This window comes from Arachis hypogaea, chromosome 16 (assembly GCF_003086295.3).
Source record: "Arachis hypogaea cultivar Tifrunner chromosome 16, arahy.Tifrunner.gnm2.J5K5, whole genome shotgun sequence".
Lineage (NCBI taxonomy): Eukaryota > Viridiplantae > Streptophyta > Magnoliopsida > Fabales > Fabaceae > Arachis > Arachis hypogaea.
The window spans coordinates 110,507,584-110,579,672 of NC_092051.1; the positions used below are offsets into that span (position 1 = coordinate 110,507,584).

The 72,089-nt window shown below is 37.1% G+C and overlaps 1 protein-coding gene and 1 non-coding gene across 2 annotated transcripts; both read left to right on the forward strand.

Annotated features, from left to right (window-relative positions):
• Positions 1–13,386: 13,386 nt before the first annotated feature.
• On the forward strand, positions 13,387–37,457 carry LOC112754647 (nuclear-pore anchor). Its single transcript, XM_025802346.3, has 48 exons — positions 13,387–13,843; positions 13,961–14,107; positions 14,232–14,330; positions 14,525–14,653; positions 14,757–14,849; positions 14,935–15,000; positions 16,092–16,181; positions 16,283–16,360; positions 16,622–16,731; positions 17,539–17,659; positions 17,755–17,847; positions 18,205–18,253; positions 18,853–18,956; positions 19,056–19,124; positions 19,438–19,578; positions 19,677–19,781; positions 19,870–19,983; positions 20,566–20,644; positions 22,694–22,746; positions 23,113–23,186; positions 24,413–24,515; positions 24,619–24,753; positions 24,855–24,953; positions 25,263–25,304; positions 25,421–25,474; positions 25,575–25,754; positions 25,847–25,894; positions 26,079–26,129; positions 26,665–26,748; positions 26,841–26,915; positions 27,016–27,200; positions 27,291–27,393; positions 28,523–28,639; positions 29,575–29,667; positions 30,254–30,412; positions 30,490–30,543; positions 31,073–31,186; positions 31,362–31,439; positions 31,853–32,002; positions 32,092–32,163; positions 33,971–34,126; positions 34,208–34,261; positions 34,563–34,629; positions 34,715–34,782; positions 34,864–34,992; positions 35,214–35,315; positions 35,482–35,656; positions 35,840–37,457. Exons 1-48 carry the CDS (start codon positions 13,538–13,540, stop codon positions 37,150–37,152), a joined length of 6,180 nt encoding a protein of 2,059 aa, XP_025658131.1. The 5' UTR covers positions 13,387–13,537; the 3' UTR covers positions 37,153–37,457.
• A 9,972-nt stretch (positions 37,458–47,429) lies between these two features.
• Positions 47,430–47,537, forward strand: LOC112761663 (small nucleolar RNA R71). The gene has a single exon (XR_003182048.1). It is a non-coding gene; the product is annotated as a small nucleolar RNA R71 (small nucleolar RNA).
• The last annotated feature ends 24,552 nt before the right edge of the window (positions 47,538–72,089 follow it).

Consider the following 72,089-nt stretch of genomic DNA (forward strand, 5'->3'; position numbering starts at 1 on the left):
TTTTTCTTGTAGTATAACAACTAACAAAGCTCTTGGCATGGTATGAGAACTAGAAGTCCTATCCTAGTTATCCTCCTCAATTGTGACCACAAATTATCCATTGCTACCACTTAGTTAACCTCTAACCATGGAGGAAAGTCAAGTGGATGAATCAACTTGATTCCACAAGTCCTAGCCAACTTCCAAGGGAAAGACTAGCTTTAGCAGTATCCAAATCAATTAGCAACTTCTAATTATCAATCAATAAAGGAATTAGATAACTCAAGCGCACTAATTACTCTACCTAGGCCAAGAGAAACAAATCTATACTAAAATCCAACCAAGCATTTTATCAAACACTTGGAAGACATAAAAGGAAAGCATAGTAAAAAGTGCAAGAAAAGTAAATATACACTACTCAATTGCAAGAAATCAAACAACAACAAATCAAATAAACAATAAAGGAACATGAGAACATAAATTGCATTGAAATGAAAATAGAAAAAACAAAAGTGCATGAACATAAAAGTAGAGAATCACATGAATTAAACGCTAAACTAGAGATAGGAGAGGTAGAAGAAGAAGAATTGTAAAGAGAAAAGTAAATCAAAGCATGAAATTAAACTAGATCTAAGAGTTCTTAATCTAGATCAAACCTACTCCTAATTCTAGAGAGAAGAGAGAGCTTCTCTCTCTAAAACTAACCTAAACTAAACTAATGTGTAAAAGTATGTAAAGTATGTTGATTTCCCTTTAATATTTGGCTTAAATAGCATCAAAAATGAGTTGGATTAGGCCCACAAGGCTTTAGAATTCGCTGGCCACGTATTGCTTTAAGTGGATCATATGGCAGCAACAACGCGTGCACGTACAGTGCGCATATGCATCACCATTTAGCAACTATGGCAAATCTTATATCGTTTCGAAGACCCGGATGTTAGCTTTCCAACGCAACCAAAACCACATCATTTGGACCTCTGTAGCTCAAGTTATGGCCGATTAAGTGCGAAAAGGTCGGCTTGACAGCTTTTGCGATTCCTTCATTTCTTCATGAGTTCTCCATTTTTACATGCTTTTCGTTCATTCCCTTGATCCAATCTTTGCCTTCTAAGCCTTAAATCACTTAACAAACATATCAAGGCATCTAATGGAATCAAAGGTAAATCAAGATTAAACAATTAAGGACCTAAAAAGCATGCTTTCACTCTTAAGTACAATTAAAGGAGAATTTATAAAATCATGCTATTTCATTGGATAAATGGGAGAAAGGTTAACAAAACCCTCTAAATTCAACACAAGATAAACCTTAAATATGGGGTTTATCACCCACCTAACACTTTTGTTTATTGTCCTTAAGTTGGACTTATGGGGAGCTCCTCTCAAGGTGGGTTGTGCTTGAAACTATCCTTGAACATCCACCAATGCTTGAATCTCCAATAAGCTCTATTCTTCAATTTTAATATCTTCAAGCTTTGATGGAGTTCTTCACAAACCATGAGCTCCCAAATTTGATTTTCCTTGTGCGATCCGGGATCCCACACTTTGTTTTGACACCCGTCCTTGAGTTGGTCATCATTATTCCATCCGGGTGGCATGGCCTTGGAATTCTCAAAGAAGCTTCCAAACAACTTCCTAGACCCATGCAATTTGGTTCCACACCAACCATTGCTCTTGAATTTTGAGCTTGCAACCATCATGAGCTTAAAATGATGTTTCCAACCACTACACAACTCTTTCCTACTCTTAACTCCACAAAGAGCTCTAAGTTGACCATCATTTTCAATTAAACCATATTCAAGTGAGAAAGTAAAGCTTAGGGATAAGAATTTTACCCACTTGAATGTTGTGTAGGATGGTGACTTAGGAAGGGGTGGTCCTAATGATCTTGCAAGCTCCACTCCTTTGTACTCTTCCTTGACTATCTCCACCTCTTCGCAAGATTCTTCTCCATGTCCAATGGGAAAGGATTCAATTGTAGATAGAAATTCATCCATGATTGAATCCATCTCTTGATAAACCTCTTCCAAGTCTTCAACTATGATATACCTTGGAGCTTGTGCACCCTCCTCAACATCAATATCAAGCTTCTTTGAAGAGTGCTCCATGATGCTACATTCCCATGGACTTTCAACATCTCCTAAATCTTCAACCACTTCTTTCTTTTCTCAATGATCATAGGCTCCTCCAATTGTTCTAACACAAAGTGGCGTCCTTCATTTTTCACCGGAATTTTCAATCTCTCCTTCATGCTATGCTCTTCAATTGATTCTTCACATGTGGCTATGGAAGCACCTTGAGTGTTCAAGCATTAGTAGGCTAAAGTATGCACTACCTTAGTCAAATTAGTCACAAACTCTAGGGTGTTCCTTTGCATGTCTGCTTGTCCTTGAAGTAGCAAGGTGAGAGAATCATCTATTGGGGCTTGGGATGGATAAGAGGGTTCATTATTTTGGAGAGAGAATTCATAGTAGAAAGGTGGTTCTTCTTGGTACGGGTATGGAGATGGTGAGTATTGAGGTGGTTCTTCATAGTAGTCATAATAAGGTTGTGGTGGTTCCAAAGGTTCTTGCTCATAATGGTCATAAGAATTTGGTATGGGTGATTGGTCATGTGATGGATATGGATCATAGGAAGGTGTTTGGGAATGAGAGGCTTGTGAGAATGGTTGAGGTTCATGTTGAGGATAAGAGTCATAGGCATATGATGGTGGTGATTGATTATCATAAAAAGATTCACCATAGCCATTGAATTGACATGCATTAGGATGGTGATTGTACCTATAAGTATCCGGAGGTTGTTGCCAATAGGAGTGATCAATTCCTTGAGGCTCCTCCCATCTTGAAGTGTTCTATCCTTGGTACATGTTGTCATTAAAGTCCACCTTTCCTACAACACAATTAGAACCAAACTCATAGCCAAAGTGAGAATTCATGATAGCAAGAGAAAATGAAAACAAAATCAAATAAGAAGAAAGGAAATTAAATCCTAAAACTAGCAAGAACTAACAAAGAGGCAAAAGGCAAACATATTCACAATATTCACATATATACAATAACCAATAACACAATGAGAGGACTTTTAAGTGGTCTAGAATTTCACAATTGAATTCTCGTTGCAAGTATAGTTTCTAAACCAACAATAGTCATTTCATACAAAATTTGGGTTATCACAAGTACAAACCCCTAAATTTATAAACTGAAGTATTGGAACCTCGGGTCGTTCTCCCTAGGAATTGTAACAAAGTGTCTTGTTATTGGTTATGAGATATTTTGGGATTTTTGTGGTAAGAGACATGAAATGTAAATGGCAATGAAAATAACTAACAACTGAAAAGGTCTTGGCAAGGTTTGGTGGTCAAGGATCTCTATCCTTATCACTAACCACAACATGAGAATTGGCAAGGATCAATCCCACTAAGTCAACCCCTAACTAATAGTAGAGGAAAGTCAAGTGAGCTATATCAATCCAAGTCCATAAGTCCTAGTTCTCCATTAAATCAATTAGTGAGATCTAGAGTTAATGGCTCCCAATCGTCAATCACTTGGACATTAGTAACTCAAGAGTTCCTAAGTTACCTTCCCAAGCCAAGAGCACTAAAAGCTACTCTAAAATACAACCAAACATTTCATCAAATACTTGGAAGGCACAAAAGAAAAGCATGGTAAATTACAAGAATTAAAGGAATCTACAACTACAAAAGTAAGAGATTAACAATAGAAAGGTAAAACAATAGAAAGGTAAACTCATAACTAAAAGAAGTATTTTAACAAACATATAGAAAGCAATAAAAATAAACAACATGAATTGCAAGAATTAAAGAGAGATCTAACTAGAATAGCAAGAGATCAACAATAGAAAAGGAAGACAATTATGAAACAATAAAGAACTTACCAATTGCATTGAAAAAGAAATGTAGATCTACAAAAAAAGTTCATAAACTACAACTAAAAATACAAAGGAATTACAAGAGAAGAAGAATTCTACAACTACAAGAGAACAATTAAGGAAGAAAAAGGAAAATTAGAAGAGAAGAAGAAGTAGATCTAGATCTATAACCTAATCCTAATTTTAGAGAGAAGTGAGAGCTTCTCTCTCTATAAACTAACTCTAACTACTTCTAAAACTTAAACTATGACTAATGATCAAAAGTATGTTAATTTCCCTTCAATCCTTGGCTTAAATAGCATCAGAAATGAGTTAGATTGGGCCCACAAGGCTTCTAAAATCACTGGCCACGAGTTGTATTAAGTGAATCATGTGCACCCATCGATGTGTACGCGTACCGTGCGCGTGCGTGCCCCTATGCGCGATGCAACTATGGAAAATCTTATACCATTTAGAAGCCCCGGATGTTAGCTTTCCAACGCAACTGGAACCGCATCATTTGGACCTCTTTAGCTCAGGTTATGGTCGATTAAGTGCGAAGAGGTCGGCTTGACAGCTTTTGCGATTCCTTCATTTCTTCATGAGTTCTCCATTTTTACATGCTTTTCCTTCATTCCCTTGATCTAATCTTTGCCTCCTAAACCTGAAATCACTTAACAAATATATCAAGGCATCTAATGGAATCAAAGGTAAATCAAGATTAAACAATTAAGGACCTAAAAAGCATGTTTTCACACTTAAGCACAAATTAGGAGACAATCATGAAACCATGCTATTTTGTTGAATAAATATGGGTAAAATGTCATAAAATCCCCTAAATTAGGCACAAGATAAACCCTACAAATGGGGTTTATCACCACTTCAGCAGGATTTATCGATCCATTGAAAACCGGCAAGTCAGCTTTCAGAAAAGTAGCTAGAGTTCTCGGAACACCAACTAAGTTGTCCTCAACACCTTCTTCATTTTCGCTTCTAAATGATTGCCTGGTTCGCCGCATAGCACGAGTAGTCCTCGCAGTGCTTGGTTGAATCGTGTTAGCTAAGTTAGTCATCGTCGCCAAAGTTCAGCGTGATTATCCGTCGATGGGTTACCCTCATAATCTCTCCGCATAGGTGACTGACCTTGTCCGCGAGTAGCCATTAGGATTCCTATCTACACCAAACAGTCAATATCAAGGTGATCAGTCTCATATCAAAAGTCTAGTGCTTCAATTATCCCAAACAGGCACTCACAAACAAGCATGCTATGCAATATCAAGTAGATAACCTAATAGCATCAAAGAAAAAGACACACAGAGTATGTAATGAAGCACAATCGGTCTATTCCTCAGGCTCACGAGGACGAACCGCTCTGATACCACTAAATGTAACACCCTAACTAGCCTAAGCTTTACCTCGCGTCATAAAACAAAGGTTAATTAGCGATTACGACAGTTCTAAGCTCATACATATAATATATAGAAAGAATTAATATTATCTAGAAGCCCGATGAAGGATATAGCTCAAAAATAGGATTTGAAAAGCGCAAAACGTACTAACAAATCTACTAACTTAAAGCACAAGATATAGATGTAATATAACAAAAGGTAATAGTATAATATCATAAGAATCTAGCCACGGCTCATGGAGTTTAAGTCGGCTAGCCATATACAGACATACAGAACCAGACCGTAAAATCAGCTTACTTCTCTCTCAAATACAAGCCTCTAGGCAAAGCAAAATACAAAAGTGAGAGATATATAACAAAATAAATCGAAAAGACTCCAGGAGTAACAGGATCCTCCGCTTCTGTCACCATCCAAACAACTCACCGAGGTGGGTTGTGACCTGCATCTGAAAAATACAACAGAAATATGGTATGAGAACCGGAGGTTCTCAGTATGGTAACAGTGCCCAGTGATGAAGGATATAAGACCCCGGGACGCCAAAGGCAATCCTAGACTTCATATCCATCACAAGATTCATCTTAGGCATACTAAAACAATAAGGCATAATTATATAAATCTTAACATAAATAAACAGGGTACTCTATCTTAGGGGATTTCTATTCTAACCAAACACCGCTGTCCCACAGCTTTCACCAACCTATCCTCCATGCGATCCCATCTCCACCGCCTTCCGAACCTCCTCAATCCCAGTAGAAATCACAATTATTTACAATGCAAGTAAAACACAAATAGAAGCATATAAGACAAGTAATTCAAGTAAGCAAATAGGCATGTTATTCAATTAGGCATACAAATACAAGTCGTCAAAGCAAACAAACAGATAGAAAATGCACATGATGAATGCCTGTCCTATTGGCTGTGATATCATATTGTCGGTTCAACTGCCAACCCGACACATCTCCATGGAGATGTCGCCCTTCGGAATCATAATTGGGAACCCCCGAGATATTGTGCTCGGAACACCGTCTAGGGTTTTGTGCCTGCACACTCTAGTGATCCGAAGGGATGCGAGCGGGATACTCTTGCCACAGACCTCATATCTCAACGTAAGCAGGATTAACCACCATCCTTACGCCGACGCCGCTACCTCAATAGGCGGGATTAACCACCGTCCCTGCCAGGCGCATAGTGTCTCATAATCTCAGTATAAATCAGTACTTCTGTGGTTTTCAGAAAACCTTTTCAGTATAACATGGATCCATCATCTCATTCAGAGTCCTCGACTTATCTCAACCACTCTCATTTCACATTTCAGTTCCGAACTCAACAGTCCGTCAGTTCTCATTTCACATACCAGTCTACCTTCACACGCCATCAACCCATCCCCAGTGCACCAGAAACCTAGGCCTCCGTTTTCTAACTTTTCAAAATAATATCAACTAAATCCCTTAGGTTCTTTCCCATGTTTTAAATGCCCAAAACTAGGCCAAAGAGTCTTAAAATGGTATCACAGAAGCTTACAATCTTGTTGGGAAGGTGAAATAGTTGAAAATTAAATTTAAGTTTGAGAAACAGGGCGTGTGCGTCTGCACAGGGGTGTGCGTGCGCACGCCCAGGAGAAGTTTTAAAACGTGTGCATACGCATAGAGGTGTGCGTACGCACAAGTACAAAAGTTCACAAGTCTGTTCGCTTGCACAAGCTGTGCTAGTGCCCTCAACAGACTGACCTTCCCAACGTGTGCGTGCGCACAGGTTGTAAATCCTCATTGGGTATGTGCACGCACAAGTTGTGCTAGCACTGTAAATAGAAAGCCTTTCCCTGCCTGTGTGTTCGCACAGGTCTGTGCGTGTGCACAGGTTTAAAATTTCGCAGGGTTGTGCGTGCGCACGTACCAGAAATCACAAATTTCTGCAACTTTGCAGAATTTCAAATTTTGACACCAATCTTTAAATGATCATAACTTCCTCTACAAAAATCCATATTTTACAAACTTTATATCAATTTGAAGAGTTTTCAATAAGCTTTAATTTCAAACAAATTTCAACCAATTTTGAAAACTGAGACATAAGTTATAATCAGACAAAGTTCACCAAAAACCAACTTTTACCAAAAGTTCACAATTTACCAATTTCCTCATTTTCACAACTCAAACCCACCAAAACCAAATGAAACCTTTCCAAACTCCATTTTCCATCAGAATTACCCTTTATAACATATTACACTATTCTCAACCACCAAACCTCAAACATATGATACTAAAGCCAATCCTCCACCAACACGTTCACTAATAATCATTTTACCACTATCAATTCTCATCATTAACCTCATTCACGCTTTATATCAATATCCAACAATATACAATCATTCAAAGTCATCAAGCATCATACCTCAACATCATTATTTCTCAATATAACAATATCAATTCAACATACATTACCAATCAACCATCATCAACAACCACATAAATCCAAACTTATCCTATGGGTCACTAGTCTAAGTGTCCATGAATGTTATATACTACATAGAAGAAATCAAAATCATACCTTGACTGATTCCCAATATGCCAAAACTCAAAATTAAGCACAATCTATACTTTCAACCACAAGCAAGCCTCCACTTCCACTTCAACAAGCACCAACAAGTTCGAGTAGCTTTCAAACTCACAATGATCAAGCTATATACACACAAATCATGACTAATCAACCTAGGGCTCAATTTAATCATAATCTCACAAGGGTTTCAAGAGATCTTACCTTACCCAATAGTTTTGGATGTTAAATCCAATGCTAACCAAAGGTTAGAGTGTACCTAAACACCCAAAAATCACAAAATCTCACTTAATCAAAAGTCCTAAAACTCGAAATTTTAAAGAAAAGAATTGAGAGGAATTCGAGCTTTTGTTACCAATTTCTTGGGTGGGTTTTATAGAGCTCTCCACGAGGAACGCGTGGCTACAAACGGTGCGGCGATCGGAGCTCTATAGCTCAATATATGAGCTTGGGAAGCTCTATGTGAATAGTGACAATGGAGCTTCTTCTCCTTCTTCTCTTATCAGCTGGTGGTGTTGTGTTTTAAGTGTTTGTTGTTGAATGGGTTCACTTATGAACCTATTTATATGTTGGGCTTGGGACCAACTTGGGCCCGGTTCAACCCGTTAGCGTTTTTAGCCCGTTTGGCCCCACTTCGGGCCAAACCTTTAAAGTTAACGCCCGGTTTTTGACTTTTACTATTTTTCTTAAGTTTTTTACTGTTTTTACTTTTTCTTGCGTAGTACCGAGCGACTTGAACCGGTTCAATCGTTCAACTGTCGGTTCGTGTTTTTTTACGGTTTTTCGTAGAAAACACATTTTCTAACTCAGAAAAACCTACTGAGTCTAAAAATCATATTTACATCCTTAAATTCTCACTCTAACTTTTTAGAACCTAATTTGGATAATATTAATTACCTAATTAGATGGTTAATTATTCGCAGTTATTACAGAACCCACTTAGAATCCATGTTAGAGTATTTCTAAACAACCAAAATCACAAGATTTTAACACTAACTACCCAAAAACACGTAACAGTGGGGAAGTTCAAAAAATGGACAGATATAAATAGAATACTCACCACAATAACTAAATAGAATCGAAGAGAATGAGAAGAGCGACGTGTGGTCACAAACGGCTCGTCAATCGGAGTTCCGGATCAAAAGTTATGGTGATTTGAAGTTTGATGGAGTTAGGATTTTCTCTCTTCTTCTTCCCTTCTCCATAGCTGCACCCCTCTCTCATTTCCTAGGTTAAATGAGTTAAAATGCTCATAAATAATGTTTATATATGTTGGGTCTTGGACCCACTTAGGCCTGGTTCACTTATTTTAGTCCGTTGGCCCAATTTTAGGCCAAATCCTTTAAGATTAGAGTTTTAAATCGCATTTTAAATATTTCTACTTGTCCTAATTATAAATCCTAATTTATTAGTCTTATTTACTTATAATCAATTTTTTCTAGCTGCAGTACCAGACAGATCTCAGCCGGTACTGCCGGTTAAAATTTCAGTGCGCGTTTTTACGCAGAAAACTATGTTTTCCGACTCAGAAAAATTCACTGATTCCAAATATCATATTTAAATTATCAAATTCCAATTGTTAGATTTTCTAACCATATTTGCTGCTATTTAATTTATTATTTAATTAATTTCTTATATAAAATTTCTAAATTTTAAGGATGGAGAAATCTTATTTTTTAATCATAATTACAAAATTTGTATCAAAATATGGTCTTTAAAATTCTTTTTTAAAATATATATTTATTAGGATAATTACACAAACAAATTAAATGGAGAGTAATATTACATCAATGTCCTAAAGCAAACAAGCTTACATGCATATCCGTTTTTCACACTAACTATATGTAAATCGAATCAATTGGATTTGATTTATATGACACCAAATACATGTAAATCGAATATAGTTGATTAGATTAACTATATATATATTAGACATTACTTAAGGGATCTTAAATCGTTTAAAAAAAAAACAGCAACATACCAACCATTTCTTTTTTTTTTCTTTGAATTATACAAATATATATATATATATATATATATATATATATATATATGTATATATATATATATCAAGGTTACGAGAACTGGACTGGTCAATAAACCGGTAAGATCATTGGTTTAATGGTTCACTAATTTGACCGAAATTCAATCGGTTTAATTAAATATTAAATAAAATTATTAAAAATCCTATATATAATTTAAAATATATAAATTCAATAATTTCTAACTCAATAAAATTCACAATTTCACATAATAAATTATCCATAATTTAATATTAAAAGTTCACAAACAACTTCAAACATCAAAGTTCATAGATATCCCCCATCCATTGTAAGTATTCAAGCAGAAAATACACGTATATTGAGCCTTGTTATTTTTGTCATACTTCATTGTAAAATATTGTCAAGTTGGATCAGATTTATTTGTAGAAAAATCAGTTTGGGATTCTTAAACAACATTGTCTTATGACTGAGGATCACTTTGTGATTGTTCCATCTGTAACATACAACAAAAAAATCATGAACATAAATAACAAATAAATCAATAACCTCAGCAAACAATTACTAAACCAGCAAAAATCGATAACCTCAGCAAACAATTACTAAAACTAGCAAACAATAACCTCAGCAAAAAAAATCATGAATAGAAATAACAAATAAATCAATAACTTCAGCAAACAATTACTAAACCAGCAAAAACCAATAATCTTAGCAAACAATTACCAAAACCAGCAAATAATAACATAGCAAAAAAAGCAAACAATTACCAAAACTAGCAAATAATAACCTCAACAAAAATATCATGAATAGAAATAACAAATAAATCAATAACCTCGGCAAACAATTACTAATTAAACCAGCAAAAATCAATAACCTCAGCAAACAATTACTAAACCAGCAATAAATAACCTCAGCAAAAAAAATCATGAATAGACATAATAAATAAATCAATAACCTCAACAAACAATTACTAAACCAGCAAGTAATAACCTCAGAAAGTCTAGCTAATCAACAAATCAATTACTAACAAATAACAAGTATTATTAAAATCAATTACTAAACTTTAAACCAGCAAGTAGAGGCCGAGGAGATGGTTGCAAAGTGCAAACAGAGGATTATCAACATCCAAGTATTTTCAAAATCCAAGTCACAGTGTTTACTAGCGGCAAGGAAGAAGGCGAGCGACGGCGACGACAGAGGACGCGACACCAGCAAACACAGAGAAGGTGAGCTCAGCGATGACAATGACATGGTGGAGGCTGTGGGGGTTGCGGTGGTCAAAACCGTGGCTGCGGTGTTTGCGCGATTGGGGGCTGCAATGGCTTCTCTGGTTCAGTTTCAGAGAAGAGAGGAAAGGAGAGGAGTGTGTCACGATGGGTTATGGGGATGAAAGGGATTGATTTAGGGTTTTGCCATTTTTCCTCTTTTCTTTTTTTTTTTAAAGGCAAAACGGCGCCGTTTTGGAGGTTTTTTTTTTCGAATTGGAAACCCTTCAAAAAATCGGCCGGTTCTGCTGATTCACCAATTAACTGTCGGTTCGACCGGGTTTGTGACCGATTTTTTACCATGCAGTTTTTAGACCTAATCGGACTGGTTTGGTGATCGATTCTCGGTTAATCTGGTTGAACCAGCCAGTTCGGTTTGATTTTCAGAACTATGATGTAAACGAATCTAGTTGATTTGATTTACTACTTCTGCAGCATAACTACTTGTACAGATTATTAACATTTGTGTTTCAAAGTTAATAATTTAAAACATAAATATCAATAAGAAAATATCCCAATTTGAATTCAAATAAAACATCAAAAAAATCAAAATGAATAAGAATATAAATTCAACTCTTGTATTTTAGTTCAAATTCTAGAAAATCTATATTTTTATAAACTTATGAATTTAAAATAGAACAATAAACAATTTTTAAAAATTCATTAAAAATATCCTTTGACTCATTAGCATCTAAAAAAATTATTACCGGAACTTTTGATGTTGAAAAAAATTAATATAAAGTATAGCCTTCAAAAATGGCATAAGAGTTAAAATTTGAATTTTTTTAGAGTCAGAAATAACATGTAGTTATACAATATAAAATGACCAACTATATTTATCTAATATGTAATTTTAGTAATAATTAAAATACTATATCAATTAAATTATCATTGAATTAAATTCAATTAAGTATAAAATTTATGCTTTGATGACATTATGCTCTAAAAGATCTAAGTTTGAGTTGGAAGTAACATCATTAAAGCAATACTTTTTTCAAATCTAAGTTCTATACTTAATTTCACAAATTAAATGATAATTCAATTGATATAGTATTTTAATTATTTCTCAAGTTACATATTATATAATTATACTTGGTCGTTTTATAATGTATAATTATCGATTATTTCTAATTCTGAAAAAATTCAAGTTTTAACTCCTATGCCACCTTTGAAGGCTATACTTTATATTAATTTTTCAACATCAAAAGTCCCGATAATGATATTTAGATGTTAATGAGTCAAATGATGATTTTCAATGAATTTTTAAAAATCGTTTATTGTTCCGTTTTAAATTCATAAATTTTAAAAATGTAGGTTTTCTAGAATTTGAACTAAAATACAAAAATTGAATTTCTATTCTTATTTGTTTTAATTTTTTTGATATTTTATTTGAATCAAAATGTGGTATTTCCTTATTGACATTTGTATTTTAAAGTTAATATGGCAGATATCAAATCGAATCAACGTGTATATATCGAATCAAGTTGACTCGATTTATCATATGTTTTCATTATAGCGATTCTATTACATTAAAAATGTGTAAATTGAGTTTAATTATTTCGATTTACACAGATTTATTTTAGAACACGCATGTAAGCTAATTCACTTTAAGATATTAGTGTAATTTTGATCCTCAAATGATTTGTTTGTGTGAAATACCCTATTTATTATCTAATTCTTTTTGTCGTGTTTTTAAATATTTCGAGAGTTTATTTGTCGTTAGTATCTTTCAAGAATTCTTCGTGAGCAATGTAATCCTTGGGTAATAATAGTTTACTCTTTAATAAAATGGAGTAGTAAAATTTGAGCCAATGATAGAATTTAGAGTAAATGGTCAAATTAATTCTCGGAATATTTTTTTAATCAAATTCGTCTTTCAAAGATTTTAAGTTATTTATTTTAGTCTTTTCGTCACTTTCGTTGCTAATGACATCAAAATTTATTGATATGACACGTTAAATGACACTATAATATCAATCCTAATTTAAGGAATTTCAAGATCTCAAGTTTTTCTCTAAATTAAGTTTTGATTTGATCTAATTTCATAAATTTATTATATTAATAATTAATTAAGATTTATAATCTGTTATGTGTATTGTAGTATCATTTAATGTGCCACATTAACAAATTTTAGTACCATCAACAAAGAAAATAACAAAAGAATTAATGCAATTAATTTAAAATATTTAAAAAATAAATTAAATTAAAAAAATTTTTAGAGATTAATTTAAAAAACCAATGATATTTTAGGGATTAATTTTACCATCTACCTCTAGATTTTGGGGGTGAATATTTATGCTGGACCGGGTCGGGTATTTTGCAGCCGTTTAAATCTTTCACGTTCATCAAAATTCTGGTCGTTTCCATTCTCTTCAAAATTCCCACTTCTCTCTGAATTGATTTCCATTACTCTCTTCCTCTGTCGACAAAAAGCCTGTTCTCTTTCTTCCGTAATTAGGGCACAAAAACGATGCCTTTGTTCCTCTCAGACGAGGAGTTCGCGCGGTGCTCCGGCGACAGCGCCACTGTTGCGGCGAAGGCTGACGCCTACATCCGCAGCCTTCTCCAGGAGCTCGACACGCTCCGTGCCCGGTCACACGCCGCCGATATCAACGCCGAGCAGAACTGCTCCCTCGTCGAGCAGAAGTTCCTAACCCTCGCCTCCGACTTCTCCTCCCTCCAGTACCGTGTCTCTGAACTCGAGTCCGACATCGAACGGCGAAACCGTGACCTCGTAGACGTACGATCGCAGAACCACCAAGTCCAGCTCCAATTGGTACTGAATTGTTCAACATTGCCGCTTTGAAATGTTTCGAAATTTCAATTGCGTTTTTCCCCGTCTTATTGTCCTGGTTTAATTCTTTTCTCCCCCTCTTCTGTTTGGTTTTTGTAGGTTGAGAAGGATAGGGAGATAGAGAGGTTGAGGACGGAGGTTAGCGAGGTTCACAAATCAAAGAGGCAGCTGATTGAGCTCAATGATCAGAAGGATTTGGAGCTTAGTGAGAAAAATGCTACCATCAAGAGCTACCTTGATAAGATTGTGAGCTTTTTCTTTTTCAACTTTTTTGAATCTGAATTTTCAGGTGGTGTTGGTTTTGTTTTGTGTGGTTTGGTTTGTTAGTTAGGGTGAAGAGTAATTTTGATGATGCTGTTTATTGTTGAAGGTTCATATGAGTGAGAATGCTGCTCAGAAGGAGGCCCGAATAAGTGAACTTGAAGCAGAGCTGGGAAGGTCTAAGGCTGCTTGTACTCGCTTTGAACAGGTGTTTTCCCATTATTCTCTTTTATTTTTACTTTCCTTTGTTTTACAAAGCTGTTTTATGTTTATTGAAATTGGATTCAATTCCTTAAAGGAGTTGCTGTTCTGTGAAATCAAATTTGTGTCTAAATATATTTATTGTTCTTGTGGGAATTCTCTGGTTGCATCTGAGTATGTTGTGTGTACGTGTGTGAGCAGGAGAAGGAGATTCTTGAGAGACAGAATGCTTGGCTTAATGATGAGTTGACAGATAAAGTTAATAGTTACTTTGAGCTTCGAAAGAAACACACAGAATTGGACGCTGACATGTCTTCCAAGCTTGCAGATGTAATAATCTAGTTTAATTTTTTTTTTAAAAAAATAATCTTATTAAATTTGTTTTCTTATGTGTTTCCTTTGATAATATTTGATTTATTGTCATTGCTTTCAGGTTGAGAGGCAATTTAGTGAATGCTCAAAATCTCTGCAGTGGAATAAGGATAGAGTGAGGGAACTAGAAACACAACTTAAATCCTTGCAAGAGGTTGCAAATATTCCATGGGTCATCTTGAATTGCGGTTGCTTTTATGTCCCTTTACTGATTGATCCTTTTTCCTTTTCCTTTCTAGGATTTAATTTCAGCTAAAGATGCTGCAGCAGCAAACGAAGAGCGATTATCAGCTGAACTTTCCACTGTGAGTTAATTCTGGAATTCTTTGGCTTTATTAAAATCTAATAGGTTCAGCCATTGTATACAGATTAATTATGTAGACTCCTCTGCTTTTTATGTTTTTGGACTAGATGAGGAATTGAACAAAAGGAAATGAGAAATCTCGATTCTGAATTAAGACAGTTTCTTGCAATCTTGAATATGATGAAATAAAGGAGGGGGTGGAACATAATAAAGTCATGTGATGTGACTACTGGATTAATTTTCCGTACCAACTATCGCAAGTTTTTCCCGCCCGGAGGGGCGGGGGGCGGAGGTTAGGGGATAGATAGTAGATAACAGCATACATTAGTTTCAGAAAAGAGGGAGACAACTAGAGAGAGATTTTGAGAGAACAGGTTGAATTTCCAATGTTTCATTAATTCAAATGAATGTCTTCCCAACAGGGAATACATATGTATAGAGGATTAGAGGTGTACAAATAATCCTCTATTGTCTAAACTTTTCTATATTTTAGGATACAACTGACCTCGTATGACAGTGGCCTGATGAATGATAAGATACAAGCTACGGCACTAACCTTTTGATATCTAAGCTGCTGAAGATAGTCTTTTTATGCCCTGCTTCACTATCCAGCATTAATATGTGCAGCTTCAAATGTATGGACTATTTTTATTTTGGAGTTGTTTTTCTAAATTGCCAAATATTTGAGTTTATGATTTGGCAGTGAAGTCAATTTTATGAAATAGAAGATAGGTGAAGTGCAGTTATGATGCTGACTGGAAATGTACAAAAGGAAATTCATGTAGGAAAGTTCTTAGGAAAGCAGCAAAGGTGCCACGATGCTGGCCAGAGCCTTTGCATAATTGAGATAGTAACCTTTTTTAAGTAGCAATGAGCAGAACACCTGAGAGTCAAATTGAAGTGTAAAAATAAGTCCATCCCAGACCTAGATAATGTTTGTGGGCATAGATGTATGTTTTGTGGAAGTAAGATTGATTAGGCAATACATAAACTCTGGTCCCCTCTTTAGAAAATAAAATTATAAAATAAACTTGATTTCTCATTTACTTTGTAAATTATTTTTGTATATTGATTTTTTTATTTAATTTTTAGGTTAACAAGCTTAATGATCTATATAAAGAGAGTTCTGAGGAGTGGTCAAGAAAAGCAGCAGATTTAGAGGGAGTGATCCAAGCAATAGAGGTGAAGTTTGATTGTAATTATGATGTTACTGTGGATTGGAATTGCTTAGATTTGAAAATTGTGTATTTATTTATTTAATGTTGCTTGTTTCTGTTCAACAGTCCCAACTAAAGCAAGTTGAAGATGATTATAAAGAGAGATTGGAGAAGGAAGTAACTTCTAGAAATCAGGCAGAAAAGGTATTATTCTTTTTTAGTCACTTGATATTAAGAATCTTATTTGCTTTCTTCTCATATGTGTAATCTGTTTTTATTTTTGAAGAAATAATAATTGTTGTAATATGGTTCCGTAAACTGGAAAGTATTTTTTATTATTATAGTTATACTTGTATATGGTGAATGCTGGATGACATTTTGTCTTTGTTCTCGTTTCATTTGTGCGTAGTAGATTTCTTGTCAAACTATGTTATGTGCTAAGGTGCTCTGTTCGGTTCATTTTAGGAGGCTGCTGATTTGAAAGGAAAGCTTGAGAGGCTTGAAGCTGAAATTGAGGCAAGAAAGAAAACAACTGAGCCAAGTGATCATTCACTCAGCATTTTTGCTGCTGAACCGTATGCTGATCACAACTTTTTGCTCCTTTGAACTCAAGTTTCCATATTTTTCCTAATTTCCTGAATTTTCTTGGCATAAGTTGTTGAAATTGTCAAGCCCCACAGATGCATCATTGTATATTTTAGCAATTATTTACATTTCAGATGATGTATGATATCGTATGTCCCACAAATTTCTGATGCCGATGGATCATTATGAGTAAAAATGAGCTGATTTATGCATAATCCTGCCACTTCATTCTTCAAGATATCAGTACTGCCAGATTGAAGTTACTTTGTGATGCAGTTGACATCTTATGTCCCACAAATTTCTGATGCCAAATGGCGGAAACATGCTATTCTGTCATGTTCTTTGCTAGTTTAGTTAATAATTTACTTATGCTGGGATTTATTTTTTGCTTTGTGGTGTTGGAGTATTATGGTTGATCAAACATCAGATTATATAACTTAATTTTGCAATTCACTATTAGGGGAAGTTTTCTTCTGGTTTAGTGATGAATAGAAATTTAAATGAACAAACTTATTTCTACTAATTGTCTCAAGAGACTCTGATTTGTTTCATGGTGGGTTTGTGGCAGTGTAGTTGTAGTAGGGAGACGTTTTTTGTATAAATTAGTCCTGTTGTATAATTTAGTACATTTTTATCTTGTAAGAAATAAATTATCAATATATTTTCATGGCCATGATTAAGAGATAATGTGTAGGCCATTGTCTATCTAAATGTATATTCAATGTGTTGTGTTGTGTGATTCTTCAATGACAATATGCACTGACATAGTTTCTTCAACCTTTTCTTTTGGATCACAGGTGGACGGCATCAATTGAAGATGATAATATGGCAGATGAAAATAATTTGCTTGTCACGAAAATTCCTGTTGGTGTCTCTGGGACAGCATTAGCTGCTTCACTCCTGAGAGATGGATGGAGTGTGAGTTCTCAAACCATTACTTCTTGTACTGGTGTTGTCGTTTCTTTAGATATGTGTATATAAATGATCTTACTGTATTGTTTTATTTGCTAAAGTTGGCCAAAATGTATGCAAAATATCAAGAAGCTGTTGATGCACTGAGACATGAGCAATTGGGTAGAAAGGAGTCAGAGGCAATCTTGCATCGGGTATGGCTGACATTTGTCTATACATTGTATGCTGCAATTGACTTCTCTGAAGATCCTTGTGTTTTTCGAGTATCAGAAAGAAGGATATTTTGTTGTTTTAGTTTGTCACTTTGTTGGGCCTTTTGGCACATATTATAATTGACTAGTAGTTTTGTTGTTATGTCATGCTTACATGATTTGGCTTAGTACAACTATCTGCTGGTGCTGTGGAGTTTGTAAATTATGCTCTCATTCAATTTCAATTTATTTCATTTGTTTGTTCTTGATTGACAAATATACACTATTTTGAATTGTATGATCTTTGAATATATGATATCCCTCCTGTACAGTATGTTGAAGCTGACTTTTTGTTTACAGATTCTGTATGAGTTAGAGGAGAAGGCTGAAGCTATTATACACGAAAGAGGTATATAAATTCATTGATTGTTTAGGAGCTTGCTAAATAATCTGTGAATAGAGGATATTAAAGGAAAAAAGTTTTGCTGAGAGGCACTGAAAGGTGCATGTCTCAGTAAAGAAAGACATGAAACAAATTAAATATATATTCATTATTACACATAAATTTACAAGGAAGTGATGACTAATGGTTCATTGAGACGGTTAATTGCTGGGGAAGGATAGTCACCATACTGGTATCCAATGAGGAAAATGCACGTAAACAACTCTATTGTGTTGTCATTGTGGTGAGGAGGTTAGAACTCTATAGGGTGGGACTGGAAAAAAATTGGAAGTGTAGGAAAGATGCAAACCTCTCGGTCTGAAATACCCTTTACTGTTTTCTTCTATTTTCTCTTAAATAACATGAGGAAAGATAGGTTGCTCTGGTTCTGCCCAAATCTGGGTTATTCACTATTAATTGGCCTTTTCTATCTATTTGATTCCAGTTCTCACACCATGCATGCATGGTCATTGTTACATTGTTGTTAATAACTGTCTAGACTCAGTCAAAAACAACGAAGATAGGCTAGGCTTTTACACTATATTTATTATACATCCTCCATGCAGCGGAACATGAAAAGATGGTTGAAGCATACTCCTCAATGAACCAAAAATTGCAGAACTCCTTGACTGAAAATGCTAACTTGGAGAAAAGTATTCAGGAACTGAAGGTTTATACATAAAATACTATTTTATCTATTGATTAATCTTTTACCGTTAGATGTAAAATTTAGCTCTGAACTTTTCTTTTTCATCTTTGTTTTTTTCAGGCTGACCTTAGAAGGCATGAACGGGATTATAACCTTGCACAGAAAGAAATTGATGACCTTCAAAAACAGGTAAAGATGATGGTTTTCTTTGTTCCCTAATAGTTGATAATGTGTTTTGTTATTTTATCAGTGTATTTATTTTTAAGCTTTGATTGAAGCTTTTGTCAATGCCAGTAGTCATGATGGAGGATAGTAAGTGTGTTAGCTAAAGGAATACCAATAAAATAAAATAAAAATTTCATCTGGTTTATTGGGCAATGGGCAGGCCCTTTTAAGTGGAAGAAGATTTTGTGGTTGTTCTAATTGCAATTAAATCGGTGTTGTAATGTATTAGGTTATCCATTATGTGTTATTAATAAAAAAAATGATTGATTCATTGCAGGTGACATTACTTTTGAAGGAATGCCGAGATATACAACTTCGTTGTGGATCCATTGGGTATGATATTGTTGAAGATGTTGCAAATATAGCTTCAAGGACAAATATGGAGACGGAAGCTGAAAAAATAATCTCAGAGCACCTTGTACGGCTTTGTTGGCTTGATTTTCCAATAAGCAGTTCTCTATTTCTCAAACTTGTCTGATACATCATTACATTTGTTCAATTCAAATTTGGATGCAGTTAACCTTCAAGGATATTAATGGTCTAGTTGAGCAGAATGTTCAACTTAGAAGTCTTGTTCGTAGTCTTTCTGGCCAGATTGAGAATCAGGAGGTGGAGTTTAAGGTCAGTTAACTTTTCGTTATCAGCACAGTGCAAACTCTTGATAACATATGGTTCTTTTTTTGTTACCCCTTTCTACTATAAATTGTAGGAGAGGTTGGAACTAGAGCTGAAAAAACATTCTGATGAAGCTGCTGCAAAGGTTGCTGCTGTTCTGCAGAGAGCTGAAGAGCAAGGGCGCATGATTGAATCACTTCATACATCAGTGAGTTTTCATCATATATATATATATATCTCATGGGGTAGGGTGCTCTTTTTTTCTGCCATAGGTTTTGGCATCTGTTGAGAACGTTGTAGAAAACTGTTAGGGACTTGGGTATTATGGGGTGCTCAAAGTCCACATCGAATAGTATGGGATGCTTGATGTTGTATATAAGGAGAGTGGTTCTTCCCCCTTATTAGCTAGCTTTTAAGGTGTGGTTTCCCACTTTCCTTAGATACTTAACAAAAACCTAATAGTAGATTAGATGAAATAAAGGATACATAGGGATTTGGGTTTTAGAAAGGAGCCCAAAATCCAAGACTAGAATAATCTGAACTATAATTAATAACAGGACTAGAATTATCTGAACCATGTAGCTGCTGGCCTCATTTAGTTAAAACTGCCATGTGGTGCTGTTTTCTCTTTGGGTGAAGAACATATAACATATTATACATGTGGAATTCAAGTACTGGAAGTTTATATCACCAAACTTTGTATTCATGTTATCAAAGTTTTAACTCTTTTCATTGTTTTGTTACCCTGATATTTCTGTCAATCAGTTCTTATTGTTGCTACGTGATGTAGGTTGCCATGTACAAGAGGTTGTATGAGGAAGAGCATAGTATTCATTTATCCCAGACCCATTCTTCAGAAGCTCATACAGGTTTGTTTGTTTGTTTTTATTTTTATTCTTTTAATTTTGTTTTTTAAATAAAAGAACAATAAAAAAGAAGTGCTATCTATTAGCATACTTATGGTAAAAGGAAAAGAAAAATACTATCCATACGCCAAACACTCTTGACACTTGTATAAAAATACAGTTGTTACTAATTAATTGTGTACTTAAATTATTTTTTAATTAACAAGACAAAGAGAACATGTGTTTGGTTGTTAATAAAATACTGGTGTCAAAACGGTGTTTATTATATAGCGTGTATATGTAGCAGAATTGAAAGGAAAATATATGTTTGTTGCATTTTTCTCAAGTGTATATAATTTTGTGCAACAAATTTTGAGAGATATTAGGGGCTTGAGACAGAAGCTCGGTGTCAGTGGTTCTTTGTTTTGGTGTTTGCCCATATGCTTTCAATTCACTTTCAGTTCATATTTTAAACCCATGAGAAATATAGCTAATGCATTCAATGTTATTACCTTAATTGGTTTCTGTTTTTAAGTTTCTTTCCCCTTACTGCTGCTTTTACATGTTCTCCTGGTACTTGAAATGTAATGTTCTATGGTCATGCTTGAAATTGAATTCTATTGTTATTCCACATTTCCATTAAGAAAATATTTTGGAGGGGTGCAAATCATGTTAACCCAAGAGTCTTTAACTGTAAGTAATTATATTTATGTGTTTTAGGGGGCTTTTTGGACTGATGCTCGATTAAGAAGTTTTTTAAAAGGCTGTTCAGCCACAAGCTGTAGACAGCTTTTGTGGCATAATGCAAGGATTTAGGTGGATGACTTTGGGGAATAATGTATATGTAATGGGGATATGGAACAGTTTTGATGCACTACTTTTTTTCTTGAAATTCCCTTCATTGTATATAATTCATAAAAATATAATTTTCTACTTCCAAGACTTCAACCCAAGACCTTTTAGTTAGAATATAAGCACATATTATTATAGCACTTTTGGTCTTCTTTTGTTCTGTTTTATTCTGCTATTACTTCTAGATATCCAATTATCCATCTTGTACTATTGTTTTTTCTATTATGTTCATCCCTTATCCCCAATAAAATTTTCTTCTTTATATTTTCTCCTATGTTTATTCAAGCTTAGTAGTAAGTTCTTTATATGCTTCCTATGTTCATCTTGTACTCTTTCTATTGCTTTGAGAATGGTAGCACAAAGAATGTAAAATAGTTGTCATATCGATATTGTATATGTACTGATGTACCCGTTTCTCCGGTATTCCTAGAATAGTACTTTTTTATTTTAAGTGAAAAAAGTAATTAAACACCTCTGAACTTTAAGCTCACATGCACTTTACCCCCAAAACTTTTGAATTTGCAATGCGCCGCTTTGAAGTTGTCAAGTGGTGCAGAAAAGGCCTTATGTTAACTTTTCCCCCTTTTCAAATTTCGTTTATAATAAAGGGTGGTGTTGTCAATAAAACACTTAAAGTGAAGGGGTAATTTTGTATGAAAAGGTAACAGAGACATCTTACGGCTGTCAAGTGAATATTTTGAAAGTAAGAGTGTAGTGGGCATAAGAGCCAAAGTTCAAGGGGTTAGTTGCATTTTTCCTTCCCCAGTTATGTAATTAATTTTGTGTTAATACTGCTGTGATAACATAAAAGTTTGTCGTATGGATCTTGTTAAAGATTTTTCTATATTATTGCGCCTGTTTGTATTCTGTTTTTGTGCTGTTTCCTAGGTTAGAAGATTACATATAACCTCCTTGGTTGTATTCTTTGTCATGTGTTTATCAAAATAAATAAATAAAACTTCAGTTGTATGTCAGTTGAAAAGTTTTGCACTGCATGTTGATTTTGCTTGTCTGACAGAGAAATGTGTGAAACACTATTTAAATTTTATTTTACCAGAAAGAGTTTGTATATGCAGTAAAGTATCATTTTTTTATTGCATAGAATGCCAATATGTGTTAAACATTGTATCCTAACAAAGCTATAAGCATTTTGTACGTTAATTTTTAGACGACAACTGCTATAAAGTATTGTTAATTAAGTGCTCTTTCCATATCTTTCAGTTGTCAAAGATGTCGGTAGAAATGACCTTGCTGCTTTAATTGATAGTTCACAGGTAAAGTAGATGTTTTGATTATCGGAAACAATGTTTCAATTCCATATTTCTTTTTTGGACCCACTCTGCCACATGTTCATTAAGAACATTATATATGATTCCTCTCGTGGAAAAACCCTTTGAGCTTGAAAGTTGAAATGTGGGCAAGCCCATTTAACTAATATTAGCTTTTGTTAGTTCTGCAAGGAGAGTTTAGTCTTCTGCTTCGTTAGTTATTCTTGTTTACAGTATATAAATCAATGTCTCACTTGGCCATAGATGATTTCTTTTTTATCACCTCAACGACTAACTTCATTAAGCTTAAGGTCTTTTTGTTGAGCTTTTTATATCAAAGGTTTGTAATATATATTGTTTTCATTATCAAAGGAAGTGGCTAAAAGGTCCTTGGAAAAAGCTGCAGAGCGTGTTAGATGCCTTGAGGAAGATTTGGCAAAGGCTAGGTAAATTGTTTATTTATTCTAAGATATTCTCTCATGATGCATCATATTGATTTTGTATACTGTTGTGAGAAGTAATTACATTAAAATATGACATGATGCAAATTATGTACTGTAGGGAGCTAGTTAACTCGATGCCAATTATAAAAAGTTAGGTTCTCTCTTGCTCAATACATTTACACGGAACCTATTTGGTCTCTAATATTTTGTTACCATAATTTCTACAAAAGTGCATCTAAGTAACAAAATCAGAGATTTAAAGATTGAGAGAATCTGAAATATTTTTTATTATGAGTGCTAATACTGTTTCCTGAGAATATATAGTTGGAAGAGATGATTTGCAGAGTAAGCTACATGGGGGTATTTTACCTTATGTTGCTGATATGGCAGCTACTGTAACTTGTGTCTGACATAATGAAAATTTCTTTTGACATGACACATATTCATGATCGCTGGTTATATATCACTCTTTACTGATCTTTGGTTAACCTCAATGCTGGTTAAACATACGGGATACAAATTTTGTTCAATAAAACTCTTTAATAGAGTTTCAGAGAAGAGAAAGTTGAGAGATAAAGAGAGTAGTAGAGAATTGTAGAAATGAGAACCTGCTCATATTAGAGTACTGAACCAGCACTTATATACATAGATGAGGAGAGTGTTCAGCATGCTAGATGAAAGGGGTAGAAGGGTCCTTACAAACATAAGTTAGTTAGGGACTGTTAGGGAGGAATCTATCCTAGTTTGCAATTCCTATAACTGCTCTATTATGTCCCCTGAAATTGGGCTCTCTATAACTTTGAAACTGTTATATGTATCTTTTCTCTCAAACTCGGGAATTTAGCTTCAGAGACAGCCTTGGTCAGCACATCTACTGGCTGGTCAGTTGTGGGAATGTGAGCAACCAGTAATTTTCCTTCCGTTTCAACTCCATTCTTTTTTGTTCTATTATGCAAAACCGGGTTATGAGCTAGCATTATGGCACTGAGGTTGTCACAGTACACCACTAGTCTTGTACAGTTTCTGGTATGAATATTATTAGATCTGATATTGAGGTTGTTGTTGCTTTTCATACTTCATAATAATCCTCCCTTTTAACGGAACAGTGGATAATAAAATCCTTCTAATTTAAATAATTTTATTTCTTTATCAGTCATCTTTTACTAAAACCTGCATAAATTCTGTGTAGCTTGATTGGTTTCATGATTTGGACTTTTGTGTATCTTCAGGAGTGATATTATTGTATTACGATCAGAACGTGATAAAATGGAACTCCAGGCGAAGTTTTCTAAAGAGAGACTTGATAGTTTTATGAAAGAGTTCGAACACCAGGTAATTGATGGAAGTAATGTGTTGATATTTTAGAAGTAATGGACTTTTGTGTATCTTCATGGTTGTCTTGTACTAATTCATGGATTCTGGGTTGATATTTTAGAAAGCTGAAGCAAATAGCATTTTAGCAAGAAATGTGGAATTTTCTCAGCTTATTGTTGATTACCAACGAAAATTACGTGAAAGTTCCGGGTCATTGAATGCTGCTGAGGAGCTTTCAAGAAGAGTTACTATGGAGGTTAAGATTTTATTCAATTACAGTGCTGAGAAGATTTCACTTTTTGTAACATTTTTATATAGTACCTATTTATTAACTCACTGCCTGCCCTTATTTGTCAGTTCTCTGTTTTAAAGCGTGAAAACGAAGTATTATCAAATGCTGAAAAGAGAGCATCTGATGAGGTTCGTAGTTTATCCGAAAGGGTGCAGCGCCTGCAGGTACTGATAATTTCTTCTTTGTGTTCTTTCAATATGACCTAGGAACTACAAGGGGCCTGGTCTAATTAATGGACTCCTGGTGAGTCCCCTAAATGAGTATTGGGTGAGATTGTGGGGTACGGTAAGGATAAGGGGATGAAAGCATTTTTGTAGATTGAACCCTTTTGATCTTCCATGATTTTCCTAGTTCTAACTGACTAAACAAGCAAGAGATTGCATGCTATATTATGCATATTCAAGATGATGCTTATGTTAGCTTGCTATATTATGTTTATTCAAGATGATGCTTATCTTATGCTTCTGTTGCAGGCTAGCCTGGGTACCATACAAAGTGCTGAGGAAGTTCGAGAGGTGTCTTATTGTTATTATTGTTATTGTTATTGTTACTTTTATTTTTATCGTACAACCCAATTCCATTTTGCTTTTATGATTTTCTTTTGAAAGTTTTATTGGTTCGAAATCTATAGGAGGCAAGAGCTGCAGAGAGGGTAAAACAGGAAGAGTATATAAAGAAATTAGAGGTTTGATTTGTTCGTTTCCATATGAAACTTCCTATCACCTAGTGAACCATAATTTTTCAACTTGAGAAAGTGCTTTTTGGGTTAAATTGTACCTTTTCAGAGGGAATGGGCAGAGGCCAAGAGAGACTTACAAGAAGAGCGGGAAAATATGCGGAGACTCATGCAAGACCGTGATCAAACCATAAAGAACACTATGCGGCAGGTTGAGGATTTGAGCAAAGAGTTAGCTAATGCATTGCGTGCTGTTGCATCTGCTGAATCTAGGGCTGCTGTGGCTGAGGTGCATGTTTTAGATTTACACTTCTATATGCTGGAAAAATTCTCTTAGCAAACTGTTGTGACAATGAAGATTACTTTGTTCCATATACACAGGCAAAACTCTCTGGCCTTCAAAGAAAAATGGGCTCCGTTGACGATAAGGTTTAGTTTCTTCTATAGTTTTTCTTTTATTTTTCAATGATCTTGCTTGTAGTTACACAAGAGCCATGAATGTAGAGAAACTTGCAAGTTCAACTGCATGTCTATGGTTTTCCATCGAAGGAAATACACTATACTAGTTTTTCTGTTTACTATAATTTATTTTATTACTGATAACTGATTGTAGGTTTCTGAAAAGGTTGGTGTAAGTGGACTTCCATCTAGCTCAAGTGATGAGGTGAGCGTAGAAAACAAATAACTTAATTTGGCTTCTGCTGCTAAGTTAGTTTGTATTATATGAAGTGAGTGACTCCAATATGGAGACATAACCAATGTGCACATAAAAGCTTTGCAGCATAATAAAATCAGACCTGACATTTTATCCTTTTTATTTTTAAAAAGATAATTTATTTTCATTATAAAACAAAAATAGCACTTGACTTACTATCTTCTGTCTATGAGACTGAGTGTGTGTGCTTTTTTTCCCTGTTTTTGTTGTTTTCTATTTTTTTACCTCCCGGGGGGGGGGGGGGGGGTCGTTTTTGTTGTTTTCTATTTTTTTTATCTCCCGCGCGGGGGGGTGGGGGGGGGGGGGGTTCTGGTGTAGTGTTTATGCCATTTAATCTATGGATAAGAGGAAGTAAAAATTATTTTGTCTACTGACTGTAAGATCCCGCGTCATGTGGAGCGCTTCATATATCCTTTCAATTCAAGTCATTATCAATTGTGTTGTATTTGTTCATAACATTGCCCCCGTAAAACAACTGACACAGGTTGATGGTGAACTACAAACAGCAAAAGCAGAGATTGAAAAATTGAAAGAGGAAGTTGATGCTAACAAAGCTCACATGCTACAGGTTTTCATTTTGTTTTTGTTTCTTTATCCCTAAAACGATTAACTTTGTGCTTCACACTAATAACTACTTACATTTTATATTTTACATTGAAGTATAAGAGCATTGCTGAGGTTAATGAAGATGCACTCAAGCGCATAGAAACTGCACATGAGAACTACAAAGTAGAGGTAAGTTGCTATAGTTAGATCTTCAAAGCTGTTTGTCTTACATCATCCTGAAGTTTTATTGTATTTAAAAATTGTTTATATTCTTCATTATCATATGTAGGCTGAGAATGAAAAGAAGGCTTTAGAAGCTGAAGTTCATTCACTTAGAGAGAAGGTGGCAGAGCTTGAAAATGAAACTAGTCTGAAATGTGAAGAAGTGGCTTCAGCAAGTGCAGGCAAAGACAAGGCTCTTGCATCCGCTTTGGCTCAAATCACAACTTTGAAGGAAGAAATTTTAGCCAAATGGTAAGTTGTGTATACTGTAATGTTTAGTATTCTGCTTTTTTTATTTTTATTTTTATTTTTTTATGTATTAGGTGTTTTTTCTGCCTGTAGTTCTCAAATATCAGCAATGGAAGTTCAAATGTCTGGCTTTAAAGAACAGCTGGATGAGGAGCATAAGAAGTGGCGTACTGCTCAAGACAATTATGAAAGACAGGTTTACTTATGTTTGCTTTGACTGCTGCTTGAGTCGTGCATTGGAAGTTTAACCTAATTTTGGTGACTGTCAATACTAAATTTCTTAACAACAACACTAATAGAGTGAGGGAAGTGTCTAGAAGCTAGAAGTGGTTACTGATCTGTTAGTGTGTAATGACTCTACTGCCCCTTTTCTCTTGCTAGATGAAGTTCACTCCTCTCTATGTATATAAGCACCGTTTCAGTGATATTATGATTCATTATTCAGAATTATCAAATCCTGTTTCTCTCTAGTTCTCTCTACTCTCACAGATTCTCCAACTCTATTATGGTATCAAGAGCTTCAAATTACCATGGCATGGATCCTCCTCCGTCACCTCTGCTGGTGACTCGGCCATTGCTGATGGATCCTTCTTTTCTGCATCCTCAATCGAACATCCTTCCCCTTGCACACCTGCCCTTCTTCTCCATCTCCTTCCGTATCTGACCCTTACATACCTCCAAACACACAAATTCTAGCACAGACTAGTCACTCGGTCCATGGCTTGAGGCCTCCTACCTACCCCTAACACACGTCCCTTACACAAACGGTCCTCACACCAACCCTAGCCACACATACACTCCTAGCGTGAACTGCAAAGCCTCAACCTTGCCCCACCTTAAGCTTCTCCTCTCAACCTCAAACACAACCACCAGTATCTGGTCCTAAACTTGTAGTTTCCCTCGAACCTAGGTTTGTAGGTGATGCCTTTGACTCACCTCAGTGGCTTGTTGCAGTGACAGAAGAATTTCAGGTCCTAACTCTACTTGGTCCTTAGTGCCTCTTCCCCCAGACCACACTTGCCAATGGCTGCAAGTGGGTGTTCTGGGTAAAATAGGACCCAGAAGTCAGTGTCAACAAGTTCAAGGCATGCCTTGATGCCAAGGTTTTTCTCCAAAATGTTGGGTCTGATTACTCGGAGACCATTTCACCTGTGGTGAAACCAGTCACCATTCAAATAGTGCTGACCCTGGCTCTCCAATGATTTCTGGCCTTAAATTGTCCGATGAATTTATTTTATTTTAATTTATTTTTGCATACTCATATTCTCGGAAAACTTTGTTTCCTTTCTCATCACTTAATCCCTTTGTGACATATATTATCATAGGTTATTCTCCAATCCGAAACAATTCAAGAGTTGAAAAGAACATCTGAAGCATTAGCCATGCTGCAGGGTGAGGCATCTGAATTACGAAAACTAGCTGATGCTCAGAAATTTGAAAATGTAAAGTTTCGAACTTTAATCTTATCTTCTATTTCTCTGCGTACTTCATCATGAATGCAGTTAGTGTGTTTTCCTGTTTCTTATATTGTTTATTATAGAAATTCCACGTCGTGTTATTTTGATTTACTTATTATATTTTTTGCTTTTACTTATGCTGTGTTGCAATTGTAGTGAAATGTCACTTGATCAAGTTACTGTATCTATTGGTGCTGTGTGTCTCTTCTTTCCGGTTCTATTTTGAATGAAACAGTGATGATTTTTCTCCATTAGAAAGTTGAGTGAGTGGTATTTTGGTTTAAGATGGTGGACATCTTTAAAATATACATTTTTCTTGTCATTGCTGCTAGAGTTCAATAGAAAAATACTACATTATATAGAAGGTTTTTTGAATCACATAAATAAGAACATCACATACTGAGGTAAAATGGAGCAGTATAGGGTGAATAACTGGACTGGGGAGTGAGAGTAAGGAAGTTTACAGCTGGTATCTGTCAGTTCACCAGGTTCATAATTGTTATTTCAAACTTGACCTTCAGTTCAGAGTTTCAGAGAAAGCTGAGTGTTCCTATGTCTTTTGGATGAAAATGGCAATCCAGTCCAACTTGTTCCCTTTTTGTATCTTCTGAATGAGGTTGGCAATGGCAGTTTGGCAATACCATGAATTGGAACTTCAAATGCACATGTTCTTGACTGACATGTGAAACTTGCACAGTGTGTCTAGTGATTCTTTCATAGTGCTAGTTCAGTTGGATTTTTCATTTCTTCCTGCACTGGGATTTCCCTATAAGCCATGTGGTTTACTGTTGCATTTGTCAGTTTGTTTTATGCTTTGTCTACTTTATATATTCTTTCCTATTTACTGAAATTTTGGTTTGTTTGATTTTCTGGATTGATGTACCGATAATTCACCCTGTTTGCATATTTGTGTTTTGCAGAGTCAACTGAAGGCTAAGTGGGAAGAGGAGAAGACATTGCTTGAGAAGGCAAGAAATGATGCTGAGAAGAAATATGATGAAATAAATGAGCAGGTTTTCTTTTCACCCGTTTAGTTTGACTTATGCCTTATTCAGTTATCCTTCAGTGTTCTTGTTGAATTATTGTGTCCTAACTTGCTCTTATTGTTTAGTATTAAACTGTTGTCTACCAACACATTAAAAAATTGTGGTCCATTGATGTGTATATGAGGAATTCATTATTTATAGGACTGTTAATTTATTTGGTATCTTTGGTGAGTGTTGGTTGCAGTTTGCAACCTGAGATCAGTTACAGTTAGCAAGTCTAGTTAATTACTGTCAATGTGCAGTCTGTGCCACTGCCAGTAATTGTGTGAGAGTTTGTCTTCTCTTTGATTTTTTTCTTTTTTTGGTCATACAAATGGCCTCTTCCTCCTAACTCTGGATTTTTTCTCTATCTTCAACTCAAAATATAAAAGAAAAAATGAGTCACATTGTAATGCAATTTAAACAGCATGCCCATAAACTGTATTTGATAGCAGGCAGTAACACTGTTTCTTCCTTGTGGCAAGCCCACATAGTGTGAACTGTTTTTGTTCTTTATATTTTATTGCATTGGTTTCTTTCAACTTGTGTGATTGATGTCATCAACCTCCTTCAGAATAAAATACTTCATAGCCATCTTGAAGCTTTGCATATTCGGAGGGCAGAGAAGGAACGCAATGCTGCTGGTATATCATCTGGAAGTAGTAGTGCAGATACAATTGGTGATGCTGGTCTTCAAGCTGTGATGACTTATCTCCGGAATTCAAAAGAAATTGTAAATCCTTGTCATGTGCAGCAAATTTGTTTCGCTTGTATATTTGTATATTCATTTTAATTTCTCTACTTTCACAGTCAGAAACAGAAGTGTCAGCTTTGAAACAGGAAAAGCTGCGGCTACAGTTGCAGGTAAAACATTGGATCCATCTTTCTCTTGTTTGTCATGGCATGGTGTGTCAGCATCATGCTACTGTTAGTTATAGCTTTCTTCAAATCATACGGTAGTCTAAAAAACTGAAAGGTGAATGATTTGAATATGTACTTAACATTTTACAGTACGTTGCTCTAATATTAATACTTTGAGTTGTTACCTGATTTCTTTACTCATACTCTTTGTATGGCGGCATCAGGAGAGATTAAAAGCTATTGTTATGATTCAGCTTTGTGACCTCCCAGTTGTTGCATCAAGACTGACCTCTATTTGTAAAACAAGACCTTGATTCTATTGCATGAGTAATATAACAATTTGTATATATGTATAATATAAGAATTTGTATTTATTCTCATTCAAACAATCCGTATCTTGAGCAATATATTTCAGTCTTGTTTGTTCATTTGAAGGTTTAAGCTAAAGAAATTCATTTTTGTCTGGAGTTTTTTCTGATCTGCTATGTGTATTTAATGACATGTTTTTCTTCGGTTTCTTGGTTTCATGTAGCTTGAGGGTGCTTTAAAGGCAGTTGAATCTGCACATGCATCAGTAGAGGCTGAGCGTGCAAAGTCAAAATCTTGCTTGTCCACTGAAGAAGAGTTCAAATCATTGCAACTTCAGGTTCAGAATCCTTCTTTCATGATCTGCTACATTGCTTGTGATGTCATATTAAGCTGACCTGTTTTGATAGTAGTGTTCAATGAACTATATAATCAATCAAATAATGTGCCTTTTTCTTTTCCTTCTCACTCCCCTTCTCTCTTTCTTTTTCCCCTCTTTCAACAATTATCTGCAGGTTAGGGAGATGAACTTACTTCGTGAGAGCAACATGCAGCTTAGGGAAGAAAATAAGCATAATTTTGAGGAGTGCCAGGTACATGAATACATGAAGTACTTTTGGTCATAAAACCACAATTAATTATAAGGAGATAGTGACAATGAGTAGAAGGTATTCTTAAAACAATATAAGGATTATATTCCCACTGATTGTAAAAAGTAAAATAAAAAAAAAAATAGTGGTTGCTAAAGGATTATTCTTTCTCTGGTGATAAACCCAACTATTAATAGGATGAAATTCTAATCAAGTGTAAAAAAATTGAATTTTATTCATAATTTTTTAATTTCCTTTTATGTGATATAGAAGTTACAATTAATTATAGGGAGAGAGTAGAAGGTATCTTTAGAAGAATTTAAGAATAAAATTCTAATTGGATAAAAAAAATTATTACTTATGCATGTGTTTTTTATCTTTTAATAACAATAAACCCAATGTTGTATCTGTATTAGAAATTGCGTGAACTAGCACATAAAGCAAGAGCTGAGGTTGAAAATCTAGAGAACCTTCTGAAAGAAAGAGAAATGGAGTTGGCTCTTTGTAAGAACGAAATTGAAGGACTAAAAAGGGAGAAAGATGATCTCTGTCATAAGGTTTCTGAGGTATTGCATCCTGAACATTGCCAGTAACATTTAATGTTACTGTGTTGTTTTTTATCATTATCTCTTTTTAAAACTTTTCTTCACTTCAGTTGCTTGAAAGGAGTAAAAACATTAATATGGAGGACTATGATCGAAGCAAGAAACTTGTTCGAGATTTGCAGGTAGTTCATATTATCCATTTATATTACTTTACTGTTGTTATGTAACATTTTCTTTCTGTTTTAACTGTTGATTTTGTTGCACATTAGAGATGTGTTTCATATTATATTACATTCATCCTGTCGTATCTCTTCAAAACTTTAGATGTTCCTTTGTACCTGTCTGTCTTGGATCATCAGCGTGTAAATTGTGTTACCCTTCTCATGTATTCTGTTTCATGTTGATGCCACCATAGTTGAAGTATTGCATAGCTTAGTCATATGCCTGTAAGTTTTATTTGTGGTACATATGTAATTATGTTCTGGAGGAAAGGCTTAGATACTATCAAAAGCAAGTCTCAATGCTGTCCGTTATTCTCTGAACAAAGCCTTATCCTACTAGATGGGGTACGCTTCATGAATCCGATGACTTCATTGCGTCTTGTCCATGCATAAGGATTCGACATTGGCTGTTGAATGCCAAACACAATCCTTCTCTCTTCTTTTTTGGGCTTGGGACCGGCTATGTAAACATAGGTAGAGTTGCTCTCCGTTATTTTAAATAAGGAAAATATGAATATAGTTAAAAGTGGTACTTTTATTAACAGTTGATTAGCTAGGTTATCAAATTTCTTTGCCTCTTAAAAAAATTTCCCATGCACTTAATATTTTTTGGAGATGTTAACTGAAGCATTGAATTTTACCCAGAATGCTTATGAGCAAATTTTACCACATCCATAAGATCAACAATATGGTGCTTGCATGGCATCCGATGTTCAGCAGTAAAATGTCAACAAGTTAAATATTATGAAAGATGAGAATGCAAAATGGATTAGTGGGGACATTAAGTACGTAGAATTCAAAATGTGTATGGTTGAGATAGTTGGGCTAGTGGGAATTGTAGAGTTGGTAGAATCATAGGTGGAAGAGGAGTTGATCAGATGGAGGGTGGCACTTGCTCTCGCTGGTCTTGTAGAGGGATCCATTCTGCATTTGCTGTTAGATAGCTCTGATTACCGTAAAAGTAAAACCGAGAGGATTTGGGTTGAGTAGTCTTCAAAATGACGAATCTAAATTCGAATCACAATAGCTTAGATTGCAATATATATAGGTGAATTATATTAGGTATAAGTTAGTCATTTACTTTGTAATCCCTAAGTGCTGTGCTGACACAGGTAGTTAGATTGGACTCTACACGTTAGAATGTGCTCTAACCAATCGTTCCATCTTTAACACTATTTGTTCTCGACCTAGAGGGAGACTATTTTGGATAGAGAAAATGCTATCTGTTTGGATTGAGAAAATGCTTTCTGTTTTCAAGTTTTGGAGAAGGAAAAAGTGTAAATAGTTAGACCTGTATAGTATTTGTCTGTTTTATTCTTAAAAAGATACTGAATATAGAAAATGCCGAAATTGAAAATAGAAAATGAAACACAAACTAAATACATCCTTAGGGTTTATTTGGTAATTGTCTGAAGGCAAATATACAGACACACCAGGAGATACAAACCTATTTGGAGAAGAATGTGAATATAAATAGGCCCAAAGTAGCCTGATTTTTTGTCCTCCAAAAAACTGGGATATGGACAGAGCCATACATTTTTTCTTCTCATGATACTTACCAAACACAATGTTACTTAGCATAATTATAGAAAGTAGTAAAAGTTCCTCGACAGAAACAGAAAGGTAGCATCTTTCATCTGTGAGGAGTACTAACTTTTACGTATACAGATTCACTTGTTAGATATAATATTTTGTTTTACTCTATATTAAGCAATATAGCATCTTGGTATTTATTATTGTGTTTACTGATTTTATTTTATCTTATCAGGAAAGACTCAAAGAAAAGGATTCTAAACTAGACGAAATGGGGAAAACTCTTTCTGTAAAGCAGGATTCAGTTGCACGTTTGGAGCAAGACCTATCAAATTGCAGAGTGGAACTAGCGGAGAGAGAAAAGAGAATTAATGATATTTCACAATCTGAGGTCTACATCATATTCTCTCTTATAAAAGCTCTGGAAGGTTCTCCTGTTTCTTACGAAATTTTGTTATTATTAATTTCTCAGGTTAGCCTAAAACATGAAGTGGACAGGCAAAAGAAAATGCTGGGTTCATGGAAGGTGTATACAAATTTTTGTTTGAAAAAATAGTTGTATATTTATCATAAAAAGAATAATCGATTGGATCCTCTAATATGAGAATTTTTGGATGGTGAAAGTGAATATTATCCTTGTTCTGGTTATATGATTTAATTTATTGTTTTGAAGAGTGGATAGCCTTTCTTGTAACTTTAAAAGATTTCTCATTTACTGGATCCTTATCCTTTATCCTATTAATATATTCTCCATTTCTGTTTTTGGTGATATTTTGTTGTCTTCAATTATTTTGTTTCATCCTATGTTTCCTTGTCCATAATTACAGATCAAGAACGAGTCATTGTCAAAGGAGGTTCAACAACTTTCAAAGCAAGTAGATGAAATCAAACAAGGTTCTTAGCGCCCCCCCCCCCCCCCCTCTCTTTCAAGTTCTATGCTTACTTGTGGCTGAAGTATATTTATTATTTGAATTTTCAGGGAAAAGGTTGACTACTGATACAACTGGTGATCATGCAATGAAAGAAGAGAAGGACACCAGAATACAGGTTTGCCTGAAAGTGGTTCAACCCTTTATTTTTGAAGAAATTTTATCCAGCATGTATTAATTTTGTTATTTCTATTTCTAGATTCTTGAAAAAACAGTGGAGAGACAGCGAGATGAATTAAAGAAGGAGAAGGAAGAAAATCGAATGGAGAAAGGCAGACGAATTAAGACCGAAAAAGCAATAAAGGATTCTTACAACAATGTTGAGCAGGTGTTTTTCCTGTTTCCTAAATTGTTTTTTTTTGCGTCTCTTGATTAAATATGCATTGTGGTTCACCCCAATAATGGATTGACGTTGACTCTCTCATTGTATGTTTCCCAAATTTTTTTGTTTAGAAAAATTACAAAAACTAATATTGCCCTATTAAAATTTGATTTTAATACTCCCTCTTTACCTTCTTACTTCTCTTTTATTAATTGATTTACTTTCAGGAGAAAGCAAAGTTCATTAATGAACTTGAGAGGCACAAAGAGGCTCTAAAACGATTATCTGAGGAAGTTGAAAAGGTTAAGGATGTTGGCAGTCTTCCTGAGGTAATGATGTAAAATAGTGGCTTGTCCAAGCTGGGATTGCCTTGTGATGTTCTGACCTGATGTTACTTGCTATAACCTACGAATGTTTTTAATAAAAGCTCAAAAAGAAATCTCAGATCTGATATTGATTTTTTTCCCCTTTTGCTTTTGTTATAAATTTTCTAAGGGAGCAAATGCAGTTCAACTTCTTTCTGGAACCAATGTTGATGACTTAGCTGCTCCATATGTATCTGCTGTTGAAAGCTTTCAGAAGGAAGCTCATTCAGTATTTTCTGAGCTTGGAGACCATGGGAACCTTGGAGATGCAACGACAGTTATGGATACTTCTGCTGCTGCTACAGGTTTATTAACCTCTCTTTCTGCAGTGTACATTAAGATTACTTTAGAAACGTGAGTTATGGCGTGAGTCTGGCAAAGGCAGTAAAACAATGAATGAAAATTTTCTAGATTTCAAACCAGGCTTTCTGCATAATTAATTTTTATACCTCTGTTTATACTAATAATAGTGCGCTAACACTTGGCAGCTTCTGTGGTGCATGCACCAACCTCTAGTGTCGTATCCTTGCCAGCTGTTGGTGTAAGCGGGTTACCACCTAAAGCCACCACAGATACTGATAAAAGACCTACATTTTCCCGGCCAACTGCAGAACCCCGTAAAACTGGTAGGAAATTGGTCAGGCCTCGTCTGGTAAAACCTGATGAGCCACAAGGTGACACAGAAATGTCTGATGCTGAAGGATCAGGTAAGCCTGGGCCTTCTGAGGGAGAACCTCAAACTGGTTTTGCTCCATCTCAGCCGTTAGCTCGTAAACGTGTCGCTCCTACCTCTACTTCTGAGTTGCGGGAAGAATCAGTTGCAGTTGGGGAGAAGAGTTCCGAGACGCTCATGTTGAAGAAGTCGAAGGGATCAGAATCCCCTGGAGATAGCGGTGAAGATCAACCTGCTACAACTCCAGAACTTACTGGAACTAATCTGGCTTCTGAGGAACTTGAAAGGGGTGAGTTGCCACAAGGTCAAAATGCTGGAGTCGTTGAAGCTGAAAATGAAGACGGTGAAATACCTGTAGGAAAGGATGAGGAAGCTATCGATCCACAGAACTTGGATGGTACTAATCAAGAGGAATTACATGATGACAAGCCCATTGATTTAGAGGAGAATCAGGATCAAGCAGCTGAATTGAAAATGGGGTCAGATGATATGCAAAGGGATCAGATTGAGGCAGAAAACCAGCCGTCATCGTTTGCAGTTGCTGGTGAGAGAGAGGAGGGAGAATTATTGCCAGAAACTGGAGAACTTGAGGGTGGTAATGAGGAAAACCAAGATTCTCGGGAAGGTCAACCTGAGCCTGTTAGAACGCCTGAACCTTCCCCTACTAGGGCTGATGATGAAGCGCTTGAGGCAGGAGAGATCAGTTCTCCTGTACTTTCAGGTGATGATAAAAATGACGAGGGTGAATTGACAGAGGAGGCTGGTGATACTCTTGACAAGGCGTCCGATGTTAACGAATCAACAGTTGAGACATCTACTGCCGTTGAGACTGATCAGGTGGCTGAACCTACTCCCAGTGCAAGTGAGGTTGCACCGGCTACCATTGCTGTAGAAACTAGCTCCTCAAGACTTGTTACAAGGCAAGCCCCTGCTGAAACAGACGATGTAAAGCAGACATCCCCTCTGAACAGTTCATCAACCACCATAAATTTGTTAGAGCGAGCCCGAGAGAGGGCCCAATTGAGACAGGCTGGAGTAGTTTCTACTGGTGGGAGAGCACGTGGAAGAGTTCTGCGTGGTCGAGGCGTACGAGGTCGCGGACGCAGGCCGCCTACTAGCGAGTCTTGAATCAACGAAATAGTGTGTATGGTTAAATTATTTTGACCATGCACTGCTATTCTAAACCATTCGTAGTCTTAAAAATAGGGCAGTATAGAGAGAATCTTATCTGTAAATGGGGCTCAGGTTCACGTAAATGCAATGGTTTATCATGTCTTAAAAGGATGTGTACCCAAAATAGGAAGCATGGGTTCCTATTAATGGTTTACATTTTGATAAATTAGATTTGTGACACTAGTATTTGTTAATTACTAGAATATAAAATTTTATATGCACCAATACTTTTTATAATTTGAAAATTGATTATTTTCAAATTTTGATACGTTATTATTAACTTCATTTATCATTCATTATTGGAAACATCTTTATAAAAATTTGTAGCTTTTGTCCTTTTTCCTTCACAAAGACGTTGTGTAGCAAGATAAATTAATTATACTAGATAGGATAAATTTAAGTGTTATGTTTTGTATAGGATAATGTTATAAATTTATAATGTTTAGAGATTGATTAGTTAATATAAATTAATATTGAATTTAAAGATAGGTTTGCAAAAAAATATTGTACAAAGTAATATTTGATTATATTAAGTAATAATATAGTTTAATATAATTATTCAAGAAAATTTAAATATTTAAACGAAATATACTTTATTTTTTTAGGGATATAAATTTATTAATTAAGAAGACATTTTTTGGTTATTGTAGTTGTCAAAAATTACATCTATATTTGTTTTCATCTTTAGCCTTTGGTTTTATTTACAGATTTACTCTACTGACGTATTATTTTTTTCCTCTTGTTTTCTTCCCTTTCCAAAATATTGACTTGTTTATTCTAAATGAAGACTATAAATGATGTTTTAAGAAAGAAAAAGTATACACTCTTAATATTTGTAATTGAAAATTGTTACTATTATTATAACAGTTTATTACGTAGTTATTAGTTGTATTTAATAATTACTTTTTAGTTAATTAGTGTTACCTTTATAAAATTGTTGACATGACATTATTACAAAAAATAATATTGCATAAACTTATTTCATAATAAGTTAGTATTAATTTTTATATAATATAAATAGATATAAATAGATGATCAATTTGGTATAATAGAAATGTGCATCTTCAGATTTTTGAAGATATTGTACTCTGCTATTGTTGACGTTATAATTTTTTTTTAAGGAAGAGTTAAGACGCGACAATTTTTGGGGCTTTTTTAAATAAAATATAATAGGGTGCCATTGCCAAGGACTAAAGTGAAATGAACAAAACAAATATAATATTTAAAGCCAAGCTTTCATGGTAGCAGTTACGTGAAACATATAAAGTCGGACAATTTTGTTGAGTTGTATCTATTTGTATATTACAGATATAGCATTTGTGTGATATGTATGTATTTTGTATTTTTCTGTGTCTTAATAAAATAAAATACTTTAGATATGTTTAAATATATTTAATATAATCATAGGTCGGTGTATCTAACTTTATTTTTGGCTATATTCTTGAAATGATTTTTAGAAAATATCACAATATAATACCAATAAAAAAGACATTAAAACCAACAAAAAAGAGTTAATGTGTATTTTAATATGAGTAGAGACTCAAGTCGGTCTCTATTTATTTTTTTGAAGGACAAGGTAACCTCTATTTAAAAAAAAAGGGGACATTTTAGCCCGAAATAATTTATTTTGGGACAATAATAACCTTATATTATAAAGGTTTAATTGTTCTGTTGATCTCTATAGTTTCATTAAATTTTTAATTAGATTCTTATATTTTTTTTTTTCGATTAGATCCTGCTTTAAATTACATCTTTTTCATGTTAAAAATGTTAAAATTAACATAATATTTTTATCAAAATATATGCAGTCAAAGATTTAATTAAGTTTTTAATTATAAATACTTTTAATTTGTAAAGAAATATTCAGTTAATTCTAATATTTTTTACACTAAAAAGGACTTAATTAAAAAATTAAAGCAATGTAGGGACTCAATTGAAAGGAAAAAAAATATAGAGACCTAATTAAAAATTTGGTAAAATTTTAAACACCAACGGAGTAATTAAACCTATTATAAAATCCGTTAAATAGTAATAGAAATTAGTTGTGAGGATTTTATTAATAATTTGTGGGGTTTTAAATTTCTACCAAATTCTTTTTAACAATAGGACCAACTATCACTATTACTATCATTATCACTATCTTCTTCATCTTTCTCATTATCGTTATTATAACTTCTACCTCTACTATTTCAGTTGTGCAATCATATTGTTATCATTATTATCTTCTCTACCATCATCAACACCATCAACATCATTATTTTTGATGAGCCAAAAATTTGATACGCTCATATATTGGTAAATGCACTAAATCACTCCAAGTAATATTACAGTGAGTGGATATCATTCTCACGAGGATTAACGAATTAAGGCAAGTAACTTCTGGTTGAACTTTTTAATTAGATCGATCAAACTTTGGCAAAGGATTGTGAATCTTGAAGTAGTGAAGAATAGTGAAGGAGAGTTTTTTTTTTTTTTTGTGAATGAGAGAATGCTTATGAAATTGGAAAAGTAATCAGTAAACGAGATGTTAAAGGCTTCAGAAATCGTCTGTGGCTCCTACAATTTCAATTGGCTAAACTCAAGAGGAAAAAGAGCTACATCACTGTCAGCTTCCATCGAGTAAAAATAACGCTAACGTGTAGAAGAGGAGAATACAAACACTTTTATCAGATTAGATTTTTAATTAGAGTTACGGATAACAAAAAATCAAAGGCAGAATTTTTAGTGTGGGTCACGGTTTCTCTCTTCTTTCTCTCGGTTCTTTCTTTCTTGCCTAAGCCAAAATGAAGCAAGCAAGGCTGAGGTACTAATCATCATGATTTTGGGAGAAAAGTTACACATGGGAGTTTAGGTGTCTTTGATTATTAATTAAAAGTAAACGTATGTCATGCTTAAGTTATATATATATATATATATATATATATATATATATATATATATATATATAAAAACATGTACACATTCGAGCCATCATGTTTCTTTTTTTTGGTTTTTTTATGGCGTTGGCCAATTCCTTTCTTTTTCTTTTTGTTATGGCCCAGCCAAGCTAGGTGTGTGAACCGACCCAGCCCAAAAACTTACCGATCCGGCCACACACTCTCCTTGTCAGCTGCATAACAGCTGGGGAAAGGAAACTTTCTGGAAGGAGGCCTTCTCCTATGAGGGCCCACCTTTCTGACAGGGTATATAAGGAGAGGGTCCTACCCCTTCCCCCAAGGTACATTACATATATCACCTTACCCACTTTTCGCCTGCACACTTGACTGATTAGAGCGTCGGAGTGTCTTTGCAGGTGACACCCTCCTCTTCACTCGAAGAGCTCGGGACATTGGTTGCTCCAGTTTCACCTCAACGATCTAGACCTAGGCGATACCCCACATTATCAACCCAAGGACCTCTCCGAGTCGTCCGGTACCCGAACTACCGTACATTGGCGCCGTCTGTGGAGACTCGCCCATATGGATGTCGTACTGGGTCTTGGAGAACCAGGCCGAGGAGCCGAGGCCAGAGGGAAAGCCTCCGTTGCTTCCCCCCGGGAGCGCACGAGGACCCCCTTACGACGAACCGAGCCGGCTTCACGATCTCAAGAGAGGCGCCCCTTTGGGGGAACAGGCAGTAATAGCGTCAGAATAATGCAGAAATTGCGTCACAGGATGCAGAACCTGGAACGCCAACTGGCAGATCAGGAACGCCGTCAACGAACTCTCGAACCAAGCTATTCCCGTTCTCCCATGTCACGGGGAAGAACTCCTCAGAGAAGTCACTCCCGGCGAACGCCGAGCCCACGATCTGGATCTGAAAGCGTTTGGAGGAAGAACGTCCAAGAAGACGTCGCAACCCCGTGATATACACTCGGCCTGAAGGAAGACGCGCCACAGAGCGGGATCGGGGAGACGGCGGAGAAAGGCCGAGGAGAACGCGGCGACCTGTGATAATGGGCGCAACCCCGTTTCATCGTTCTATCCTCGAGGTCCGGCTACTAAAGCACTTTGATAAGCCGAAAGACATGAGGTACGACGGAATCCAAGACCCCCAGGAGCATCTTACAGCCTTCGAGGCCAGAATGAACTTGGAGGGAGTAGGCGACGGAGTAAGGTGTCACGCGTTCCCGGTCACCCTGGTAGGACCTGCAATACGGTGGTTTAACAGCCTTCCGCAGGGCTCTGTTGCCAGGTTTTCGGACATTAGCCGCGCTTTCTTGGCCCAATTCACTACCAGAATCGTGAAGGCAAAACACCCGATAAACTTACTCGGGATAACACAACGGCCCGGTGAGCCGACCAAAAAATACTTGGACCGGTTCAACGATGAATGTTTGGGGATCGACGGGCTAACTGATTCGGTGGCCAGCCTGTGTCTGACGAATGGACTCCTTGGTGCACGAAATTGTGATCATCAACAATGGCGCCAAAGACTTGGAGCTCTCAAACGTGAATCACACTTTGTCATAATTCCGAACAACTAATCAGCAAGTGCACTGGGTCGTCCAAGTAATACCTTACGTGAGTAAGGGTCGATCCCACGGAGATTGTCGGCTTGAAGCAAGCTATGGTCATCTTGTAAATCTCAGTCAGGAAGATTCAAATGGTTATGGAGGATTGATAATTAAAAGATGAATAAAACATAAAATAAAGATAGAGATAGAGATACTTATGTAATTCATTGGTAGGAATTTCAGATAAGCGTATGAAGATGCTTTGTTCCTCCTGAACCTCTGCTTTCCTATTGCCTTCTTCCAATCATTCATACTCCCTTCCATGGCAAGCTTTATGTTGGGCATCACCGTTGTCAATGGCTACTTCCCGTCCTCTCAGTGAAAATGTTCTACGCACGCTGTCACCGCACGACTAATCATCTGTCGGTTCTCGATCATGTTGGAATAGGATCCATTGATCCTTTTGCGTCTGTCGGTTCTCGCGAGTTTGAAGCTCGTCACAGTCATCCCTTCCTATATCCTACTCAGAATACCACAGACAAGGTTTAGATGTTCCGGATCTCAGGAATGACTGCCAATAATTCTAGCCTATACCACGAAGGTTCTAATCTTAGATCAGAAACCCAAGAGATACACATTCAAGCTTGTTTGCATGTAGAACGGAAGTGGTTGTCAGGCACGCGTTCATAGGTGAGAATGGTGATGAGTGTCACATAATCATCACATTCATCATGTTCTTGGGTGCGAATGAATATCTTAGAGAAGAAGTAGGCGTGAATTGAATAGAAAAACAGTAGTACTTTACATTAATTCATGAAGAACAGCAGAGCTCCACACCTTAATCTATGGTGTGTAGAAACTCCACCGTTGAAAATACATAAGAACAAGGTCTAGGCATGGTCAAGAGGCCAGCCCCCAAACGTGAAAAGGTCTATCAAAAGTATGATTCAAAGATCGATACAAATACAATAGCAAAAGATCCTATTTATAGAGAACTGGTAGCCTAGGGTTACAAAAATAAGTAATTAATGCAGAAATCTTCTTCCGGGCCCACTTGGTGTGTGCTTGGGCTGAGCATTGAAGCTTTCACATGTAGAGACTTTTCTTGGAGTTAAACGCCAGCTTTTGTGGCAGTTTGGGCGTTTAACTCCAGCTTTTATGCCAGTTCTGGCGTTTTGACGCCAGAATTTCTATTCTGACTTGGAACACCAGTTTTGGCCATCAAATATTGGGCAAAGTATGGACTATTATATATTGCTGGAAAGCCCAGGATGTCTACTTTCCAACGCAATTGCGAGCGCACCAATTGGGCTTCTGTAGCTCCAGAAAATCCACTTCGAGTGCAGGGAGGTCAGAATCCAACAGCATCTGTAGTCCTTTTTCAGCCTCTGAATCAGATTTTTGCTCAGGTCCCTCAATTTCAGCCAGAAAATACCTGAAATCACAGAAAAATACACAAACTCATAGTAAAGTCCAGAAATGTGATTTTTATTTAAAAACTAATAAAAATATAATAAAAACTAATTAAAATATACTAAAAAGATACTAAAACAATGCCAAAAAGCGTATAAATTATCCGCTCATCACAACACCAAACTTAAATTGTTGCTTGTCCCCAAGCAACTGAAAATCAAATAGGATAAAAAGAGTAGAATGTACAATGAATTCCAAAAACATCTATGAAGATCAGTCTTAATTAGATGAGCGGGGCTTTTAGCTTTTTGCTTCTGAACAGTTTTGACATCTCACTTTATCCTTTTGAAGTTCAGAATGATTGGCATCTATAGGAACTCAGAATTCAGATAGTGTTATTGATTCTCCTAGTTAAGTATGTTGATTCTTGAACACAGCTACTTTATGAGTCTTGGCCGTGACCCTAAACATTTTGTTTTCCAGTATTACCACCGGATACATAAATGCCACAGACACATAACTGGGTGAACCTTTTCAGATTGTGACTTAGCTTTGCTAGAGTCCCCAATTAGAGGTGTCCAGAGCTCTTAAGCACACTCTTTTTGCTTTGGACCACGACTTTAACCGCTCAATCTCAAGTTTTTACTTGACACCTTCACGCCACAAGCACATGGTTAGGGACAGCTTGGTTTAGCCGCTTAGGCCAGAATTTTATTCATGTGGGCCCTCCTATCCACTGATGCTCAAAGCCTTGGATCCTTTTTATTTTTCCCTTGCCTTTTGGTTTAAAGGGTTACTGGCTTTTTCTGCTTGCTTTTCTTTCTTTTTCTTTTTTTTTCGCATATATATTTTTTCTGCAAGCTTTTCACTGCTTTTTCTTGCTTCAAGAATCAATTTTATGATTTTTCAGATCATCAAATAACATTTCTCCTTTTTCCATCATTCTTTCAAGAGCCAACAATTTTAACATTCATAAACAACAATTTCAAAAATATGCACTGTTCAAGCATTCATTCAGAAGACAAGAATTGTTGCCACCACATCAAAATAATTAAACTGCTTTAAAATTCAAAATTCATGTACTTCTTTTTCTTTTTCAATTAAGAGCATTTTTCATTTAAGAAAGATGATGGATTCATTTTCATTGCTTTAAGGCATAGACACTTAGACACTAGTGATCATGTAATAAAGACACAAACATAAATAAACATAAAGCATAAAAATTCGAAAAAATAGAAAATAAAGAACAAGGAGATTAAAGAACGGGTCCACCTTAGTGATGGCAGCTTGTTCTTCCTCTTGAAGATCTAATGGAGTGCTTGAGCTCCTCAATGTCTCTTCCTTGCCTTTGTTGCTCCTCTCTCATGACTCTTTGGTCTTCTCTAATTTCATGGAGGAGGATGGAATGCTAACTTGGTCCAACATTTGATCAAAGTTGACCCTTCTAGTGTAGGGGTGTGCATCTCCTTGCATCATCGGCAAGTTGAAGGCCAACCTTACATTCTCTAGACTAAAATCTAAGCATTTCCCCCGAACCATTGTAAGCCAATTCTTTGGGTCCGGGTTCACACTTTGATCATGGTTTTTGGTGATCCATGCATTGGCATAGAACTCTTGAACCATTAAGATTCCGACTTGTTGAATGGAGTTGGTGAGAACTTCCCAACCTCTTCTTCGAATCTCATGTCGGATCTCCGGATATTCACCCTTTTTGAGTTTGAAAGGGACCTCGGGGATCACCTTCTTCTTGGCCACAACTTCATAGGAGTGGTCTTGGTGTGCCCTTGAGATGAATCTCTCCATCTCCCATGACTCGGAGGTGGAAGCTTTTGCCTTCCCTTTCCTCTTTCTAGAGGTTTCTCCGACCTTAGGTGCCATAAATGGTTATGAAAAAACAAAAAGCAACGCTTTTACCACACCAAACTTAGAAGGTTTGCTCGTCCTCGAGCAAAAGAAGAAAGAAGAGAGTAGAAGAAGAAGAAATAGAGGAGATGGAGGGGGCTTAGTGTTTCGGCCAAGGGGGAGAAGTAGTGTGTATGTTGTGTGAAAATGAAGGAGTGAAGATGGATTTATATAGGGGTGGAGAGAGGGTTAGGGTTCGGCCATATAGGGTGGGTTTGGGAGGGAAAGTGGTTTGAATTTGAAAGGTGAGGTAGGTAGGGTTTTATGATGGATGGATGTGGATTGGTGAAGGGTTTATGGAGAAGAGGGTAGGATTTGATAGGTGAGGGGGTTTTTGGGGAAGAGGTATTGAGTTGATTGGTGAAGGGTATTTGGGGAAGAGTATTATGAAAAGGTGTGAAGAAGAGAGAGAGTGAGTTGAGGTTAGTGGGGATCCTGTGGGGTCCACAGATCCTGAGGTGTCAAGAATTTTTCATCCCTGCACCAAGTGGCGTACAAAATGCCCTTCTCTACCAATCCTGGCGTTAAACGCCAGGTTGCTGCCCATTTCTGGCGTTTAACGCCAGCTTCTTGCCCTTTTCTGGCGTTAAACGCCAGTCTGGTGCCCATTTCTGGCGTTAAACGCCAGTAGCCTTCTCCTCCAGGGTGTTTTATTTTTAATACTATTTTTTATTCTGTTTTTGCTTTTTCAGTTATTTTTGTGACTTCACATGATCATCAACCTACAGAAAACATAAAATAACAATAGAAAATAGAAATTTAACATAGAGAAGTAAAAATTAGGTTGCCTCCCAACAAGCGCTTCTTTAATGTTAATAGCTTGATAGTGGGCTCTTATGGAGCCTCACAGATACTCAGAGCATGGCCTCCCAACACCAAACTTAGAGTTTGAATGTGGGGCTCTGTTTGACTCTGCATTGAGAGAAGCTTTTCATGCTTCTTCTCCATGATTACAGAGGGAGATCCTTGAGCTTTAAACATAAGGGAGTCCTCATTCACTTAAAGGACCAATTCTCCTCTGTCAACATCAATCACAGCTTTTGCTGTGGCTAGGAAGGGTCTGCCTAGGATGATGGATTCATCCATACACTTCCCAATCTCTAGAATTATGAAATCAGCAGGGATGTAGTGTCCTTCAACCTTTACCAAGACATCCTCTACAAGTCCATAAGCCTGTTTTCTTGAATTGTCTGCCATCTCTAGTGAGATTCTTGCAGTTTGAACCTCAAAAATTCTTAGTTTCTCCATTACAGAGAGAGGCATGAGGTTTATGCTTGACCCTAGGTCACACAGAGCCTTTTCAAAGGTCATGGTGCCTATGGTACAAGGTATTGAAAACTTTCCAGGATCTTGTCTCTTTAGAGGTAATCTTTGCCTAGTCAAGTCATCCAGTTCTTTGATGAGAAATGGGGGTTCATCCTCCCAAGTCTCATTACCAAATAGCTTGGCATTTAGCTTCATGATTGCTCCAAGGTACTTAGCAACTTGTTCTTCAGTAACATCTTCATCCTCTTCAGAGGAAGAATACTCATCAGAGCTCATGAATAGTAGAAGTAGATTCAATGGAATCTCTATGGTCTCAATGTGAGCCTCAGATTCCCATGGTTTCTCATTAGGGAACTCCATGGAGGCCAGTGGACGTCCATTGAGGTCTTCCTCAGTGGAGATCACTGCCTCTTTCTCCTCTCCAGGTTCGGCCGTGTGGGTTATGGTGATGGCCTTGCACTCTCCTTTTGGATTCTCTTCTGTATTTCTTGGGAGAGTACTAGGAGGGAGTTCAGTAACTTTCTTACTCAGCTGACCCACTTGTGCCTCCAAATTTCTAATGGAGGATCTTGTTTCAGTCATGAAACTTTGAGTGGTTTTAATTAGATCAGAGACTACAGTTGCTAAGTCAGAGTGGCTCTGCTTAGAATTCTCTGTTTGTTGCTGAGAAGATGATGGAAAGGGCTTGTTATTGCTAAACCTATTTCTTCCACCATTATTGTTGTTGAAGTCTTGTTGAGGCCTCTGTTGATCCTTCCATGAGAGGTTTGGATGATTTCTCCATGAAGGATTATAGGTGTTTCCATTAGGTGTTTCCATAGGGTTCTCCCATGTAATTCACCTCTTCCATTACTGGGTTCTCAGGATCATAAGCTTCTTCTTCAGATGAAGCTTCTTTGGTACTGCCTGTTGCTGCTTGCATTCCAGACAGACTTTGAGAAATCATATTGACTTGTTGAGTCAATATTTTGTTTTGAGCCAATATGGCATTTAGAGTATCAATCTCAAGAACTCCTTTCTTCTGATTTGTCCCATTATTCACAGGATTCCTTTCAGAAGTGTACATGAATTGGTTATTTGCAACCATTTTAATAAGTTCCTGAGCTTCTGCAGGCGTCTTCTTCAGATGAAGAGATCCTCCAGCAGAGCTGTCCAATGACATCTTGGACAGTTCAGATAGACGATCATAGAAAATACCTATGATGCTCCATTCTGAAAGCATGTCAGAAGGACACCTTCTGATCAATTGCTTGTATCTTTCCCAGGCTTCATAGAGGGATTCACCTTCCTTCTGTCTGAAGGTTTGGACTTCCACTCTAAGCTTGCTCAATTTTTGAGGTGGAAAGAACTTTGCCAAGAAGGCATTGACTAGGTTTTTCCAAGAGTTCAGGCTTTCTTTAGGTTGTGAATCCAACCATGTTCTAGCTCTGTCTCTTACAGCAAAGGGAAAAAGCATAAGCTTGTAGACCTCGGGATCAACCCTATTGGTCTTGACAGTGTCACAGATTTGCAAGAATTCAGCTAAGAATTGATGAGGATCTTCCAACGGAAGTCCATTAAACTTGCAATTCTGTTGCATCAGAGAAACTAATTGAGGCTTAAGCTCAAAGTTGTTTGCTCCAATAGCAGGGATTGAGATGCTTCTCCCATAGAAGTCGGGAGTAGGTGCAGTAAAGTCACCAAGCACCTTCCTTGCATTGTTGGTATTGTTGTTGTTTTCGGCTGCCATGTCTTCTTCTTGTTTGAAAAGTTCTGTTAGGTCCTCTATAGAGAGTTGTACTTTAGCTTCTCTTAGCTTTCTCTTCAAGGTCCTTTCAGGTACAGGATCAGCTTCAACAAGAATGCCTTTGTCCTTGCTCCTGCTCATATGAAAAGAGAGGAGAAGAAAATATGGAATCCTCTATGTCTCAGTATAGAGATTCCTTGAGGTGTCAGAGGAAAAGAAGAATAGAAGGAGGAGGTAGAGAAGAGAGAATTCAAACTTATCAAGGGAGATAGAGTTCGAATTGCATATTGAGGAGGAGTGTTAGTCCTTAAATAGAAGGGTGTGAGAAGAGGGGAAGAATTTTCGAAATTAAAGTAAAAGATTTTGAAATAATTAAAAGAAATTTTGAAAATTTGGTAATTGATTTTCGAAAACTAAGATTGGAAAAGAAATCAAGTGATTTTTGAAAAAGATTTTGAAATTAGAAATAAAAAAGATATGATTGAAACTTAATTTTGAAAAAGATGTGATTGAAAAGATATGATTGAGAAGATATGATTGAGAATCAAATTTAAAAGAAGAAAGTTTTAAAATTAAAGTTGATTACTTGACTAACAAGAAATTTAAAAGATATGATTCTAGAATTTAAAATTTGATCCTTTCTTAATAGGCAAGTAACAACTTGAAAATTTTGAATTAAATCACTAGTTGTAACAAGAATTTTTGAAAATAATAATAATTAAAAAAATGGAAAGAAATTGATTTTGAAAAGATATGATTTGAAAAAAATTTGATTTTGAAAAATTATGAATATTTGAAAAAGATTTGAATTAAAAATAAAATCTTCCCTCTAGTGTCCTTCTGGTGTTAAATGCCCAGAATGGCATCCATTCTGGTGTTTAACGCCCAAAATGCTACCTTTTTGGGCGTTTAACGCCCAGCCAGATACCCTGGCTGGCGTTTAAACGCCAGTTTTCCTTTTTCACTGGGCGTTTTGATCGCCCAACTTTTTCTGTGTAATTCCTCTGTTGAATGTTCTGAATCTTCAATTCTCTGTGTTATTGACTTGAAAAGACACAATTAAAAGTATATTTTTTTGAATTTTTAGTGATGAGAAACAATCAAAATGCAATTATTCATGGAAAACTAAGATTAAACAACCAATGCATGCAAGACACCAAACTTAGAAGTTTATATACTAAGGACTATAACAATTTAAAAATGCATGTAAGAAACAACAAAAGACACAAAATAAGAGAAATTAAAGATCAGAGCTATGAAATCATCAAGAACAACTTGAAGATCAATGAAGAACATATTGCATATTTTCGAAAAATGCAAGAAGAATGCAATTGACACCAAACTTAAAAATTGACACTAGACTCAAACAAGAAACATAAAATATTTTTGATTTTTATGATTTTATAAAATTTTTTTGTGATTTTTCTCGAAAATTGAGTGGAGAAGAAAATAAAGGGGTTCAAAATTTTTAATAAGAATTTCGGGAATCATTGCAATGTTAGTCTAAGACTCCGGTCCAGGAATTAGACATGGCATACTAGCCAGCCAAGCTTTCAGTGGAAGCTCCGGTCCAAAACACTAGACATGGCAAATGGCCAGCCAAGCTTTAGCAGATCATTACTTTCAACAGCAAGATTGATAAAAATCATCAAGCTCTTGTGATGATAATTTGAAACCTCGGTCCAAAAGATTAGACATGGCTTCATAGCCAGCCAGACTTCAACAAATCATCATGAAACTCTAGAATTCATTCTTAAAAACTATGAAGAACAAAATAGAATTTTTTTTTATTTTTTAAATTCTTTTTCGAAAATAAGAAGTAAAAAGCTTAAACATAAAATAAAATTACCTAATCTAAGCAACAAGATGAATCGTCAGTTGTCCAAACTCGAATAATCCCCGGCAACGGCGCCAAAAACTTGGTGCACGAAATTGTGATCATCAACAATGGCGCCAAAGACTTGGAGCTTTCAAACGTGAATCACACTTTGTCACAATTCCGCACAACTAACTAGCAAGTGCACTGGGTCGTCCAAGTAATACCTTACGTGAGTAAGGGCGATCCCACGGAGACTGTCGGCTTGAAGCAAGCTATGGTCATCTTGTAAATCTCAGTCAGGAAGATTCAAATGGTTATGGAGGATTGATAATTAAAAGATGAATAAAACATAAAATAAAGATAGAGATAGAGATACTTATGTAATTCATTGGTAGGAATTTCAGATAAGCGTATGAAGATGCTTTGTTCCTCCTGAACCTCTGCTTTTCTATTGCATTCTTCCAATCATTCATACTCCCTTCCATGGCAAGCTTTATGTTGGGCATCACCGTTGTCAATGGCTACTTCCCGTCCTCTCAGTGAAAATGTTCTACGCACGTTGTCACCGCACAGCTAATCATCTGTCGGTTCTCGATCATGTTGGAATAGGATCCATTGATCCTTTTGCATCTGTCACACGCCCAACACTCGCGAGTTTGAAGCTCGTCACAGTCATCCCTTCCTAGATCCTACTCAGAATACCACAGACAAGGTTTAGACGTTCCGAATCTCAGGAATGACCGCCAATAATTCTAGCCTATACCACGAAGGTTCTAATCTTAGATTAGAAACCCAAGAGATACACATTCAAGCTTGTTTGCATATAGAACAAAAGTGGTTGTCAGGCACGCGTTCATAGGTGAGAATGGTGATGAGTGTCACATAATCATCACATTCATCATGTTCTTGGGTGCGAATGAATATCTTAGAGAAGAAGTAGGCGTGAATTGAATAGAAAAACAATAGTACTTTGCATTAATTCATGAAGAACAGCAGAGCTCCACACCTTAATCTATGGTGTGTAGAAACTCCACCGTTGAAAATACATAAGAACAAGGTCTAGGCATGGCCGTGAGGCCAGCCCCCAAACGTGAAAAGGTCTATCAAAAGTATGATTCAAAGATCGATTCAAATACAATAGCAAAAGGTCCTATTTATAGAGAACTGGTAGCCTAGGGTTACAGAAATAAGTAATTAATGCAGAAATCTTCTTCCGAGCCCACTTGGTGTGTGCTTGGGATGAGCATTGAAGCTTTCACATGTAGAGACTTTTCTTGGAGTTGAACGCCAGTTTTTGTGCCAGTTTGGGCGTTTAACTCCAGCTTTTATGCCAGTTCTGGCGTTTTGACTTCAGAATTTCAATGCTGACTTGGAATGCCAGTTTGGGCCATCAAATCTTGAGCAAAGTATGGAATATTATATATTTCTAGAAAGCCCAGGATGTCTACTTTCCAACGCAATTGAGAGCGCGCCAATTGAGCTTTTGTAGCTCCAGAAAATCCACTTCGAGTGTAGGGAGGTCAGAATCCAACAACATCTGCAGTCTTTTTTCAGCCTCTGAATAAGATTTTTGCTCAGGTCCCTCAATTTCAGCCAGAAAATTCTTGAAATCACAGAAAAATACACAAGCTCATAATAAAGTCCAGAAATATGATTTTTATTTAAAAACTAATTAAAATATACTAAAAAGATACTAAAAACAATGCCAAAAAGCGTATAAATTATCCGCTCATCACTCCTGAACGAGGATTTCAGGAAGCACCTCACCACGAAGCCGGTATGGATGTTGCAAGAGATCCAAAGCGTGGCCAGGGAATATATCAACGATGAAGAAGTCAGTCAAATCGTGGCAGCTAATAAACGGCAGCCCGCCTACAACCAACCCCGGCAGCACGGTAGTGGGGAAAGGCCGAAGGAGCACGCCAGAGATGGCGCGCCGAGCAAGACATCCAGGCCGTTTCCCCGAGTTGGAAAATTCACCAACTATACCCCTCTCACTGTTCCCATCGTAGAAGTTTATCAGCAGATAGCAGAGAAAGGAATTCTATCGAAGCCCCGACCTCTCAAGGACAGAACTGGGGGGAACAAGAGCCTCTATTGTGATTATCATAAGGGCTATGGACACAAAATACAGGACTGTTTCGACTTGAAGGATGCGTTAGAACAAACAATCCGGGATGAAAAACTGGCCGAATTCTCCCACCTCATCAGGGAGCCGAGGAGACGAGATCACAACCGCGAGGGAAAGGACAAGACCCGCGCAATGAAGCGACGTCAGGAGCTAGAGGACAACGAGCACGGCCTTACCATAGTAAACGTGGTAACAGCAAGAGACGTGACTCCAAGGTCGAGGTCAGCACACAAGAAGGACGCCAAAGTCCTGGCAGTCTCCTCCTCTTTCGTGCGAAGCTCCAAGAGGGTCCCCCCCATCTCGTTCGGTCCGGAGGACCAATGGTTCAACGAGGTTGCGAAAAACCCTCCTATGGTCATCACGGCCAGAGTGGGAACTGGCCTCATCAAGCGGATCCTCGTAGACACCGGGGCTGACTCGAATATCATGTTCTGTAATGTGTTCGATGCCTTGGGCATCCAGGATACCGACCTAAGGACTCACCAGCACGGTGTAGTAGGCTTGGGCAACCACTTCATCAAGCTCGACGGGATAATCTCCCTGCCAGTATTCGTTGGACTAGGACAGGGAAGGAGATCGGTAATGGCCGAGTTCATGGTTCTGCGAGACTCCACAGCCTACAACGTCATCCTAGGAAGAAAGACTATCAATGATCTCGGGGCAGTGATCAGCACAAAGATGTTGGTAATGAAGTTCATCGCAGACGACGGATCCGTTAGATCCATTAAGGGAGACTTGAAAATGGCAGTTGCTTGTGACAATGCCAGTCCCTCATTAAGGAAGAAGTCCAAGGAAGCATCGGGAGTATTCCTTGCCGACCTAGACGCTAGAGTCGATGACAAACTCAGACCCGAACCGAAAGGGAACTTAGAGTTCAGAGTCGGCGACACAGAGGAGAAGTTCACCTTCGTGAACAGAAACCTCCCACACGATCTGAAGGAACCCTTAATGGAAATGATCAGGGCTAATGGCGACCTATTTGCTTGGACGCCAGCCGACATGCCGGGGATAGACCCCCAACTCATGTCACACCACCGGCCAGATGAGGAGAAGATAGCGTTCATAATGCCGGGGGAACATATTGTTACAAGATAATGCCGTTCGGGCTGAAGAATACTGGGGCCACCTACCAAAGGTTGATGAATAAGATATTCAGTGACCTCATAGGCAAAACGGTGGAAGTATACGTCGATGATATCTTAGTAAAGACCACCCGACCTGATGACCTCGTAGGAGATCTGGAAAACGTATTCGCCTCCCTCCGACAACATGGCATGAGGCTCAACCCACTTAAATGTGCTTTCGCAATGGAAGCAAGAAAGTTCTTGGGGTTCATGATAACCCAAAGAGGGGTAGAGGCCAATCCGGAAAGATGTGAAGCAATACTCCAAATGAAGAGCCCGGGATGCATTAAAGACGTCCAAAGGTTGACAGGGAGGCTCATCGCGCTATCACGGTTCCTCGGAGCGTCGGCTGCTAGGGCACTACTGATAAACCACTATTTCATGGTTTATCTTGTGCTCAATTGAGTGAATTTTATCAACTCTTTACCCACTTATTCATACTATTTGCATAGTTTTACATTTTCCTTCCTGATTATGTGCTTTGATTGAAAACATGCTTCTTTGATCTTATATTTGCTTATTATTAATCCTCTCTTATCACCATTAGATGCCTTGATATGTGTGTTAAGTGTTTTCAGATATTATAGCGCAGGAATGACTTGGATGATGGAAAGGAAGCATGCAAAAGTAGAAGGAATACAAGAAGATGAAGAAGTTGCTAAGCTGTCCAGCCTGACCTCTTCGCACTCAAACAGCTATAACTTTAGCTAAAGAGGTCCAAACGACGCGGTTCCAGTTACGTTGGAAAGCTAACGTCTGGGGCTTCGATTTGATATAGTTCCCCTGATGCTAGGCGACCGCGATCGCGTGATCCATGCGGCCGCGTTGCAGTGACGGGAATCAGTGCATTTGAATTCTTCTCCAGCGAATTCTGGGCTGTTTTCGACCCAGTTCTCGGCCCAGAAAATACAGATTAGAGGCTATAAAGTAGAGGGAATGCATCCATTCAGGGGGAGGCTTTCACATTCACAATTTTAGGAGTAGATGTAGGTTTTAGAGAGAGAGGTTCTCTCCTCTCTCTTAGGATTAGGATTTAGGACTTCTCTTAGTTTTATGAGTGACTTTCAATCCCAGGTTCTTTATTTTTATTTATTTTTCCAATTGGCTTATGAAATTTTTCATGTTAGATTTTACTACTTTATGATTTTTACCGCGTCATATGGGAATAATGGCCTCCCATGCGACCGCGTCACCCACGCGGCCGCGTGACCTGAAAATCGACGTCAACCGGGTGCATGGCCGAAAGTTGAGCTGGAGTTGGGCTGGAATCGTGCTGGAAGCCCAAGCCTCACCACACGAACGCGTGCCCCACGCGTCCGCGTCATATCCCCATGATGGCCACTCACGCGATCGCGTCCCCCACGCGATTGCGTCACCCAGGGTTTTGGCAATACTAAGTTTTGAACAGAGAGTTGTGCGACCGCGAGGCTGCACTCACGCCACCAACACAAATCAAGTCACGCGATCACGTGTCCCACGCATCCGCATCGCCTAACGTTATTTGCGCACCATGCGACCGCGTCACCCACGCGACCGCGTCACCAGCGTCGCACAACCTATCCAGATTAGTGCCAATTTTTCTTATCTTTTCTTCTCCGAATCCTTATTCTTCTTATCTTTTCTTACTTCTTTTTTCTTCCCTTCTTATTTTCTCTCGCTTCCATTTTATTTTATTTAATTTATTTGCATACTTTCATTCATTGCATATTTTTATTTTTCTAAAATTATTATTGGTGTTCAAATATTCTTATTCAACTGTTACATCTTTTCTGGTATTTTCTTGATGCTTAGTGACATTTTATTTTGAATAGGTAATATTATTTATATCAATGCCAATCTTTTATACCTGTATTACTTTTACATTGATATGAATTTATATTATCTCTCCTTACCCACGCTCTCCCTCATTGTTGCAACATTTTTGCACCACTGGTATGCCATGTGCTTCTATTGTTTTTTCACTTGCATGTTGTAGCTACCATGTAATTGAGACCCTCATTCTTTGGCATTAACCAACCCATGTTTTAAATTGTTTCTTATATTTATTTCTAGGTTACTGTTCTTCTTTTCCTCTTCTTTCAGGCTGGCCACCAAAGACGGAAAAAAGGAGAAACTTCTAAAAGGGAGACAAACAAGTCCATCTGCAAAATCTTTAGAGAAAAGCAAACAGTTGAAACAACCCGTCCACCTGCACATCTCAGCATGCACCGAGGACGGTGCAATCTTTAAGTGTGGGAAGGTCGATACCGATCTCTATGGGTAGTTATTTCTTGACTCAACACCAAATTTTTTATTTTATTTGTTTTTTTATTGTTGCATTTGCATGTTTAATTGCATATTTGTTTGATTTTTTGCATATTTTACCACTTGGTTGAAGTAATATTTTCTTTTTCAAGAAAATTTTTAGAGAATTTCACTAATTTGAATAAAATTTAATGTTACACTTGTTTGAAGAGATATTATACTGGAACATGGTTTAGAGCTCGAACACACAAAACCTGTGAGATTTTGAGCCTATTTGAATTGGTTGCATTTTATCAACCAAAAATTTTGTTTTAGTGTGTATTTTTCTCTCTAAAATTGTGATCTTTGTCTTGCTTAATTCTATATTTCCATGGTTTGATGTATACATGCACTTATATGATTGAGGCCTTTGTTTCACTTAGCTTACATACCCATATGGCCTTAACCTTTTCATTATCCCTTGCAAACCAATTTGAACCTATTTTACCCCTTTGTTCTTTACTTTAGCACATCATTAACTCTAAGTGGAAAACAATAATGTCCTTAATTTGAATCCTTAGTTAGCTTAGACTAGTGAGAGTGCTTATGATTTAAGTGTGGGAAATTGGGTTTGGAAATATTTGGTTTGAGAATTGAGTATGTTAGAATTTTCTAAAAATGTGAAAGAAATGTTTAGGACATGTACATGCATTCAATAAATTGATCATATGCATTGAGAAAAACAAAAGAAAAAGAAAAAATATATATATATATATATATATATATATATATATATATATATATATATATATATATATATATATATATATATATATATAAAGAGAAAAAGAAAAGAAAAAGTGCAAATAAGAGAAAGGGGACAAAATGCCCCAAAGTAAGTGGTGAAAGCAATGCATATGTACTGTACTTAGAATTAGAATGCATGAATATGTGGAAAACATGGTTGATGGATAGTTAGATTTTGTACTGTAATTACATGGATTGTTTAAGTTAGGTGGAAAGTTTAAGTTAATTAAGGATTTAGATTTTAGTCCACTTGGCCAAATACAATCCTACCTTGACCCTAACCCCATTACAACCCTTAAAAGACCTCTTGATATGTGTATCTGTGCATTAAATTTGTGTTGATTGTTAGATGAAGAGCAAGCCTTAGAAAGCAAGGATAGTAGAAAATTGAGAGAATCGAATCTTAAACACTTGAGTGATTAGAGTGTATACACTACCAGTGAGGGTTCGATGCTTAATTCCTTGTTCCCGGCTTTCATGAGCTATTTTCTTCTACAAGTCTATTTGCACTTCATTTTCATGATTTGAATTAGTGAAATCCAATTCATATTTGTTCTTAAAAGATTTGTTTATTTTTAACCAAGTAGGTAGAAACATCTTAGCATGTAGTTGCATTTATAGGTTGCATTTCATATATCCTACCATTCCTCTTCATCTTTATAGTTTCTCTTGAGCTTAGCATGAGGACATGCTAATGTTTAAGTGTGGGGAAGTTGATAAACCACTATTTCATGGTTTATCTTGTGCTCAATTGAGTGGATTTTATCAACTCTTTACCCACTTATTCATACTATTTGCATGGTTTTACATTTGCCTTCCTGATTATGTGCTTTGATTGAAAACATGCTTCTTTGATCTTATATTTGCTTATTATTAATCCTTTCTTATCACCATTAGATGCCTTGATATGTGTGTTAAGTGTTTTCAGATATTATAGGGCAGGAATGACTTGGAGGATGGAAAGGAAGCATGCAAAAGTAGAAGGAATACAAGAAGATGAAGAAGTTGCTAAGCTGTCCAGCCTGACCTGTTCGCACTCAAACAGCTATAACTTTAGCTACAGAGGTCCAAACGACGCGGTTCCAGTTGTGTTGGAAAGCTAACGTCTGGGGCTTCGATTTGATATAGTTCCTCTGATGCTAGGCGATGCGACCGCGTGATCCATGCGGCCGTGTCGCAGTGACGGGAATCAGCGCATTTGAATTCTTCTCCAGCGAATTCTGGGCTGTTTTCGACCCAGTTCTCGGCCCAGAAAATACAGATTAGAGGCTATAAAGTAGAGGGAATGCATCCATTCAGGGGGAGGCTTTCACATTCACAATTTTAGGAGTAGATGTAGTTTTTAGAGAGAGAAGTTCTCTCCTCTCTCTTAGGATTATGATTTAGGACTTCTCTTAGTTTTAGGAGTCACTCTCAATCCCAGGTTCTTTATTTTTATTTATTTTTCCAATTGGCTTATGAACTTTTCCATGTTAGATTTTACTACTTTGAATGTATTTTATTTGAGGTATTCCAGATATTTATGATTTTAATTTAGCTTTCTATATTCTTGGCTTTGGTTAAGGTAATTGGTGACGCTTGAGCTGTCAAATAAAACAGTGGTTGAAATTGGCAGATTCTGATTGAACTAGGATTGCTCTAAAGCTAGTCTCTCCATAGGAGTTGACTAGGACTTGAGAATCAAGCCAATCAGCCCACTTAACTTTCCTTTGTTTAGTAAAGGTTGACCTAGTGGGATTAAAATCCAATTCTCATCACAATTGATAAGGATAGGACTTCCAGTTCTTATACTTTGCCAAGAGTTTATTTTATAGTTATTTATTTTTCTTATTCTTCTTATGCAACATATTGCTTCCTTACTTTCTAAAACCCCTAATTTACAAGACTCATAACCAATAATAAGAACATACCTCCCTGCAATTCCTTGAGAAGACGACCCGATGTTTAAATACTCGGTTATTAATTTAAAAGGAGTTTGTTACTTGTGACAACCAAAATGTTTGTACGAAGGGATTTCTGTCGGTTTAGAGACTATATCTACAACGCAACTGTTTTTATGAAATTCTTTATTAGCAAAAATCCTAACGTCAAAATGGCACCGTTGCCGGGGAATTGTAAACGTGTGCCTTATTATTGGTTATTGTAAATATATATATAAAAAAATTTCATTTTTTTATTTTAAAATTTTTATCTTATCTTATCCTATTTTTCAAAATTTAATTTTTTTTTAAAATCATCTCTTTTTCAAAATATTTTCTTTTTATTAGTTTTTATTTTTATTTTCTCTCACTACTATGAACTCTCACCCCTTTGGCTTTGAGTCTGGTTACAATTATGTTGCAGGAAGAAGAAATTACAATGAGAACAGGCATCAAGGTTGGAACAGTCAAAGATGGGAGGAGCCACAAGGACTTGATCAATCCTCATGGCAACTACCACCTCCAATGGACTATCAACAACCACCACCATATGCCTATGAACCCTTTCCTCAAAATAACTTTGGACCACCAAACTCACAAGCCCTTTTCGGCCATTCACCTCCATATGACCCTAACCCTCAACCACCATACCAACCACCTTATGAGCCATATGAACCATATATAGAACCACCCCAATTCCAACCCAATTACTCCCAAGAACCACCACTTCAATATTCATCATCTCCATATCCATCAATCCAAGAGCACTATGATCCTACTTATGAAAGCCGAGTGCATCAAGAGACAAAGGATCGTTTCAAGGAAACAGTGGATCGATTTCAGGCAACCATTCAACAACTGGAGCAAGCAGTAATTCAATGGGTTTCTAGGTGCTCAAATATACAAGTATTAGCCACAGCTCCATGTGGACAGTCTAGTGAAGAGCGTAGCATGAAGGAGATACCAGAAACCCCAGTGGACAAGACAGAGAATGAATTCGTACTAGAACAAGTAGAAGAAGCTGTCATTGTTCAAGAAGAAGAAGAAGTGGTTGAAGACTTAGGAGATGCAGAACCTCCATGGGAAAGTCAAGACATAGAGCCTCCTTCCAAGACGGTTGAAATTGATGTTGAGGAGGGTGTACAACCTCCAAAGCATATCATAGTTGAAGACTTAGAAGAGGTTGATCAAGAGATGGAGATTCAAGAAGAAAAAGCACAACCTCCTATGCCCTTGGAAAGCAATGAAGAGGAGATTGAATTGAAAGAGAGCTACCAAGAGGAAGAGGTTGAAATTGAAGAAGCTTGCAAAGAGGTGGTAATTATCAGAAAAGAGCACAAGGGAGTGGAGCTTGCAATTTCATTAAAAACACCTCCCCCTAAGTTGCCATCATCCTTCACAATATTCAAGTGGGTAAAATTCATATCCCTTAGCTTTCTAACCCCACTTGAATATGGGCTACTGGAGACAGATGGTCAACTTAGAGCTCTTTGTGGCATTAAGAGTAAGAGGAAGATGGCCAGTGATAAGAATTATCAAGCAAGGTTCAACATGGTTGTGTGCTCAAAGTTTAAATGTAAAGGTTGGTGTAAAGCTCAACTGAATGGGTCTAGGAAGTTGTTTGGCCGCTTACGTGAGAATTCAGACTGCTTGCCACCCAGAGGGAACAATATTGCTCAACCAAAAGATGGGTGCAAAGGCAAGGTCTGGGACCCCGGAATTCAATCTAGAAATCAGCACTCTTGGGGCCTTGTCATTTTCTTTAACTTACTTGAAGGCTTTCTGCGCCTAGTTTGGGACCCCGGAGGCCATTGGAATCACAAACATTGGTGGAGATTCATGGATGAATACAAGCATAAGCCACCATAACAAAGGATTCCCCAAATGTCCAACTTAAGGACAATAACTAAAAGTGCTAGGTGGGAGACAACCCACCGTGGTATGATCGTTTCTTTTTCATTTTTATTTAGTTTTATTTGTTTTTGAGTTTTATTTTATTTTATTGAACCTGTAGTTTTGCATCGCATTCATATTAACACTGCCTTCTGCATTTTCTTTTCAGATAAAAAAAAGCCACGCGACGCGACTGCATCAGCGACGCGTCCGCGTCGCAAGGAGATGGGAGACAATATTAATATGAACAGAGAGTTTCGCAGGAGCAGCGCTGGAGGCGTGCCAATGGCACAAATCACCCCACGCGACCGCGTCGCTGACGCGACCGCGTCATATGGGAATAATGGCCTCCCACGCGACCGCGTCACCCACGCGGCCGCGTGACCTAAAAATCGACGTCAACCGGGTGCATGGCCGAAAGTTGAGCTGGAGTTGGGCTGGAATCGTGCTGGAAGCCCAAGCCTCACCACACGAACGCGTGCCCCACGCGTCCGCGTCATATCCCCATGATGGCCACTCACGCGATCGCGTCCCCCACGCGATCGCGTCACCCAGGATTTTGGCAATACTAAGTTTTGAACAGAGAGTTGTGTGACCGTGAGGCTGCACTCACGCCACCAGCACAAATCAAGTCACGCGATCACGTGTCCCCGCGTCCGCATCGCCTAACGTTATTTGCGCACCATGCGACCGCGTCACCCACGCGACCGCGCACCAGCGTCGCACAACCTATCCAGATTAGTGCCAATTTTTCTTATCTTTTCTTCTCCGAATCCTTATTCTTCTTATCTTTTCTTACTTCTTTTTTCTTCCCTTCTTATTTTCTCTCGCTTCCATTTTATTTTATTTAATTTATTTGCATACTTTCATTCATTGCATATTTTTATTTTTCTAAAATTATTATTGGTGTTCAAATATTCTTATTCAACTGTTACATCTTTTCTGGTATTTTCTTGATGCTTAGTGACTTATTTTATTTTGAATAGGTAATATTATTTATATCAATGCCAATCTTTTATACCTGTATTACTTTTACATTGATATGAATTTATATTATCTCTCCTTACCCACGCTCTCCCTCATTGTTGCAACATTTTTGCACCACTGGTATGCCATGTGCTTCTATTGTTTTTTCACTTGCATGTTGTAGCTACCATGTAATTGAGACCCTCATTCTTTGGCATTAACCAACCCATGTTTTAAATTGTTTCTTATCTTTATTTCTAGGTTACTGTTCTTCTTTTCCTCTTCTTTCAGGCTGGCCACCAAAGACGGCAAAAAGGAGAAACTTCTAAAAGGGAGACAAACAAGTCCATCTGCAAAATCTTTAGAGAAAAGCAAACAGTTGAAACAACCTGTCCACCTGCACATCTCAGCATGCACCGAGGACGGTGCAATCTTTAAGTGTGGGAAGGTCGATACCGATCTCCATGGGTAGTTATTTCTTGACTCAACACCAAATTTTTTATTTTATTTGTTTTTTTATTGTTGCATTTGCATGTTTAATTGCATATTTGTTTGATTTTTTGCATATTTTACCACTTGGTTGAAGTAATATTTTCTTTTTCAAGAAAATTTTTAGAGAATTTCACTAATTTGAATAAAATTTAATGTTACACTTGTTTGAAGAGATATTATACTGGAACATGGTTTAGAGCTCGAACACACAAAACCTGTGAGATTTTGAGCCTATTTGAATTGGTTGCATTTTATCAACCAAAAATTTTGTTTTAGTGTGTATTTTTCTCTCTAAAATTGTGATCTTTGTCTTGCTTAATTCTATATTTCCATGGTTTGATGTATACATGCACTTATATGATTGAGGCCTTTGTTTCACTTAGCTTACATACCCATATGGCCTTAACCTTTTCATTATCCCTTGCAAACCAATTTGAACCTATTTTACCCCTTTGTTCTTTACTTTAGCACATCATTAACTCTAAGTGGAAAACAATAATGTCCTTAATTTGAATCCTTAGTTAGCTTAGACTAGTGAGAGTGCTTATGATTTAAGTGTGGGAAATTGGGTTTGGAAATATTTGGTTTGAGAATTGAGTATGTTAGAATTTTCTAAAAATGTGAAAGAAATGTTTAGGACATGTACATGCATTCAATAAATTGATCATATGCATTGAGAAAAACAAAAGAAAAAGAAAAAATATATATATATATATATATATATATATATATATATATATATATATATATATATATATATATATATATAAAGAGAAAAAGAAAAGAAAAAGTGCAAATAAGAGAAAGGGGACAAAATGCCCCAAAGTAAGTGGTGAAAGCAATGCATATGTACTGTACTTAGAATTAGAATGCATGAATATGTGGAAAACATGGTTGATGGATAGTTAGATTTTGTACTGTAATTACATGGATTGTTTAAGTTAGGTGGAAAGTTTAAGTTAATTAAGGATTTAGATTTTAGTCCACTTGGCCAAATACAATCCTACCTTGACCCTAACCCCATTACAACCCTTAAAAGACCTCTTGATATGTGTATATGTGCATTAAATTTGTGTTGATTGTTAGATGAAGAGCAAGCCTTAGAAAGCAAGGATAGTAGAAAATTGAGAGAATCGAATCTTAAACACTTGAGTGATTAGAGTGTATACACTACCAGTGAGGGTTCGATGCTTAATTCCTTGTTCCCGGCTTTCATGAGCTATTTTCTTCTACAAGTCTATTTGCACTTCATTTTCATGATTTGAATTAGTGAAATCCAATTCATATTTGTTCTTAAAAGATTTGTTTATTTTTAACCAAGTAGGTAGAAACATCTTAGCATGTAGTTGCATTTATAGGTTGCATTTCATATATCCTACCATTCCTCTTCATCTTTATAGTTTCTCTTGAGCTTAGCATGAGGACATGCTAATGTTTAAGTGTGGGGAAGTTGATAAACCACTATTTCATGGTTTATCTTGTGCTCAATTGAGTGGATTTTATCAACTCTTTACCCACTTATTCATACTATTTGCATGGTTTTACATTTGCCTTCCTGATTATGTGCTTTGATTGAAAACATGCTTCTTTGATCTTATATTTGCTTATTATTAATCCTCTCTTATCACCATTAGATGCCTTGATATGTGTGTTAAGTGTTTTCAGATATTATAGGGCAGGAATGACTTGGAGGATGGAAAGGAAGCATGCAAAAGTAGAAGGAATACAAGAAGATGAAGAAGTTGCTAAGCTGTCCAGCCTGACCTGTTCGCACTCAAACAGCTATAACTTTAGCTACAGAGGTCCAAACGACGCGGTTCCAGTTGTGTTGGAAAGCTAACATCTGGGGCTTCGATTTGATATAGTTCCTCTGATGCTAGGCAATGCGACCGCGTGATCCATGCGGCCGTGTCGCAGTGACGGGAATCAGCGCATTTGAATTCTTCTCCAGCGAATTCTGGGCTGTTTTCGACCCAGTTCTCGGCCCAGAAAATACAGATTAGAGGCTATAAAGTAGAGGGAATGCATCCATTCAGGGGGAGGCTTTCACATTCACAATTTTAGGAGTAGATGTAGTTTTTAGAGAGAGAAGTTCTCTCCTCTCTCTTAGGATTAGGATTTAGGACTTCTCTTAGTTTTAGGAGTAACTCTCAATCCCAGGTTCTTTATTTTTATTTATTTTTCCAATTGGCTTATGAACTTTTCCATGTTAGATTTTACTACTTTGAATGTATTTTATTTGAGGTATTCCAGATATTTATGATTTTAATTTAGCTTTCTATATTCTTGGCTTTGGTTAAGGTAATTGGTGACGCTTGAGCTGTCAAATAAAACAGTGGTTGAAATTGGCAGATTCTGATTGAACTAGGATTGCTCTAAAGCTAGTCTCTCCATAGGAGTTGACTAGGACTTGAGAATCAAGCCAACCAGCCCACTCAACTTTCCTTTGTTTAGTAAAGGCTGACCAAGTGGGATTAAAATCCAATTCTCATCACAATTGATAAGGATAGGACTTCCAATTCTTATACTTTGCCAAGAGTTTATTTTATAGTTATTTATTTATCTTATTCTTCTTATGCAACATACTGCTTCCTTACTTTCTAAAACCCCTAATTTACAAGACTCATAACCAATAATAAGAACATACCTCCCTGCAATTCCTTGAGAAGACGACCCGAGGTTTAAATACTCGGTTATCAATTTAAAAGGGGTTTGTTACTTGTGACAACCAAAACGTTTGTATGAAGGGATTTCTATCGGTTTAGAGACTATATCTACAATACAACTGTTTTTATGAAATTCTTTATTGGCAAAAATCCTAACGTCAGCTACCGTTCTTCAACCTGATGAAAAAGGGGATAGCGTTTGAATGGACCCCGGCGTGTGAAGAAGCATTCAAGCATTTTAAAGAGATCCTCGCAACACCACCTGTTCTCGGAAAGCCCAAGGTCGGAGAACCGCTCTACCTGTATTTAGCCATAATGGATGAAGCGATGGTGGCAGTTTTGGTGTGGGAAGAAGGGAAGGTTCAGCAACCAATTTACTTCGTGAGCAAAGCACTGCAAGGAGCAGAATTGAAATACAGCAAATTGGAGAAGTTGGCACTCGCACTCCTGACCTCTTCCCGTAGATTACGACAGTACTTCCAAGGTCATCAGGTAGTCGTGAGGACAGACCAGGGAATCCACCAGATACTACAGAAACCCGACTTAGTGGGAAGAATGATGACTTGGGCCATCGAGCTGTCCCAGTACGACTTGCAATATGAACTCAGGCATGCGATTAAGGCGCAGGCCATGGCCAACTTCTTAGTAGAAGTAACAGGGGACCCAACCGAGACAACGAGCATACGGTGGAGGCTCCACGTAGATGGGGCCTCCAACCAGACATTCGGAGGGACCGAGATCATCATGGAGAGCCCCGCTGGAGTCACATATGAACAGTCGATCAAGTTCGAGTTTCCGGTGTCAAACAATCAAGTAGAGTACGAGGCCCTTCTGGGCAGCCTATTCTTTGCACGGGAAGTCGGAGCCTGACGTGGCGGAAATTGGCGAGTTAAGAATTGTTATAAGATATGCGTTGCAAGTATAGTTCTCAACCAACCAGAAATCTGCTTATCAATTTAAAAGGATGTCATAGAAATTAAAGTTAAAATACTGGGAGTATGAATCCCAGGTCGTCTCCCAACGAGTTGCAGGAAAGTATGCTATTATATTAATTATATGGTTTTCAAAAAGATTTGAGTTGAATGACAGGAAATTAAATCAGAGAATTAATGTAATTTAAAGAAAAGCCTTGACTGGGAGTAGATTAGTTGGAAGCCCTATTCTTGTTGCAGTACTTTCAAGATTAATTGATAATTGGGGTTGTTCTGTTTAGTTATCCCTTACTAGGTAAGGGAAAGTCAAACAAGTTGGAATGCTGTTTCTATTCACAAGTCCCAATCCGCTTACTTGGAAGGACTGGCGTTAGTGATTAAGAGCAAACCAATAATAAACCCAATTACAATTTCTCCCTTGAGCACTCCAACTCAAGGGTTCCTTTCAATCAACTCCTCATCAAGTTAGGGAACTACTCGCTCATTGTGAATGTGGAATTCATAACATAGGAAATGGAATTAAAAGAAGACATGATAAATAAAACTCAAAGGAATTAATTAAAAATAAAAATAACTCTTGTATTGATAAATTCTAAAATAATCCAATAGTAAAATTAAGTAAATTAAAGGACATGGAACAGTAAAGCCAAGTGAAGAAAACGAACTAGAATGATGAAGTCTTGATGAGGTGATAACTCTTCTCAAAATCCCAATGCAAAAAGCAATTAAAAATCCTAAGAACTATGAATGTGTAGAGAGAAAACCTAGAGGAGAGGAAAACTAGATCTGGAAAACTAAAACTATGTGAAATGAATGTTGTTGTTGGTTTCTGCATGTTCTCTGGCTCTAGTATGCTTTTCTGGGCCGAAAATTGGGTCAAAATAGGGCCCGAAATTGTCCCCAGCGATTCTGCAGATTATGCAGATCGCGCACATCACGCGATCGCGTCATTTATGCGGACGCGTCATTCGGCGTTTCGCTTCTCCACGTGGACGCGTCGTCCACGCCTCTGCTCACTTATGCTATTCAAATCCGTGCGGTCGCGTGAGCCATGCGGCCGCGTCGCTGCGATTCCCTCTCTTTCGCGCGGTCGCATGAGCCATGCGGCTGCGTCACCTCTCGCTGGTCATCTCCTTAATTTCTTGTGTTCCTTCCATTTTTGCAAGCTTCCTTTCCAATCTCCAACTCATTCGTGCCCTATAAAGCCTGAAACACTTAACACACGGATCACGACATCGAATGGAATAAAGGAGAATTAAAATACATAATTAAAAGTCTCTAGGAAGCAAGTTTTCAATCGTGTAATAATTTTAGGAAGGAAATATAAATGCATGCTGATTATATGAATAAATGGGTAAAGATCATGATAAAACCACACAATTAAATACAATATAAACCATAAAATAGTGGTTTATCAACCTCCCCACACTTAAACATTAGCATGTCCTCATGCTTAATTGAAGGAGATAAAATAAATGAGTAGGAACATGTGAAACTCATGCAATGCAATGCAACCTATATACGTAAATGCAACTATATGATTCTTGTCCACTTGATCAAAAGTAAATAAGCTCTTCAAAAAAATTCTAAACCAAATTCCACTAATTCAATTCTTATACAGTAAGAACAGCTAAAAATGCAAGAAGATAGCTCATGAAAGCAGGAACATAGAATTTTAAGCATTGAACCCTCACTGAAAATGTATATACACTCTAGTTTCTCTAGTGTATAGGGTAATTACTCTATTCTTCTCTAATCATGCTTTCTAATTTTTGTTCTTCTCCTAACCAATCAACAACATTTAATATACCAATGGAAATATCATGAGGTCTTTTCAAGGTTGTAATGGGTGCCAAGGTAAGGGTAAGGATGTATATATGGCTAAGTAAGCTTATAAATTGAATCTTTATTTAACCCAAGCTTTCACCTAACCTCTATGTATATTCTATATAACTTTAGAATGCATACCTAGCTACCCAGAAATTTCTTTCACATTCTATACTCATGTTTCAACTTTTTTATTTTTAATTTTTCATACATGTATTGATATTTGAATTCTTAACTTAGCATTGGGGTAATTTTGTCCCCTTATTTAATTATTGAATATGTTTGGATTTTTTTTCATAAACATAAAAACATAAAAATAACATAGCTTATCAATGCACATAGATTTTTAATTCTTATAGTTTCACATGAGTAGGTACCCAAATTCCCATTATATTATCATGACACATTCCCTTATTATATTTTGTTCCCACAATTTCCCATACTTGATTGACTCACACAATTCTATCTTAAGCTAACCAAAGATTCAATTTGGGATATATAATTGTTTTTCTGCTTAAGGCCAGTAATGTGGTAAAATATAAAACAAATGGGATTTAAAGGCTCAAAGTGGCTAACAAAGGAAATTGAAAGGGGTAGGCTTAATTTGGATAAGTGGGCTAAACAAATAATGGCCTCAATCATATGCAAACATATAAATATAATAAGCATTGGACATATAGGATGAAACAAAATATAGATTACAATTATAGAGAAGTAAACACACATGAATAAAACAATTATGGTTAAATAATGTAAACATTCATAAAGGCTCAAATCTCACAGGTTGTGTGTTCTTTAGCTCAAAAATTATGTTCCAAATACAACTTCAAGCAAATTTAACATAGAAGTTTTGATTAAAATTAGTGAAATTTTGTTCCAAAGATAGGGTCTTAGAAGAAACTTATTGCCTTTTCAATCAAGCAGAACATGCATGCAACTAACCTATTACTATGCAATTTATCCTATTCTACATAATAAAAATCTAACTAAATATCCTAATTTATTGGTGTTTAGGGAAGAGAAATTACCTCCGGAAGTCAGGTACTGACTGACCTCCCCACACTTAAGGCTTTGCACCGTCCTCGGTGCCATCTATCAGGAACAAAGGTGGGTTGGTAGCAGTATCTCCATCGTTGGGGCCATCATGGCTCCCTGTGCTGGTAAAGAAAGTGGAGTCCAAGGTGTCTGAGTCCTTGAATTTTCCCAAAATCAACTCTTTGAGGTATGTGAATCGGCGTTTGTTACGGCACTCTCTCATCTTAGCTTTCTGTTCCTGCCGATCCAACCTTGCAAGTATTTGCTGGAGCAGTTGGTCTGTAGTAGGTGCTTGTGGTGTTGAAGAAGGAATATCTTCAACTGGTTCAGTAGGCTGGCTGATAGTGGCGGCTGGAGGTCTGATATATTTCCCATTAGGGACATATTGATCATCCCGTGGAAGTATAGCTTTGGTGTCCCCAGCTCTGTAAGAGACTCCAGCTGCTGAGACAAGATCTGAGACCAGGGTGGGAAAAGGTAAGTTGTCCGCAATTTGTACGTGTCCCATGGCATTCCGGATATGTCTAGGTAGATTTAGAGGTTGGTCTGTAAGGATGCACCATAGAAGAACGGCCATGTCCGCAGTGAAGGATGATTCATGAGTGCTCAGAAAGACGTAATGGGACATGATCTGTCCCCATATGCGAGCCTCCATGGTAAGTGCTGAAGCCGATATTCCCTTACGGCGGATGCAATGGTATCCGTAGATCCAACGGCTGTCAGGTAGTGCGATAACTCTGAGAACGGCGTCCCAGTCAAAGTGGTACATCTGGCGCTTGAGTGCGGCTTCTTGAAAGGCATCTAATCCTTATGGAATAGGGGGAAGACCTAGAGCTTTTTGAATGGCCTCTTCTGTAATGGGGACTTGCTTCTGGCGGACCTAGACAGACTGCAGGGTTGGTAGGTGGAAGTTGGAGTAGAATTCGACTACCCAAGAAAGATTGACCTGCCTTGGCTATCTCTGTAGAAAATCCCATTGTCTTCGTGCAATCTGCGGCTCAACAAATGTAGCAATGTGGTTTGGGAGGAGAAGAAGGTATTCGTTGTTGTAACTCCTGTCTGCCAGGATGGAGAACATCTGCTCACAGTAGCGATTGGGGAATCGCGCAGTGTCCTTTGCTGGGAAGGCTCTTTCTTTATCATCAACTTTTATAATCCTCTTAATTTTCTTTGTTGAGGGCTTAACCGCAGTTGAAGAGGGTTCTGCCGCTAATGCTCTTTTTGTTCCTCTTCTTGTTGGTTGTTTGGGAGTGGCTTTCTCCTTTCCTTTCTTGGTGGCCATCCTGAAAAAGGAAAGAGAAAGTAAATTAAATTCAAAGAGATAGAGCAAGGAAGAGGGCGGAAAAAGTGGTAATCAATGCACAATAAAAAAGAACGACGTTAACACATGGTCATGACTACATGTGAGAAGTTCATCAATGAAAATATAGCAAGTGCATGTGGGGACAATTAAATGCAAGGATTTTATTGGCATGCAGGCAAAGGCATGAGTAGCATAGATCAAGCATTCAATGTCCAAGTGAGATTACCAAGTTTTTTAAACTAACAATTTGTTTGTAATAACAATTATATTAAATTAATAAAATATAAAAAGGGTTTTGTGAAAAGCAAGCATTGAAAAGTAGAATAAAGTAGAAAAAAATGCTTAATGCCATATGGGCCTTTTCACAAACACATAGCATGCATGATAGTTAAGTTATTGAAAGCATGAATTTGAACATGCAAGCATCCCTTGAAAAAGTAATATATAATTGTCAAACAAATTTATAACAATCCACAAGCATATAATGACTCACATAAATTTATAACACCAAATAAAAAGGAAAAAGAAAGGAAAAAGAAAATATGAATAGTGAAGGTAAAACGAAAAGAAAAGAAGATAACATATAAAAATAAGAAGAATAAGAGAAAAGTAAGGAGGGAAGGAGAAAAGGAAAAACCTTGTTAATGGGGGTGAGAGAGAGAGTGTGTAAAAAGTGAGAAAGAAGGAAGAAGGGGGGAAGGGAAGAAAAAGAAATAAGGAGGGAAAAGAGAAAATAGGATTTGGGGAGAAAAAGATAAGATAATTGGCAAATCAGGAAAACTGTGCGGCGCAAGCAACGTGGTCGCGTGAGGCAAGCGGTCGCGCGACTTGTGCTTAAACTGATTGATGCGGTCGCGTCGGTCACGCGGTCGCGTGACCCGTTTTAGGCTAATGGCGCGAGGGCAGCCTCGCGCTCGCACAACTCTCTGTTCAAAATCATATTAGTGCCAAATTTTGGGTGACGCGATCGCGTGGGGCATGCGATCGCGTGAGTGGGCTTTTAGAAGGATATGACGTGGTCGCGTAGCTCACGCGGCCGCGTGGGAAGGATTATGCGCTCAGCACCAATCTTGCACCACTCTGGCACAACTTTCGGTCGTGCACCCTTGTTATGTCGAAATCCAGGTCACGCGGCCGCGTGGGGCACGCGGTCGCGTGGGAGCCCAATATTCCCATTCGACGCGGACGCGTTAGCGATGCGGTCGCGTGGGACGATTTGTGCCATGGGCACACCTCCAGCCACGCTTCTGCATGACTCTCTGTTCGTTTATTATTTTCTCCCATCTCCTTGCGACGCGGACGCGTCAATGATGCGGTCGCGTCGCGTAACGTTTTTTTTTATTTTTTTATTTTATTTTTTTTATTAAAAATATGCAAATGCAGATGCATGAAATGTACTAATAAGGAGAAGAGTTATTGAATAAGAAAATTAAAAATAAGGAAAAGAACGATCATACCATGGTGGGTTGTCTCCCACTTAGCACTTTGCTTTAACGTCCGTAAGTTGGACGCTCCACTAGCTCAGTCTTCGGCTATGTGGGGATCTTCCAAGAGGAAGATCTCGAGCTCCTTGTTTTTCTTCAGCTGCTCGCCATGGTACAGCTTTAAACGATGTCCATTAACTTTGATAAGTTCAGAGCTTGAAGGAAGGCTTAGGTGATAAACTCCGTATGGTTTGGCCTTCTCTACTCTGTATGGACCTTCCCATCTTGATCTCAACTTGCCCGGCATGAGCCGCAGTCGAGATTTGTAAAGGAGGACCAAATCCCCAGGTTGGAACTCTTTCCTCCTGATGTGCTTATCATGTACAGCCTTCATCTTCTCCTTGTATAGTCTTGAGTTCTCATAAGCTTCCAGGCGAAGGCTTTCCAATTCTTGCAGTTGCAATTTCCTTTCAACTCCAGCTTCTTCAATTCCCATGTTGCACTCCTTTACTGCCCAAAAGGCTTTGTGCTCTACTTCAACAGGGAGATGACAAGCTTTTCCATAAACTAAGCGGAAAGGACTCATCCCAATGGGTGTTTTGTATGCTGTTCTGTATGCCCAGAGTGCATCTTGTAGCCTGGTGCTCTAGTCTCTTCTATGAGGTTTGACTATCTTCTGCAAGATACGCTTTATTTCTCTGTTTGACACCGCGGCTTTCCCATTAGTCTGAGGGTGGTATGCTGTTGCAACCTTATGAATTATCCCATACTTCTTCATTAATCCGGTTAGTCTCCTGTTACAAAAATGGGTGCCTTGATCGCTCACGATTGCTCGTGGTGATCCAAAGCGACAAATAATGTGGTTTCTTACAATGGAAACAACAGTGTTAGTATCATCAGTGCGGGTAGAAATTGCTTCCACCCACTTGGAAACGTAATCTACAGCTAACAATATATAAAAATAACCATTAGAATTTGGAAATGGACCCATGAAGTCAATGCCCCAAACATAAAATATTTCATAGAAAAGCATAATTTGTTGAGGCATCTCATCCCTCCTGGATATATTACCAAATTTCTGGCATGGGAAACAAGATCTACAAAATTCAGCAGTGTCTCTAAAAAGAGTAGGCCACCAGAATCCACAGTCTAAGATTTTTCTAGCAGTTCTTTGAGGGCCAAAATGTCCTCCACTCTCAGATGAGTGACAGGCCTCTAAGATGGACTGGAATTCTGATTGAGGCACACACCGTCTAATTACCTGGTCAGCGCCACATCTCCATAAATATGGGTTATCCCATATATAATATTTAGACTCGCTTTTCAGCTTGTCTCTTTGATGCTTAGAAAAGTTCGGAGGGAAGGTGCGACTAACTAGATAATTAGCTACAGGTGCATACCAAGGGACTATCTCAGATACTGCTTGCAGGTTATCAAATGGGAAATTATCAGCTATAGGAGTGGAGTCATCTGTGATATGCTCAAGGCGACTCAAGTGGTCTGCCACTAAATTCTGGTTACCACTCCTGTCCTTAATTTCCAAATCAAATTCTTGTAATAGCAGTATCCAACGTATAAGCCTTGGTTTG

Excerpts from the sequence above, each read along its gene's own strand:
- LOC112754647 (XM_025802346.3), top strand. The coding sequence starts at position 13,538 with ATGCCTTTGTTCCTCTCAGACGAGGAGTTCGCGCGGTGCTCCGGCGAC. Across the intron at positions 16,732-17,538 it reads AGCATTTTTGCTGCTGAACC|GTGGACGGCATCAATTGAAG; the intron begins GTATGCTGATCA and ends TTTGGATCACAG. Across the intron at positions 18,957-19,055 it reads AAAGTATTCAGGAACTGAAG|GCTGACCTTAGAAGGCATGA; the intron begins GTTTATACATAA and ends TGTTTTTTTCAG.